We start from the raw sequence: 69,942 nt of genomic DNA, 5'->3' as shown, positions 1-69,942 counted from the left end.
GACACCCATATCATAAAACAATGAGAAAAATGATTTTTTTTTTTTTTGGATTTGAGCTAAATCAATCTTTAGAAGTAGAAAATTATCCTCAGTTCTAGATATATGTACAGCCCATGCTTTTTACATTTGTACAATGGTATAAAAACTTTTCTAATCGGAATTTTGGAATTTTTGGAGTATGAATCATGAGCACGCAAGAGTAAAAGTGGAGTAAATGGTCACATAAAAACCAAGTACACAAGTATTACTACTATGATCTCACCATGTTGGGATGCCTTGAATCAGGTCTTCGACCTTCGTTGAGCTGTTCGGGGTCTCGCTGCTTACGGTATATATTAGTTACCGTATCTGTTTTATTTTGGGTTTTGGTTTTGGACCTATTTTTAGGTCCAGTCCGTTTGATTGTATATATATACACCTTATATTTAGTCTATAAACTATTCTAATTAGAACCCTAATAAAATCTGATTTCCCCTAAAACTGTTCTAATGTCCTTGTTTGTTCTCTTATTTTGTTGCATCTGTTATAACACACCATATCAAAACCAATTTTTGCATCGTCATTGGATAATCTAATACAAGACACCACAATTGATTGTGTACGTAATCAGAATCCCATCTTAAAGCAACGTGGAGATTAGGTTAACAAAACAATCAAAATCAACCCCATCCTGTCTCCTAGAGTCCTATTACTGCAATAGATAGTTTTTCTTGACCTCACGAGTGGCATTGAATACAAGTATGAAACAATAAATTAGACTTGCAAATTGTGGCTAAGCATGCTGCTGCCAATGGATGACTCTTTTGAAAATTTGTCTCCAAAACACTTTAGCTTTTTAGGTAGGTAAAAAAAAATGGAACCAAACCCTCTATTGGTCTCACGAGTTAATCTTTTCAGTGCTTAACAATTAAACCCCAGATGATTTTGGACCGAAATTGTTCCATTGACTGAAACTCCATTTTCTTGAGCTTTTTGGTTGTAACCATCAAGGCAGGTAAAAAGTTTAGCACATAATGATGATGATTAAAAGGTAAAATTAATTAGGTATTTCGATTAATATCTAGGACTAGAACTCACAAGATTATGCCCTGGTAACGTGATTAACATTTTGAGTCATCCAATTAAGAACCGAGTCAAAGTAAATTTATTCCTGCTTTGACCTTACCTTCCAATATTTGTGTGTGGAATGGCTACGGAAACACGGCCAACCGTACCTGGTGGAAAGTGGAGAATTATTGATAAAGTGATTTGCTTTACAATTTAAAAAAATAAATTAAACATGCAACACGATTTATCGTCAACAACAGCTTCAAAGGTCAAATGTCAAATGTTTTAGGTCTTCAAAAAGATTTCACCACTACTCTTTTAATGGAGATAAACCATTTGACAGTTGTTTGAGGTTGAAATGATTGTTTGAAAGTTATGATGGAATGTTCTTTGACACAATTTTTTTTCTTTTTTTGGACAAACAAAGGCCTTCTTCACGGTAACGTTTACTCTTAGTTAAAGGCGTAATAGGAATGACCACAACATATTTGAACTATGTAGTTCAAGTTGTAATTGCTGAAATCAGAGCCCACTGAGTTAACTTACACTCATTGAATTCTTGAAACAATTTTAATTTGATGAATGAAGATAGGGTTACTTGTAGGCACAAAAAACACGCAGTACAAGATATTTGACATATAAAATTATGTGAGAGAAGAAGAGTTTTATAAATTACATATCTTATATTGAGATTGACATAAACTCTAAGCAGAATTACCTTTACAACTATTACGACTCTCTCTAATTTTTTTCTCTCACTCTTTTCAATTGAAAGCAGTATTTAAACAGCCTATATATTGTCAACATGACTTGGTAATCAAGAAATTACTAAGACAAAAAGTTGCCAAATAATTACTCTATATCTTAAACGAGTCAACTACTGCTAAAATTTGACTATACTTGAATAGTTTTAAATTAGAAATAAGAAATATTAACTACTAGAAAATTTAGTTTAATTATGTCAACATTACTTGTGAGCCATAAAACAATATCACAAACCAAAAAGGCTCTAGTTTTTCAACGAAATGCACTAAAAATATTTTCTTGGAAGACAAAAATATTGTTTAGACGAGGTTAAAGTCCATGATTCAACTCTTAAACTCTAGTTTATTCCATGCTCCTTATAAGATTTAGAGTCTCTCTTAAAATATACATATATATATATATAGACACACACTACATTTACATGCTCTTCTTTTCAAAAAAAAAAAAAAAAAAAACGGCCTAAAGGTGTTCTGTAAAGAACAATAACAAAAAGTTCGTGCACTAAAATAAATCTATGAGAAGAAAATCAAGAGCACAATCTTATAAGTGAAGAACCTCCTCGTACTCCTGTCTTAATCCGATTAAAGTCGAAGATTAGAAGATGTGATCCTCTATGGCATGCACTTTAATGATGTTATTGTCATGAACTTAGCAGGCCGGTCGGGTTGCCTTGCACTACTAAATCTTAGCTCATGTCTTAACTGTACTTTGACCATATCCTTTGGTAGCAGAACAGCACAAAAGTCCTGCAGCAATGCACCTCCTAATTAGGTACATGATTATTGATTAATTAATCATTCCTTTCTTTTTTTTCTTATTAATTTGCAGTTCGTGTGAGATTTTAATTGTGTTTAGGATTAAAGCTAAGTGCAGCGATCTTTTACTTTGACCCCTTCTAGCTTCTAGGCCCTCTAGTTTGCTCACCACAAGAGTTGACTAAGTCAACGTGGTCAACTTCCTCAACGTCCTCCCTTCCCCTCTCCATTTTCTCCTTTGGAATGTAGTTTTATAATACAACAAATACATAAATTGTTATCCAAGAATTATTACAGACAAAAAAAGAAAAGAAAATGGTCCCTAGGAAAAATGAAAAAGAAGGTTAGGCTTCATTAGTATTAGAAAAAATTTGTAAGATTAGGCTTCATTAGTATTAGAAAAAGAAGGTTAGGCTTCATTACTATTGCCCTATAAGATTTTGAATCAAGAATAAGTAGTGATAGTGGAGACTAGCTAGAGAGGTCTAAGGATATTTTGAATGGCAAAAACTTGGATACACCTAGTCTACTAAATCTAGTACACTTTTATTGTGCATTTAATACTTGAATTGGTAAAGTGGTGTGATAAATTTTGAGCCACTCAATTTACGGTTATAGTCATAGACCATGTCTACCCAATTCTTTGCCCTCGAGAATATCTTTTATCTTTCAAATTCCTGGTGATTAGAGCAAGGTCATTATGATTTAAACGATAAAAGCAAATCAAATGTATTTTCTGCCTCGAGAGAAAAGCACGTTATTCTTTCTTTAATGTCCAAATTCCTTGGGTAGGCATACATAGCCATCATCAACGCAAATCAGAATCCACCAACAAGTGCTAGTATAATTGTACTTAACACCACAAAGATCAATTACAGTAATTATTCCGATTTGCTATAACCTTTTGCTTTTTCATTACGGCAGCTTGATTTTTGCAAATTTTATAAGCTTAGAATCCATAGGCGGTGGATGCTTATGATTACGAATTTGATTAGAGAATAAAGCAGTTTTGATCTTTAATTAGATGTATTTCAGCCTGTTTTACCTAAAGTTATTAAACGTGAATACTGCTTGAGGTATGGATTCCTTTCGGAACTAATTAACTTCATTAGAAAAGGCTATGGTAATATTTAGCAATGACAATCTGGTGATATTGATCCTTATTTCTCGGTTGTAGCCTACTAATTAATTGCGAAAAAAGAAAATATCAAGATTACAAGTACTGTAACTTTGAGAGTTACGGATGAGCCTATCAACTACAAAAAAAGAAAATATATATAACAATTACAAATAGTTTAAATCAATCTCTCGATCTAATTCCAATGTTATTCATAAATTTTAGATATATTCACTCTTGAAAAGTGAATATTCTTGGCATGTAATAATGTTTTAGTATAATACAGTGAAAACAATAATGAACATTTACTTTTCCGATAAAAGCAGTAGCAACTAATTAAAGGAGAAACTCCCAACATTTTCAGTCATGGTTTAGTGATTTGATCTTTTGTAATAAATCAACGAACAAATAAGTACGCATTTTCTTCCTCTGACTTCCAACTCGAGTTCGTCTCCTCTTCTGTTTCGGGTGTGGAGGGCCGGAGGGGAAATATAATAACCTATTATAGACACCGCATAACGTCCATACCACACCCATATGCATGTATAGCCTTTCCAACACTTCTTTCAATATTATATATATATATATAGACACACACATATTTGGTGTATATATATATAGACACACATATTATATATATATAGAGAGACACACACACATACTGACAAATTTTTTTACATTAACGAGTTTGAATGAATGACAGATACCCATATCAAGTGCCATACAGATACCCACATTAAAAAAATAGTGCGGTAAGAACTAACAAAGACAATAAATAAATAAATAAAGACAATGGTAAACCAAAACTAAAAGCCCCAAAATCCCTTATTTTTCTAGCCCAATTTACATTACAAAACGGTTCTTGGGATAATTCAAGATAACACTCAAAAACAGAGTTTTAAAGAGTGAGACAGAGAAAAGCTTCCCTTTTTTTTGATCAAAAGAGAATTTTCATTACCAAGAGAAAGGTTTCTTATTTTTGTTGTTCAAGTATCTTCCCTTCTCAATTTTAATCACTGCTTCTTCTCTGCAAAATCAATTCATCTGAAATTAAATTCACTCCAGCCAATTCTATTGATCAAGAAAATTACTTGGACGACTATGATAATATTATCATATTGACTTCTGTTTTATCAAAAAAAAAAAAAAAAAAGGGAAATTACTTGGACGACTATGATAATTATTTGGGACATATCAGTGAAATCCAGACACTATCAAGCATGAGGAGCATAATTTTCCTTTTCCTTCTAAATTAACTCACTCAGCACTCACGTACAAGGTGCGTGCGTTCAACCTGGCCCTTTCTTAATTACTTATCTATTTAGTTTTTCTGGTTGATCAATCGTATTTATTTGGTTTATCATATCAGAATAGCGAATCAGATTTGTTCAAAATTATAATCTTCGGCACCCAATTCTGAGAATCTAAACATTTAATCCAAATTAAACTCGGGAAAGGGAAGTTCTACAATCCCTTTTGAATACTATTTCGATAAGATTAAATTCACCAATACTATGTAGATATAGAATAAGAATTATCAACTTTTGAATGATTTCAAGAGTTCTAAATCATTAGATGATGTGTGAAGACGTAACTGAATTAAGAATGATCTTCTATACTGTTTCCGTATATCAATAATATCTCAGAAGAAAAAAAGAAATAGCCAACAATTCGCAAGACATAAAAGCAAATGAAAATATATTACATATGGAACTAATTGCATGCTAAAACCCTCTCCATGATATTCAAATAGTCAAATTAGCTCCCTTTCCAAGTATCAAGTTCTTCAAGACCCCAACCCATAATCAATGAAGTTTCAGTTCAGTAATGAAATACAACTAAGGTGTTTTTCTTGTTTTTTTTTTTCCCTTGTTTCATTTTAAACCAAAAACGAATAATCTTTCCTTCTCTGAGAACAAATTAGTTCACATTTCTTTCTTTCCCCTCAAACTTATCTTTCACTAGATTCAAGTAGAAGTTGTGCATAAAGTATATGTATGCATGTGGATCAGTGTGTATTTGTGCGAATCACCTTTCCTGAAATTCAAATGCGTGCAGAATCCGTTTTCCCAATGTGTCAACAGTGGATGGAGAAAGAAAGAAATAATCTATAAATATATTTTTTTCCAAGAAGAAAAAGAGAAATATTTCTTCCAATGAATTATTTCTTGGGCAACTCCATTAGAAGCCTTCCAAGTTCCAACTACTTTGCTAATTGAATTCTTTTGAGGTAGACTTTGCGCGTCACAATCGAAATTAGGGACATCACACCTGTAAATATATCCACCTATTTTGAAGAAAATGTTTAACAAGTTATGAGTTGGGAAATTGGCATTGGTACTCAGAGAAATGAAGGCTGAAAAAGGAGAAAAGGCAAAAAGAAACTAACAAAGAGAAGCTAAGGCATGTGAGTGGGAATTTTGTTACCATTCTTTGACTACTTACACTTCCGTGTAAAGTGTATAATAAATCAAAAAAGTCTAAAGGTATTGTGTACAAATGCCTAATAAACCTTCTCCGTATAAATCAAAAATTCTAAAGGTTTGTTAGCTTTTACTTAAACCGAGGGGAATAACACTTGTGTCATCCAAATAACAAATGTACGAGTGATCCAAAAGTTTCTTGCTGTCATAAAGTTGGCTTCCTCTTTAGTTGTTCTGATTTTTTTTTTCGCTAAAGTATATTGTTAAATTGAGATTATGAAACCGGAAATTCAGAGACATATTATCATCATCTTTATTAGCCATTTTTACTCTATAAAGCACAGTAACTTTTTTTTTTTTTTTTTTGAATTCAAGGAAAACTCCAAGATTTACGAGAAAAACAAGAAAATGAGAGAGTTTAAAAGTCGAATCAGACACCCTACTCTGTATAATTTACTTCATTAGGGAGATTATTCTATATGCATTAGGCACCTCACTCTATAATCAAACATTCTTGTTCTGTTCTTCTCAAGCGACACAATTGATTGGTCTTCTGTGGTGAACCTGTTGCGTGTAGTTTGATCCAGACCCCACCATAAAAACTCATCTTCCTAACTTTAGAACTAAATACAAATGGTAGCAAATGAGGTCCAAGGATTACTCAAAAGGATTAAGTCTGTGAATATATTTGAATGGTAAAATGCCCATATAATTTTTCAGAATTGCGTGCATAATTCGTGTTTTTTTAATGTTTCAAAATACTAAAAAAAAAAAACATATCAAGCCTAGGAGCATGTTAGCCATAGTAACTGCTCTCCTTGCAATTTTAATGCCAATTTCTATCGTAGTTGGTAAAAGAAAAAGTCTACAATATCAAGCCTAGGAAAAACACTAGAAACAGTCCCAATAACTAGATCCATACATATCTAGCTAATACTGTCTTAGAGTCGTAGACCACAGACCAGCAAAATCTTGATCAATGACGAATTGCATAGAGAAAATCAGCGAAAAATGAAGAAAATGGAGCTCACATTTGCAGAAAAATGGCCACTAGACATGTTACCAATGGGATTTGCTCTAGGTGCATGTTAGCCATAGTAACTGTCGTCCTGACATATGCTAATTTCCATCATAACTAGGAAAAACGGTAGAAAACAGTCTATTTTGGTTTTTCGTTTACAATATCAAACCTAGGAAAAACACTAGCAACAGTCCCAACTAGATTCATACAAATCCAATACTGTCTCAGAATCCTAGACCAAATTAACCTTTGCTACATGAACAATAAAATCTTGATAGATACATTGCCTAGCTACATACTTATAAAATATATAAATAAATAATAAAATAAATTGCATAGCTGCTTGATTGGAATCTACTAAGCATTTCGAATCAATCCCAACAAACACGCTTGCCCTCGTGCATCAATCGTACAAGTACTTCTAGATCTTCATCCATGCCAGAGCCAATCAACATTCAAAAGGACATATCCTGTGATTATCAAATTGTAAAATGTCATATAATTTTTACAGTTACGTGCACAATTCGGGTTCTTACGATTAAAAAAACAAAGAAATAAATAATTCAATCTCCTATGTTAACTATTAGGATAGGGAATCACTCAATTTGTTATTCTGAACTTTTGTCCTTTGCTTCAATTCCATTCATTGAATGTTTAGCTTGTACACGTCCGTACTTATCTTCTGAAACCAGATGGGACAACAAGAGCATCATTTTTTAGCCAAATTCAACAACAATCATTTTTTGAGCCAATTTACAATTTCAAGAGATTAGGATCCCTAATTTGGTTATCTTTTCAATTGTACTTGAGCCTTTCCAGGCATCTTCCAGCTTGATCCTATTTAAAAGAACCTTGCTGCTTTTAATTTTGCTGTTAATTAATCAGGGATTAAGATAGTAAAATAATTTCTTGCTGGTGGTTTGGTCCAGCTTTTGAGTTTACTACTAAGATGGGTGTTCTGATTATCTCATTGTCTGTTCTACTAGGAAGCCATCCTGCCATCAGATTCCTTTTGGAACTAATTAAAAAAAAAAAAAAAAACCAAAGAGCTGGTCATAGGTCAACATGGAAAGGCTATGATAATATTTAGCAACTAGTTCTTCACCTGCTTTTTGAACAGATTTGTACGTAGTATGTTGAAAATCTTTCAATAACATTGTGGATTAAAGCGTTTTGTGGTATAAATAACTAGTTTAAACGCTAATTGCAAGAAATTGTTGAATTATAATTTATGACATGAAACACCAATCATGACCAAAATCACACCACTCAAATTAAGAGGGAAAGTTAATTGAAGACTTACCCAAAGTTTTGTTTCGAGATGAAAAGGGAAAAATTAACAGTGATCATAAAATTTTGTTTCGCTATTAAAAAAAGAGAAAAAATTAAGAGTGGTCTTACATTTTTGTTTTGAAATAAAAAAAAGACTGATCTTACAGTTTCATTTTGATATGAGAAAAAATTAAGAGTTATTTTGAATGTTAAAAAGGTTAGAGTTTTTCTCTTTTTTCTTTTTGGTAGGAAATGAGAAGGTTGACATTGATTCTTAAGTGTTGTGTATCTGACTCTCTGTGCTACATCTTCTAAATACTCTGCAAATAGTCACATTAGCACTTCACCAAAATTTGTCAAGTTCTAATTTATCTTTTTTTTTTTGTTTTGGCACACCATCAAGTTTTGAAACCTGATATGCAATAGTGTTGTTACCATCTAATAGTCGAAACAAAAAATTATTTTTCTTTTCACAAGAAAAAAGAAGGAAACTAAAGTTGAAGCCCTTGCATGGTAATTTGTAATTTTGTGATATAATCTTGAGTGAAAAATCAACAAACAAGCAACTACGCATTTCTACATAGACACCACAGACACGCGCCATGTCCAATACCCATCTACAACTTCACAAAATATAAGTTTCTGCTTTATGAATAAGATGAAGAAATAAAAATGAAGCCTTCTAAGTACGGAATTTTGCAATCCTAAAAAATTATTAAATTTTTTCCCCCAACTTAATTTACATTACAAAACAGTTCTTCGGAAAATCACAAAATAACACTCCAAAATCAGGCAAATCTCTAATGCATGAAGGCCAACATTTAGGTACCTGCCACGTGCATTCCACGTGCCATTTATCTTTTCTTTTTAAAAAAAATTCATTCTTGATCAATGTTTTCTTCATCAAAAAAGAAATAGATTTTTTTTTTACTACGGTTATAATCTGGCAACAAATTCTCCTCCAAATTAAAAAAAAAAAAAAAAACTACTTGTGGGATAACACTAGGCAAGAAATCATGAATCATCGAAATTTTGACATGTAGGCAATAGGATGGTTCTCATATATCTTATTTTATTTTATTTATTTGTATTTTTGTTTTTGTTTTCCTGTGGCTAAGAAGGCTAATTAAGCTCAAAGCAAGGGACAACTGAGGTGGACTTGGAAACTTGATTGAGCCATTTCCTTTAATTTCATCAAAACAGCCATTCTCATACACAACCTGCATAAGATGACATTAATCTCAGTTACTCGGAATTTAACATTTACTTCGCAGTTAAGATCATAACCTTAACACTAATTAACAATCTAATTGAACATGTTGGGCTGATTTGTATGGGATGTGACCAACATTTGATATATATATATATATATATATATATCAAGATTTAATCGCAACAAAATTATGTTGCATTGAGTATTCAAGAGAAATATATTGTGATTATGCAGTTAAAAACCAAGAATTACATTCACTGGCCAGATTAGCATTTACAATTAATATAGTGAAGAAGAAAATTTTGATGAGAGTTTGTAACAAATAAGAAGAGTGTCCTGGTTACAAACAGAAAGGCACATACGCACTTCGCACGTCCTTGTTAGTATTCATTGTCGTGAAGTATTCTGATCAATTAGCAAAAGAAAAATAGGAATTAATTTACATACCATTCCACTAATTTTTTTTTTCATTTCTATTGTTATCCTGTTTCTTTATTCTTATATTCTAGGAATTGTTTCTTTACTTTATCCTTTGTGTTTTAGAGAACTTTTACGAATATTTGAACGAAGTAATTAAATATGTTGGGATGAATATAGAAGGGATGAGACCAGCATTTGACATCAAACCGTAGCAAATTTATGTTGCATTGAGTACATATCCTGGACAAAGATAAAGATAGGAATCATGAATACAAATTCTTTCGTAATATGTACAGGATCAATTGACGCTGTACCATTTGATTAAGAAATCCAAACAAAATCATTTTTCTTTTTCTTTTAAAAAAAATCCATAACGCTATGACTACATTGCTCCATCGCTCAAAGATTTTGACATTGAAAAAAAAAAAAAAAAAAAAAAAAAAAGTGAATGCAAAAGCAGACGAAATTGATGCTTCTATCTTCCATTGATATGTACAGATTTTGGAAAATAATTTAAATATCAGCATATGATATGGAATAAAATCCTAATAACATAGAGTGGTCACAGCAGCAAATTAGGAGCAGATCTCAATAGAAAATCACAAAAGTCCAAATCGAAAGGCTTAGAAACCAGTAGATTAGAACAACAATAATGACAAACATGTAGGAATAGGTATGACTAAAAATAGGGAAATTTACATCATTTGAAAATCAGCAAAAATAGAAAAGAGAAATACCATTGCAAGTACGAGCTAACGGACGGTGAAGATCAAGATTGAGAGCGTGAGATGATACAGTAGAGCAGGAGCGAAGAGTCCATTTATAAAAGAAGAAGAAGTAATAGACGAACACAAAAAAGAAAGAAAAAAGAGGAGAAATATATTGTGACTACATACTTGACTTCCAATAACTGCATTCATTGCTTGATTAGCACTTACAATGTATTGAAGAAGGTAAATTAATGATACTAGTTTACAACAAAAATAAGGTCTTTCCCTACAAAGATATAATGAGGTAAGTACGCACTTCGCACGTCTGCCTCTTTACTCGAAATTACTTCTTGCTTTCTTCTTTTTTTTTGATTCAAGTGTTTGTTTAGTGCCCATGCTTGCTTGTTTTCCTCGCCATGAAAATATTTTAAATTTTCAGTGTCTAAGAGAAAGAGAAGCAGGACTCAAGAATGCTATGGAATTCTTGTTTTCCTTGCTATGAAAATATTTTAATTTTCATAGTAAAAAAAAAAAAAAGAATGCTATGGAATTAATTTTAATCAATTAAGGAGAATCTACAAGATTTGTCATTTCCAATTAGCAAGAATGGGTTGGACTCAGAGAAACTTTCTTGAAAACTTCTTTGCAGATGAGTGCAGTATGAGCAAAGAAGATAAACTAACCTTTCAAGGCAGGGTAAAAAGAAGTACTAACAAGTATGGTTCAAAAAGACCAAAGATTCCTTCTTTTCCCGCAAACAAATATCTGATAAAAATGGATTCTTTTTCACTTAGCATTAACAATGGCATCAAGAACCTTCTCTGGTTCCCACAAGCATATAACTACGTACCTTTTTTAAAAACTTTTTGAGAGATAAGGATCCTCTATTTCATGGTTGTCCTTTCAAATTATACCTTAACTTGTTGCTTTTGGTGTTCAATAATCATGGATTCAGACGGTATTAATTTGTCTGGGAAGGTTTGGTCCATCTCTGAATTTTCTAGTGGTTGTTCCAGTAATTCTTCATCTCGTTGTCTATTCTACTAGGAAACTTTCCTGCGATAAGAGACTACTTGTTTTATAGAAGGGCGTGCATTCCGACTATTAAATCTTCTCCCTTGGGTGCTGTGGGTGTTGTGGATGTAGCCCATCCGACCCTGCAACTCCTACCACTGTTTTGCAGCACGTCATGCTATATATATAAGGCATCATCTTGCTGATGTTGATACAATTACGTTATTTTACACACCTTGCACGGGATACAGATAAACTTTGAGAAAAAAAAAATTTATGAACCAGTTATCTAAACACATACCTTTCATAATAGAAAAGTATGAAAAACATATAAAAGCCCTGGGGTGATTGGTGTAAACTAACCCAATAACTTTTGAATTAAAAGTAATATTAGATGTGTCAAAATTGGTGATTGGTATGGATTCAAGTAGGTTATGATTGGGTAATATGTTAATTCATTTATACCCGTAAATAAATAGGTAAAAATGAGTGGATCATAAATGGGTGTAATCTTAAATGGGTATGGGTATAGGTATATCCAATAATGACCCGCTTAAAATTTTACTTATTTTTTTGGCTTTTTTTCCCAAATTTTTTTGATAAGAAATACCCATATTTTATTGCTACTAGATTGATAAGAAATTCAAATTTATCCACCTAGCACATATGATAGGTTGCATTTTTGTTATTAAATTTATGATTCTTTGCCCTTGAATTGTACCAAATATTGCGTTAATTGATAGATTCTACTCATATTTAGTAATTGGTGTTGGCTGTAGGGATTCGGAGTAAAAAGGAATTAAAGATATGATTTTTCACTGCGCTTCAGTGCTGTTCAGCATGGGCACATCAAAATCTAACCCTGCACATCTGAAAAGTTCGGAATTTGGCTTTCAAATTGAAGTTGCAAGAGTCGGACTCTTCAAGGAATGGATACTCTTCTACTTTTGTTAGTATACTAGTCTAAGTTATCTTTTAGAACTTTTTGAAAAAAAAAAAAAAGTTGTTGGCTTATTAGGATTTGGATTTTGTTTGGAAAGAGGAGTTTTAGTAAAAGTAAGAAACGAAGAAAGAAACAAGTGTGGTCTATCTTTTCTTTCCGAGTGGAATAGGAACATCATTCTGGACTTTTTTCTTTTCGACAAGAAACAAAAACAACGTTTCTTTTTCTTTTCCTCTTGGCACTCCATCTAACAATTGAAAAATGGCCGTGGCAATTACTTCTACTATTTTGCGTGCAATTTCTTCAATTGAGATGAATTAAACTCTTCATTCTAGTCAACGAACAACGGAGGATTTGGTTCAACTAAAATTGTGAGATCTAATTAATTATATTTATTTTTAATTTACTGGTATCCATATGCTTCGTGATTTAATTTCTTATGGTTATTACATTATTTGAATATCTAGGACTCGATATTTGAATTAATCTAATAACTTAAAACCAATTAGAGCAATTAAATCCGTAATTGTTTAATAACCAATTAGAGCAATTAAATCCGCAATTAAATCCGTAACTGACATGATTGGATTTGTGTCAAGGGGACATATAAGCTAATTTAAAATAACTCTCGTAATGTGTTATTTTGATTAAAACAAAACTTCTCTAATTCTTATGGCAATTGGAAAATTAAACTATAAAATCATACCTAAAGTTATTTCTTGATTAGGGCAGTGATTAACGGCCGTACCTTAACCATCAATACAGTAAGGAGAGGTTGATTATCATCGCTTGTTTGATAGTTACAACTTATTTCTCAGTGAATAAATGAAATTATTATTGCATCAATAATCAATTAAGTGAACCATCTCCGAAGTTATTTCTTGGCTAGAATTTATTTATTATTGTTTCAATTTTAATAAATTATCAGTTAGGCTTTTTTTAATTTAAGTTATTTAATTATTCTCATTTTTTTATAAAAATCCCCCTTATTCTGTACTCTAGAAGAAACGAATTTTTCTAGTCCCTGTAGATTCGACCCTGCTTATCACTATACACAAAATTAATATTTTTCGTGAGTAGGAATTTGTTATTATATAGGCTCGACACCTATCAACATACAAAAAAAAAAGTTTGAGTTTAAATGTGAAATTTTAAATCGATATAAATGGGTAACGCAAGTCAATCCAGTACCCACTAATTAAATAAGTCTAATTGAGTTGTCTATTTAAACCTATTCAGAATCCATTGCATGCTCAAATCTATTCATTAATTTTGGGGGGAGGGAAGATGGAGAAGTGGTAAACACTTAAACGGATAAAATTAATTACTTCAAATCCACTATTCCAAAATTACCTTTTGTCATATCCATTCTGTGTTTATACAAAAATTCAATTCGGTTTACACAATTCAAATATAGTTCAAAAATTCAAAGATTTGCTTGAGTTTGCTTGAGTTCTCAATGTATTAATACACACGGCAGCTATATAAATACGAGACAGACAAGACAGAAGGTAATTTCGGGATAGAGAATTTGAAGCACAAACTAATCGGGATAAAACCAAGATAACACTCAAAAACAGAGTTTTAAAGAGAATTTTCAAGATAACAGAGTGAGAGAGAGAAAGGCTTCTTCTTTTTTTTTTTTGATAAAAAGAGAATTTTCTTTTCTAAGAGAAAGGTTTCTTATTTTGTTGTTCAAGTATCTTCCCTTCTCAATTTTAGTCACTGCTTCTTCTCTGCAAATCAATTCATCTGAAATTAAATTCACTCCAGCCAATTCTATTGATCAAGAAAATTACTTGGACGACTATGATAATATTATCATATTGACTTCTGTTTTATCAAAAAAAAAAAAAAAGGAAATTACTTGGATGACTATGATAATTATTTGGGACATAGCCGTGAAATCCAGACGCTGTCAAGCATGAGGAGCATATTTTTCCTTTTCCTTCTAAATTAACTCACTCAGCACTCACGTACAAAGCACGTGCGTTCAACCTGGTCCTTCTTGAATTACTTATTTATTTGGCTTTTCTTGTTGATCAATCGTATTCATTTGGTTTATCATATCAGAATAGAGAATCACATTTGTTCGAAACTATAATCTTCGGCACTCAATTCTGAGAATCTAAACATTTAATCCAAAATAAATTAAGGAATGGGAAGTTCTACAATCCCTTTTGAATACTGTGTTGATAAGATTAAATTCATCGTTAGATATAAAATAAGAGTTATCAACTTTCAAATGATTTCAAGAGTTCTGAATCATTAGATGATGTGTGAAGACGTAAGTGAATTAAGATCATGAGTATGGTACCCTAAATTAATAGTTGCTGCAACTTCTTCTATACTATTTCCGTATATCAATAATATCTCAGAAGAAAAAAAAGAATATTACTGAGGAAAAAGAACCATTGGTAATCGTGATTATTGAGGAGGATAGTACTTGTTACTGTACAGATAAGTTTAGCCATTTTCATGTTAAGGGACATTTCTTGCTTTATGAATCAAATTATGAATTTTTTAATGATCAAATGATGAATTTTTTGCAGCAACAAAAAAGGGTTTCTTCGGCCGCAAATAATTTTCTCCCTTTTCTTTTAAGTCTTCTTCATCAACGTCCATGGCTGATAAGACCGACTTCGATCAATCTCGCCCTAGCCAGATCTCCAAAATGGTTTCTCCTTCTCATTTGATTGATTTTTATTTATGTACATTTTATCTGAATTTTGGTTATTAATTCTACATTTTGCGTCTTTCCATCTTTCTTTTGATGGTAGATTAACATATCGATTAATTACATATTTAATATTTTATTAAAATTCAGGTAAAAATATAACAAAAAAAGAAGATAATTGATGCTAATGGAAACGAAAATTCAACTATCATACAAATTGATAAAAAAAAAAATATCAAGTCCAAAGCAAAATAAAAACTAAGAACTTATTTAATACCATTTGTAAGAACTCCTATAAGACCAAGACTTTCCTTTGCTTTTCAATGGTTTGTAGGGGATAAAAAAAAAACAAATTCATTGGTTTGTAGGAATAAAATAATGAATCTGTTTCCTTACTCTTTTTTTTTTTTCCTTTTGTTCCTAAAGTGTAAATTAGATGTAGAATTAGAATTCAGCACGCACGTCGCCCCTTCGGCACAAAAACTGTTGATCATTCATTTCATTCTACCCACATCCATCATCTCTCATAATCGATCCGCTAAGAATTTGCTTCCTACAATCCCACTTATCAATTAAATCAAATATATACAATTTAAAAAAAAAAAAATTTGGTATCAGCACCATTTGTAAATTTCACAAGCTGTCTAATAATTTTTTTTCTTCAAGTTAAATGAATTTTTTGTTCTAATTAAATTAAAGAAATTAAAACTTCACATTTAATAGACTTTAGCTAACATTCTATTGCATTTATCGTCTATTCTTGATGCCCCATATTTCCTTCCTATTTCAATAGCAGGGCAATAGCTATGAGGTTTTTGAAAACTATTTTTTTTAAAAAAATATGAAAAAAATAGAGAAAGTTTTCACATGATTTAGTTTTCCTCTGTGACAACACCTATACCAATTCTATTTTTGTTCTAGAACCCAACCAAGTCATACAAGAGGTTAAATGAGTTAGTGTGTGATCGTTAATCATTGAGAATTCAGACTTTTTTAACAGCAAATGATCTAAAGTACAAGGTTCTGTCTTATTCTCTTTCTCCCTTTTCTTTTTTTCTTTTCTTTCTTTGACGAAAATAAAGTTTTTCCTTACAACTCCATTATGGGCTCTTCGACATGAACCATAATCCATTTTTTGAGTTAAAAATTTGCTGGCCATTTTTTTAAAGCTTATGAACTCATTTTCATGATTCACTCTTTCATTTCATCATCGTTGGCATATTTAGGAGGGGCCAATATTATTTTTTGAGAAGTTATGCATCGTCCAAGTCCAATGTAGCCATTCCTCTATGGAAATTCATTATCACCTTTGTGTTTTGAGTTTCATGTCCCATCTGAAATGAATTCTTATTCTCTCTTTTCACGAAGCATATGCTTCTGGAAATCTGTGTGTTTTACTACATAATCACCTTCTGATTGATTTATTATCTCAGAATTCATTCAATCTTCAGGAACGAGGAATCAGCTAAAGAATTTCCTATCTGGTCTAACATGCCAACCAACTTCCCCTTGCAGATTTTTTTCGACTCATTTGGACACTTGCGAAAAATGAACTCCCAACAGATTCTTGGTGACAGATCTCAACTTACACTTATTTTCATGCCTGGCATTATTAATCTAGATGGCGAAAACTTGTCTACACTAATTATTGATTCCATATTGGAGGTGAACGATGAACATCTTATTTGTGCGGCCAAATGGTAGTCTTAGATAAACATATTTGCTGGCCATTTTTACATGCTTACTCGATTTGGATTGTCATTTTTTAAGCTAGCTACAAAAGAAGGTTTCTTTTTTTTTTTTTTCTTTTTTTTTGTTGTGGCCAATGATCATGACTATATACATGTTCCCAAAATTGAAATATCTAGGGCTGCCATGGCCATATCAGACAACATCCAGAGGCCTAATAGTGGTTTCAGAGCACTTTCCATATTTTACCTCTTTTTTTTTTTTTGTCGTTTCATCTTACTTTTTAGAAAATTACTAGTTGCCAACCGTGCAATGTACGAGCCATGTAATGAAAACCCCATTGAATTATGAATCAATTTAAAATGATATTAGCAATACATTAACAACCCAAGATTAAAGAATCGAAACAAGAAAATCCCAGAAAATTTCATTCAAAATGTTGAGTTTTTTATGATGATACCCAAAATGGTTAAATTGCTTAGTTTGATCTAAAAATAAAATTGTTGTCCCCTTTCAGGATTTCTTTTTATCCACACTTACCAGAATTTAGGCTTCTCGCAGATTTTTGCCACGGTGAGTGTGATGGATAGAATCCTCAATGTCTCTGCAGTTTGTCACTTCCGGCGCTCAGCCTGCTCCAACAAAATTTGTTCGAGTTCTTTGGGCACTTCCGAAATCAAAAAAAAAAAAAAAGAATGAACTCCCAGAATCTTGGTGAGAGATCTCAACTTAAGCTTTTTTTCATGCCTGGTATTAATGTAGGTGGTGAAATTTTGACTACACTTATTATTGATCCATTATTGGAGGGGAATAACGAACATCATATTCATGCAGCCAAAAGGTAGTCTTAGATAAACATATTTGCTGGCCATTTTTACATTGCTTACTGGATTTGGATTGTCACGTTTTAAGCTAGCTACAAGAGAAAGTGATAGTACTTTTTTTTTTGGCTATTGATAATGAGTATAGGTGCCCAAGCTTGTAACATCTAGGGCAGCCATGGCCATCTGAGACAACATCCAAAGGCCTAAGAACTGCTTTGAGAGCAATTTCCATATTTTACTTCTTCTTTCTTTTTTTCATCTTTCCTTTTCAAAAACTATTAGTTGCCAACCGTGCAATGTCTGATCTAATTTATTTACTGTGACAAAACATGATCATTGTTTAAAGCCATCAAATGCCCAGGGATCTTATGTTATCCCCGGCATCATAGTATCCTCTAACTAAATCTACCAGCAAAAAGGCACCATATTGTTTTTGTTAATACAATTACATTGGTGGTGGACCAGAATTGACGATTTGATGGAGAATATATAGCAAACATGCAAAATTGTTGTTGAAGATAATGTTAGTGGTGGTTCAGGATTGGAGAGTTGGAAGAATATGAATGTATGTATATGTCTGTACAAAACTTGCACAGGCACTACTTGACTTCAATTCAAATCGACAAGACCATTTAATGAATCTATAAATAGAACTTGCAATTTTTGTACTATTAATTACATTTTTTTAATGAAGCTATACTACACAAGTTTAGCATATTACTCATACAATTCCATTTCAATTGAATAAATAGTCATTTTTTCCTAAAATATTCTATTAATTTTTATATTCTGTGCATTTAAATTCGATTTAGATCATAATAATATTCATATAAACATGGGGTTGTAAAAGTTCTGCTAAATTACTTTTCTTAGTTTTTAATAATTAGAGCAAATAATAAGTTCTATTAGTTTGGTTTTAAATTTTTTTTGGGCGTGATTAAATTAAATATTCAATTAAACTTATTTTCTAATATATCTCCTTGACTTATATGTTGACTTGCCACCATTAATTAGAGTAAAAATAATTGAATTACAGGATGAGATTCAATTGAAACTAGTTATTAAGTTTTTATAAATTGACCATTTTTAATATGTTTAATTTTAATGTTTGTCTTTCAATCAGTATACGAAATTTTATAAAATAGCATTTTAATTTTTTTTATAACATTTTTGTTCAAAAAAATTAAAGTTATAGAACATAGAAAAGTGCCCATGCAAATGCACACGAAAGAAACTAGTATAAAAGAGAAAATAGAGTCATAGCCAAGAGTAGCTGCAAGAAAATTTGTAAACTTTTAGTTTTTTGATTAAGCTTCAAATTTTTTACCAGTTCCCTAATGTTTATGCTCGAAGGCTCCTATCAGTAATATTCTTTAGTTTACTAACTTATCACGGAAAAATTTTGGAAGAATTCACTATAATAATTATGAAGAATTTTCTCCTCCTTCTTGGGTATTTTACACCCACAAAAGCAGTGACATCCTCAAATTATGTCGTGCAGTTCCCGTGCATGGAAGCTTTTTAGTTCTCAAGATTTAGCATCCAGAAAACGACTTAGCACATTTTTAAAATCTAATATTAAGAAAAAAAATTAAATCTAGGAATTTGCGGTTCCTTGAACTAGTGTTTGGGAGAATTCTGAAAATGAGACAAGTATCTAAGAGTACAAAAAAGAAAAAAAGAAAATTGACCGACATAATTAAAAATATTCAATGGCAACTAAAAAAATATAAAACTGTGCTGATCAGTTACTATCATCATGAAGAAGTGCCACGTTACAATTTATAGGCCACATATCATGCTCAATTATATGCCTCATGTTATAATTATTGCATACTTATTATCTTTAATCATCTTTGCATATTCATTATCATCAATTGCAGGACTAAACATAATAATTTGCTTAACAACAATTCTGTTTTTCTTTTGGTTTTTTCTTCACTGAAATTCTGAATATGTCAACACCATATTTCCTGTACAATTTTGTGACTCTTGCGAATCTTAATACTTATCAAGAATAGTCTAATAATATGCAGATACGCGGTGGCTAGGACAAATGTGTGAAGAAAACGATGATATTAATTTGGATTAATATTATATACAATGTTAGTATAAAGATTTGTTATACTAACAGGTGTATATATATGACACATAGATAAAAAGTAAATTTAAATATTAAATGGTGATGGTGTGGCGTTCATTTAAACTTTTTTGTATTAAAAAAAAAAAAGAGTTCTGTCTAACAGGTGTCGATTGGGCACTCGTTAAAATGTACATCAGGTTTTAGATTTTTGGAAAGGTAAGATTAATTAAAGAGAGTGTATAAATCTAAGAATATTTACTAATTGTTAATGTGTATATATACATGGTAGATTAGATGAAACATAGACGCGTGAACTAAGATTTTTTAATAATAATAAAACATGAAAATGAACTCACGGACCAAAATCAAATAAACATCAATATCATTTTTTGCTCTTTTATCTTTCTTTTCGATAAATATACTTGCCAACACGTAGGATGCACGAAACAAATTACTATGGTAAACACCTTCATTTGATTCAACAATCTCGCAACAAGGCTATATACACACATTGAGGTGACTTATCTGTTTTCTAAAAAATTATATAATAACTAGTATAACAAATATACAGCAAGCCCAATTGCACTGACTCCAAGCCCCTTATCAATATAGCTTCAATCACAAAACCTCATCAAACATGCTTAGCAAACTTAATATAAGATCTAAACTTCAATTAAAAAGCTACAACTAGTTCCATGCCAAAAAAAAAAAAAGCATATTAAACCAAAGATTAGACGCTAGACAATAAACATTACGTCCAGCAGAGCCCAAATAACAACTGCCAAATATTCAAAGTACAACTGTCTATTTTCGAGACAACTGCATTAGACCCTAGACCCTGTAACACCTGCGGTACCTTTGGGCTCAGTTCCAGGTGCACCAAGACCATAGTCAGGGTCCCTGTACCCTGGACCATATCTGCTGCTGAACATCCCAGCATGGATCAGCAGCACATAGAGCAATTGAGTCACTCCTAGCGCTATTATAAACCCCTCAAGAACCTTTAACCTCCATCCCCTCCAGCCTCCAACATTTATCTCCTTGCATGCCAATCTGCATTATTTCACAACCCCACAGTGCAAAAAAGATGAATTTATACCATGGAGTTCATAAGATTGGAGAAAATTGAGGATGTTCTATTGTATATTATACCCGAAAGCTAGAATAGTTACGGCCCATGCGACTAAGGAAGATGCTCCAGCAGCCGCTAGACTGTCGCTTCTCCAAGCCCTTAAATGGTTTCCACCTGCTAACTTCGAAGCAATCCCCAGAACAGAAGCTAGTATAGCGAATGTCAGGAAGAACGGGGTTGCTCCGTTTCCCCCAAAGCCTGAAACATACGTGACAAAGGATATCGTGGTTTTAGATGATTAACCATGCAGCCCACCTATCATTTAAAGTTTTGAAACATAATTTTGCATTTCGACCATCTGGAGATATGTATTTTGAGCTCCTAGTGGTGCATGTAACTTAAAAAACCAAAAAAAAAGGAAGCATGAAAAAGTCCCTAATGAAATACTGCTTTCTTGCAGTGCTTAAAACAAAGCTTGAGAAACAGTCCCAAACGGAATAATGCTTTCTTCAGTAATTTCGGTTATTTCAACTGTCTCCATATAGTAGGAAAACTGAAAATTGTTTTGGATCCAGAACCACAAAGTTTATTACTATTTGTGAAAAAAATGTACAAAACCAGCTAAACATGCTTTTGTGTACATGAGAGACTAAGCTAAAAGAATGAACACCTTGCTTACAATAATGTTTTTTGTTGTGTACATGCATGAATAGGAGGAGGAGGATGGGAAAGAATGGAATAGAGGGCTTACTGGGATGGTTAGTCTGCCCATTGATGTAATGATTGAGGCCCCAACTCGCAAAGCCTAAAACGATGAAATACATAATCAGGTTCAGAAACAGTAATGGAGCAGCCAAGCTTCTTCCAACCGTTCTAGCCATGTCTTCTTCTTGGTTCTTTGTTGATCTTCACTTCAGCAATGCAAAACCAACGGGCAACAGCACACTAATTTGTCAAGAACTAGGCAAAAATAAAAAAACAGATTGATGGTTCTTTGTTTGGTTATCTTGAAAGTGTAAAGCTTTGGGAAAACAAATGTGGAAAACGGTGAGGGCTATATAGAAAGGAAATGGACCAGTTTGGGATCGAGTGCGTGTCATGCTTGTTGGTTTCGAGTGTGTACAGGTGTAGACTGCAGGGACACTTGTCAAATTCTGTGCTAGTATTGAGACCATCAAGATGCAAAGATTGCAATTTTCATCTTCTTTTTCTGATGTTGAAATCTCCAATCCTTTGAACCAACGGTGCATAAAACTAGATCATATAATAGTAATAGAAGAACTGCACTACCATGACACTTTAAAATCTCGCAATTCATATAATGGTAATGTAAACTCAAGCTAATGAATCAATTAGGAAACCTATAGAAAAAAGACTTTTTTTTTATTAATTCAATTTTTCATAGAACAAATCTAAACCATATCTGGATCCATTTGGTTCTTTCCTAAGTTGAACTAGTCTAAGGTTCATTTGAGTCTAACGTCAAACAGAACCAACTAAAAACGTAGAGCCATATGGGCCATATTACCACTATGGTTAAAAAAGATTAAAGGAGCAGTTGCATGGCTAGTGATGATGTCTTGAAACTAAGTGATATACATCAACTTTGATGTCAAAAGTGAACAGAATGAGCACTTTGGCATTTGATTGAGACTTGTATTTTATCCACTAAGCATTCGTCACCTAAAGGGTCCTTTCTCCCCCTTTGCCTTCAATAATCATCTTCATCCTGAAAGAAAGGTTTTTTTCTTTTAATAAACCAAAAGGGAAAATTTGTAAAAGGGAAAATCCTTCAAAATATTACTCACATTTCATGAAATAAAGTTTTTTGTTCTTCACTTTTAAAATGATAACTTTACATACTATACAAATCTAAGTTAGCAAAATTTGATCATAACCTAAATTTTAAACTACTTTTTTATATGTAATCATTTTTTTAAGTACAAAAAGGTCATATTCAACTTTTTTTTAATAGTAAAAACGAATACAGATTAGATTACATTTCACTTTTTTCGGAGAAAAAATGAATATGTTCGGCTCAAGTTTTAATTTTTCAAGAATAAAAATTAATATGAATCGAATCATTTATTTAACTACAATAGAGATCTAACCTTTATACCTCCAAGAAATGTCTATATGAGAGATTCAAGATGAAAAATGGTTGAAAACATAAGTTATGAATCAATTTTACCACTTTAATTTTATAAAAAACATAAAATTATATATTTTAAAAGTGACGGACGATAAAATTTATTTGACTAAATATAAGTGATGCATTGAAGAATTTTTTCTTTCTAAAACATTCCGGCGATAAGTTTGAAAACTGGGCCAATGGATGATGCAAAACCGCGGGCTAGAGGGCCGTGGATTGTTCTGGAGAGGGTGAAAGACGTATTGGATTGACAATTCGTCTCGACTGTCCGCTAAAGTGTTAAACAACGTATTGGATTGGTCCACATAATGATGCCTAAGCAGACCGAACTTTATTAACTCATCATCATGCTGATAATCTTTGCAGATGTCATGTCCTAAAAGTATATAAAATATAGATTAATCTTTCCTGTATTCACTCATAATAATGTACGTACAGTCAGTATTGAATAAATGATATCTGTACAAAATTTAAATTTAAAATTTAACTATTACACACATATTATGAATTTAATTATAATAGTGTATACACTGTCATCGTATATAAAATTTACTTATAAAATATAACGAAAAGATGTAGCCGAGCGCCTAAATACATTTTCATCAACTCAAATGTGTAATTGGTTAAAATCAATGGCATTTTCGTCAACTCAAATATTTTAACAGCCAACTGGATACCTTAGGGATTAAATTAGCCGCGAAACTTACTCCCTCCTAATCATCCTATTTATTTCTGTGTAAGTCCTTTTCTTCTTTTTTTTTCCCTCATTCTTTCAGGGTTTTCATGCGTGTTATTATTTCATTTGGTTTGTTCATTATTTGTAAAGAATTATTTATTTGTACAATGAACAAATTTTTTAATAATCTTTTTATTTTCACAATTTTCATTTAATGTTACGTGCATATCATATTATAGAACGTGGTATAATATTATTTTAAGAAAATACTATTCAAATAATCCTCTATCCAAAGATGCTTTCTTTCTTTCTTTATTGAATCAAGATGTAGACGATAGCATGGAGGTCAATACCCTTACATGTAAACTTGGCACCAGGATATACCCTGCACTTAAATTAAACACTAAGCAAGAAAAATTTATTATCCATGTTGGACTAATTAATGAGTTTAAGGATAAGAAAACAGCCAGTAACATCATCTTCATTACATATTCCACTGAAGTCTCTTCTCATCATTTAAGGGATTGTAAGCAAGAATACTTCAGAAAGAGTTTCTCAACTGTATCAAGCATAGGAACTTGAAAAAATGTATTAAAAAAAAACCCAAATATTGATAAAATTGAATATTAGCAATCCCTTGTAATTAAGTTTCCTGGCTACTAGTGTTGTTGATGCATCTCTGCAGCTGCATTTGGGTTGGGTGAAACCAGGCTTTGGACAAAAATTCTAGGAACAGTATGATTACCAGACCATGGGAGAAGCCTGAAGGAGTCATCTTTTGGATCATAGAGTCTGAGTTCATCTTTAAGCTCCACCAAAAATCTATCACTGCCTGGAATGCACAGTGCTCTAAACACAAGTCTTGTCTTGTCAACCGGGACACTAAGGACCTTAGTCCAAGATTCTCCAACCCCATATTCCTTCATAACCCACAACTCTACAAAATGATCCCTATAATTCTTACAAACGAAACAAAGACTCCCTCCAAAAGTTCCCAAATCAGATCGAAAACCATTACGGCCTGATATCCCTGTCCCTCCATTTGTTTTTAGTGCCAAGTCAAGAGAACCGAACGTCTCTGTTGCTAAATCAAGAAAAACAACCTTGAAATCCCAGCCTGCATTATGCAATTCCCAGTGGAGCCTCCCATTGACGAGACAGCCGCAGCCCCCCACACTAGGGAAACCACCTTGAAACTCCCCAATGCTCTTCCAGGATTCAGTCTTTACGCTATAAACTATAACTTCAGACCCTGAGGGACGATAGTCTTCATCTAAGGAGCAGACAACTTTCACCACTTTATAATCATCACGATCCTTATCATATCCGAAACCACATACTTGGTAGTAATCTTCCTCCTTCAGTAGGTCCACTGTTGGGCTACTAAAACTGGGCAATTTCTTGGATTTTCTAGTAGATGGGTTCCACAAGAACACACCTGTTCTCATGCAATCAATGCAAAATAGCCCATCACAGCATCCCACAACGTTAAAGTACCTACTCAGTTGAAGACTAGGTGGACAATCAATTTCAACCTCAGCTGCATTTGCAGGCTGCCGTTCATGCAACAAAGAGGCAAGAGAGCAATCTTTGAGATAACAATCTGTGAGATCAATTCCCACAGTGAGCAGCTGTAGTTGTTCTCCATCCTCTGATGAGCTGAAAGCACAGAGGTGATCTTTGATGAATTGAGAGCTTGAGATTAGGGACAGCCACGATTTCGAAACGCATTTGAATTTCAAAAGGGATTTGACTGGTAGCCTTAGGAGGATCTCAGTGATTACTTCAAAGGGGAGGTCAGGCAATATTAAGGGTTGGTTTGAATCTTCGGATTGGTGGGGATTGGTGGCTCCATTTCCTTTGCTTTCCATCTGGAGGTTTGTGCTGCTGCAAAGGAAGGAAGAACTTATAAATTTACTCGTTGCATTCATCTACAGAAACTAAATTCAGCTTATATTATTGTTTGTATCATCAGTATACACCGCGTTGAAAACTATAACTGGAATTCGTCAGAGTCCTGCACTTGAGCTGGCTCTTTATGTTGAAGTATTGAACACGTCAAACTAAAGACTCAATCTTCATACAAGGGGAGACTCTTTATGTTGAACAATTCTACGACGTGTAACTTTGATTATGATAACGTCAATCTGACTTTCATAGTTAAAAAAAACCATGACATAACTAAATCTTATGAAGCGTGATGGTTAGACACAGGATCTGATAGAAACGTGGCCTTGTTTGGAAAGTAATTTTTCTCCCAAAAATTTGTATATTTTCTATAAACGCATTTTCTAATCATCTTTTTACTTCACAAATCGCTACAGTATATTTTTCTGTAAAAATTTCAAAATATAACAATTCAAACGGCCTCATTGGTACAAAATATTAATTGATATTGAGTGCGTTTGAGTTGCTGAATTATCCTAAATAATATGAATAAATCTTTTCTACACTGACGGTATATACACTATCATCGTTGTATTCATAACATATGTGTAAAAGTTGAATTTCAAATTCAAATTTTGCATAGTTGTCAATCATCCAACGCTGATAGTGTATACACTGTCAGTGTAGGAAAGATTAATCCAAATAAATATTTCACTTGTATCATAAATACATTTCTCAATTCACCATTTTATATTTTCAACCACATTATTATTCCGTACGCAAAGACAAGTCATAAATATACAAAGAAACTTTTTTTTTTTTTTGCATTAAACGCTGATGAATATTATTCCATACGCATCATCCATCCATTTTCGACTGGCAAAATTAGCGAGGCTTGTGGAATTAACGAGGCCATTTCAACCTTACTGGTCATTCAAGAATTTGTTTGTAATACTAATACGAATCAAATCTGAAATCAATATATAATTAAAGTACTTAAAACGTGGCTCATCACCGCATGGGATACCATCTCATACCACAGATACTTCATCGCACCAATACAAAAGCAACTGCAACATGTGATACCATCCTAGGTGGGTACATAGAAGGTAACATTCACGGGATATTCAGAAACAGTTTGAAGAAGAAATTTTTGTCTAGTGCTCAAAATGTCCTTTCTTGAAAGTAGCAGAAACATTACTGCACATGCAGTCTCTATATACTTAGAAAGATAAAGTTATTGCAGCATGATTTCGAAGATTAAGAATGTAATCATCCAGCCTTACGTTGATCTGTTATCGAATCTATGAAATATTAGATAATTGATGGAGATGAGGGAAAATAAGAACACTGAAGAGAGGATGCTGCAGGATTGAACTGGTTTTTTCAACTTTCAACATTCAAGAACTGAGAAAACAATTCAGTGCCACTCTTTTGACTCAAAAGTCTAAAACATACATGATACGCAGTGTATAGCCGTGGAAAAGGTAGGAAAAGTCTTGATGGTATCAGCTGCAAGGAGCAATGGTGAGAGAGAAGAATCAAAAGGAAAAAGACCACATCGGAATAACTAGAAAAGTTGAGATAAACCAATACAGTAACGACGATACTACTACCAAACAAGGAGTTCATTACTCAAACACAACTTGTACAATACACTGTTGTAGGTGTTTTAAGTCTGATACATCATTAAGCAAATTAGGCAAAAGATAAGCAGGTGGGCATGCAAAAGTGACACAAACTTCATCAAAGGATCAACCTACCAAGAGCATGCTATGACAAAACATCAGCTACCCAATTACATTCTCCATGCTTAAATTTCAGGCGACAGTTCAAGCCCTGATAGTCCATGATCAGATTCTTAGTCTTGTGTCCTGCTTGTTGAGGCCTGCACATATAATTCACAATTTCCTGAGAATCAGATTGATAGTCAAGGAGGAAATATTGACATTCTTTTTCTGTGATGAATGCTATGCATACAGGAAAGAGATTCCCAAAGCTGATTCAGCGATATGCGTCAGGTCTAAGATTACTACGTATGCAAGCATTTAGTAAGAAGTTGCTGGACGTGGAAATGCAAAAGCCAAGAAAGTAATAAACTTCTAATAACTGTAGCTGAGTTAAGCATTTCCCTAGGAGCTAGAAACACCAATTCCGTTTTGCAAAGCCAAGAACTGGAAAACACCTTTTACTTTAACAGTCCTAGGTATTGGAACAAATGTAAACTAGGGGGGCAAACTGCCATTTTATATCTATGAGTAGGCCATTTCAACAGTAATTTCTTTCTCTATGATGTTTAAACGCCGATGACTCACAACAAGCACCATTAAGAGCACTCTTTTTTAAGGAGGTCATAAAATGAACTCAAAGAAAGGGAGCAGCAAAACTAAACTTTAACTCAACTCTTCTGACTAATTTGCTCACATAAACATGCCCCACTTAGCCCTTTCGATGGGACAAAGCTAATCTAAGTCCTTAAATGATTCTGCTACCAAGCATGGAGTATAATTCCATGTTACATCAACGCCTATCCAACAAGTGACCAAATAAGGGAATGAATCTGTCTAGAAAACCAATGGTTTGCTTTAGTAATTCCAACCAACCGACCAAAAAAAAGGAAAAGAAAAAAAAAAGAAGAAATTCAAAATTGAAAGACACAGAATTTATGAAACATAAGTTGAAAGCTGTAACAGACCAACAAAGCTAAAGCATCAAATTAAGGATCAGGGAAAAATAATAGTGATTCTCTATGTGATTTAGATATAGAAAATTAAAGTGCTTGCAACAATTTCTGGAAATTTATCATGCGTGCTAACAGACAACACAGTATAAAGTGTGTTTTCTCCTCTACGTTTGAAACTGATTTCTATGTGTCGCTTTAGAGCTTTGCAGGCTATATCATTTGTTTCTCACCTCAAACTTGGTTGAATGGATACTGCAACTTATTTAAGGTCTCAAACTAGCACTTACGGAATAGAGATGTAAGACTGCATTAGATCCAAGTAGAGAAAATTTGCAGATTTGAGGAATAGCTTTACATGAGCTTAACTTAAACATGAATCATAAAGAGAAACCTTGAGGTATTAACAGAAACAGTTAAAGAAAAAAAAAAGCAAGAGAAAGCAAGAAATATTGATAATGCAAACATGATTGCGGTAAACTATGAATTCTGGACAATACTACCTCCAAATCATCTGTAATGTTACAGTTAATCTATATGTGTATATCAGTTAGAAATCGAAATTTGAAAGGACAAACATCAAAATCTTTAAGTTACTCAAATGCCGCACAACTTCCAAAATAATCTGCCACTTCAGAAGCTTAATGGCGCCCTACTATCAAGAAAATCAAAATCTTCAATTTTCTGATATGCAAGACTTTCATAATTTAAGTGGTAAGCAAGAATATTCACATTCAATTCTAAACTATTTCACTTATTGGGAATTGAAAACTGCAACAAAAATAAAAATGCTAGTGAAAATACTAAGGAATTCTCAGCAGTTTCACATTACACGTACAAGTTTTCTTTTTTCAAGTACAAGCTGAATTAGAAAAAAAAACTGTAATTACTTACTTTAAGTGTCCTCAACTGTAGTCCACTCATCATAGTTGTTGCATCAACTGAACCGGGCGAAACTAGGCTTTCAACATAAATACTCGCAGACCTAGTGTAGACAGACCTCAGGAGACGCCTGGATTTGTTATTTTTGGGATTCAAGACTCTGACATCACTTTCAAGCACCACTAGAAGTTTACCATTCTCCAATTGGTACAATACTGAAAGAAAATACCTCTTGTCGTTGCTCAAGGCAGAAACCACCTTTGTCCAAGATTCTATAACTTCATATTCCTTCAAAACCCAGAGATCTACAAGACCATGCACATAATTCCTGCAAAAGAAATAAAGGCTCCCACCAACAGTTTGTATGTCTGTTACAAAACTGTCATGATTCGATTTGATCGCATCTCCAGCTAAATCAAGAGATCCATATGTCTCTGTAGCTAAATCAAGAAAAACAACATATGGACAAAATGCTCTGTTCAATACCCAATGGACCTTCCCCGCCGCAAAAGTACCACAGTACCTGCTTCCGTCCATTGGATAACCACCAGGAAAATCCCCAATTCTCCTCCAAGTATCAGCTTTTGTACTATAAACTTTAACCTCAGAAGCAAAGGGCTCCCAATCTTCAGCACAGTAGCAGGTAACTGCCACTACTTTATAATCATCGTTAGTCTCGTCGTATCCAAAACCACATGAAGCATAGAATTTATGCTCACTCGTTTTTTCAAAACTAAAATTAGGCAATGTCTTTGATTTTCTGGTAGATGGGTTCCATAAGACGAAACCTTCTCTATTAGTGCAAATGCAAATCATCCCATTACAACATCCCACTAACAAAACTGACAGATCACGGCATTCCAATTGGGGACAAACTATTTCAACTGCATCACTAGGCTGTTCATACAACAAAGAAGCAAGAGAACAGTGTTTGAACCTGCCAGAATTATAGTCTATAAATAGCAAGTATTCTCTGTCCTTTGATGTACTGAAACTGAGGTGACGCTTGATGAAATGAGGGCTTAACGTCAAGGAAAGCCACGATTTTGAAACGCACTTGAATCTCATGAGTGACTTCACAGGTAGCCTTGCGAGAATCTCAGTGATGACTTGAAAGGGAAGATCCGGCAGTATTAGCGGGTGGTCTGAAACTTGCACTGAAGAGGAAGGGATTTGTTGGCCTATGGCCATCTTTTCATTGCCTTCCATCAGAGGAAGTTTGGCTCTGTAATTGGATGTTTCAGCTTCAAAGAAGAAAAGGGCAGTGGTTGGTTTTTGAGCTCAAGCTACAGCCTGAAAACAAACACCTTCAGCAGCAACCCAAATGACAGAAATCGGAAGAGAAGGGGCAAAGATCTAGGGTTCACTGTACAGCTTTTGCCCAAGTACAAAAAATGTATGCAAATTTCAAACAACAATCTTAAATTACATGATTTTGAAATTTTGTGCCCCAGAAATAACTGTAGCGATGGATCTTCTACTCTTCTTTAGTCAAGTGAGCTAGTTAGCACTTCTGTGTAAGTGTCAGAATTTGTGTCAAATAGTTAAAGACTTTATTTAGATTGTTCAAAAAAATTCTACATCTTTTATCAACATATTTCTTGTTATTTTTTATCTCATATATATCAATTGTTACAGAATTCTTCACAAAAACTCTAAATAGGCTCTTAGTCAATCTTCCTAAAGTAGTTCACTCACTATACAAAGAAACAAAATGCAATCACTTGCCACATGAGACCTTTTTTAAAAGTCCATGCCTAGTTACTTCGCTGTTGCTACTGTTCTTGCCAGTACGGTACTTCAGCAGAATAGGATGAAAGTGAAACCAGCATCTCCGCATAAGTGCTTTCAATCTTGGTGAATAATAACATTGACAAACATTTTCTTGATTACTTCACCCATTAGCACTTGAAAAAAAACCAAACTTTAATCAGTCTTGAAACAGAAATGAGACATGTTAGATAGTTCGTTATGCACTTTCCCACGTAGAAAGACTTTCAGAATTTCAGCAGTTTAATTCGGTTGTGTTTGGATTGCATTTTCCGTCATTTTTCATGGAAAAATTACTGTAGCGATTTGATATATGTGAGGGAAAAAGGTGATAGGGAAATGTGATCACGGAAAACGATAATATTTTCCGACGAAAACCTTCAATCCAAGCAAGGCCATCTTTAGAGTATAAATATACAAATTCAGCAGTGAAAATGATTGTGAAATCCTAGTCAAACAGAATAACATTTGCAGGCATTCGTTTTTTCGAGTATGGAGCTGAATTGAAGAAAAGGGTTACTGTAATCACTTACGGGCTGTATCCTTGATCATAATCCAAAGAGTTTGTAGTTGTTGGCTTGTTGCCACTCCGGTGCGCCATTAGCATCCTGCGAGACCATGCTTTCAACAGAAAACACTAGCAACCCTTGTGTAAATAGACCACAAGAGACTCAAGCCAATATGTATATGCAACGGAAAAATGGTTAACTATCCATTTGAGGACATAAATGGCCTGCAGCTGTGATTCGAGCTAAAACACATAATTGAATTGGGTGGAGGAAGGGAGAACATCAATTTGGCAGTGGCAGGCATGATAAAGTAACATAACTTCTGCACAATTTAAGATAAACTAAAGCTGCAAGCAAGAGCACCATCTTGCTATGGTATGGTCATCTATCAAATTATATATATATATAGGAGAAGAAAAGATAATAAATATAGGAGAAAAACATTACTAATAAACAACCTAATAAAAATCGGGAATATAAATGAAAGAAAAATGTAAAAATTCTAAAGCTAGTGATAAATAATAATCAAGCCATTGGAGTAAAGTAATAGAAAGATACAAGGAATTGCAAATGCTTATCACAAGCAGAAAAAATGATTTATCATGTGATTGGAGAAAATGTAGAAAAGTCAAATGATAGGTTGATAGATTAAAATTATAAAAAAAAAAAAAGTCATGCTTAATAGTTAATACTAATGTGTAAATAGTAAGGAAATAATGTATGCATCTGGAACACTAACTAAAAATAAGAAAGTAAAAAAGCAATGATTCGATTATTACCAAAAAAAAAAAGAAAGAAACCAAGACATAGACGTTAATAATGGTCACGTAGTGGCACGAAAGGACATCCAGTTGTCCACTCGTTATCAAGGGAAGTAAGTGAAGAATAACTATTGATTCTTTTTAACTAAGAAAGGAAAAGAAAGAATGCCCACTTGGTATTATTAAATCCTTCTAACTCAGAAATTTACCAAATAGAGAACTGAACAATGTTGGTAAAATATTGATACAAAAGAATTAAATATAAGACCAACGTTGAAACCAGACACAATAAAAATAATTGATTCATGCACAAAATAATAATTAGTTCCAAATAAATCTTAATTCGTGTTTTGATTTTGATCACTCTAAACAATGGTGAAAATAATATCTTATGAGAGCTGTTGACATGTCAGGGAATATATTAATATTTGATTAATCTTAAAAAATGGTAAAGAAAAGAATTTAATAAGAAAAAACCATCAAAGAAAAATAATTGAAAAGATATCCAAATAAGCGCCATATGAATGTGATTGTAAAAAATGAGTAATTAATTTCAAATTGTCTAATTATAATGACATAGAATCTATTTTTGCTTTAATTTCTTAAATTGGAGAATGGACGAATTGTATTAGAATGCAATTGATTTGTAATTGACTAATCGTAATGAAAAATATATGGAGTTGCTCCAATTTTGTAAATTAGAGAGTGAACAATCTAAATTTTGGTAAGAATGGATTATAAAATAAGAGACAGATAAGTACAGTATCGCTATTTGTAAGGAAATAATACACAAATCCACTTAAAAATTGATTCTTTGACAAGTAAATAATTAAAAAAAGAAATTAATGGATAGAGGAATTCATTATTTTCTCAAATAATTTCAAATTGAAAAAAAAAACTAATTTTGGAGGCAATTTTTAATTTATTGGACTTTTTCAAATCCGTGCTTGTATGGACACAACTTTGGCCTATAATAAGTTGAAAAGAAATTGGATTCCAATAGGAAAAAACATAATGTTCATGGGAGAAATTTTAGAAAAAGGAATAGTTAATTGTACAACTTAAATGGGAATACATAATGATTGAAGAGTGAAAGCTGTCAATGTTTTAGAAGTATTAATCAATAATTAAACCAAATAATAGGAATAGATAACGTGGTTGGAGAGAGCTATAAAGGAAAACTATGGATTGATTGACTTATAAATCAAGATTGAATGGAGTTTAACATAAATAAGAAAGTATGAAAAAATTAAAAATCTGTCCAAACTTTGGTAACAATAATAAAAAAAAATGAAGCTAAACATTAGGAATAGACACATGATTGGACAAAATTAAAAAAGGAAAACTATGGGTTGGTGATAAAAAAGAAAAAGTACAACAGAATTAGTAAAGAAATATCTAAAGTAAGAAATTAATAGATTGATTAAATTTTATTATAGATAAGCAAGTGAAAAATGAATGGAAATAAAAGAAAAAAAATCACCAAGAAACACAAAACATTAAATTTGTCCACTTGCTAACAAGAAAGGGTGCCTGCTTCGCATAATCTAATAGCATCCAACTCAATAACATATATTCCATAACATATTCAATCTGATAGCATCCAACACATACCACCTATATGTTGTGTCTGTGTGTGGGTATGATATAACAGTACTGAATACTGTTCCATCAATAAAATTATCCATGTACAACATATTCTTAGCCTATATACGAATGACAATGGAAACAGGTGCCCGCAAGAAAAAATGGGGCAAGGAGTAGGAATACGGAGAAATTTTCTCTCCCCCCCTTCCCCCCCTCGCTAAATAGGGTAGGAGGCGGGGGAGCATACTCCACTCCATCCCTAACCCCATCTCTCATGTAAATTAAATTAAATTAAATTAAATTACACACACATATATATATATATGTACATGTGTGTGCGTGTGTATATATATATATGTATGTATGTATATAATCCAAATAACTAATAGTTATACATAACTAATAATCTAGCTGTAGTAGCAGTTGTGATTATTGTACCACACTTGCTATTCATGGATTGCTATCACACTACTGTTTTTTATTACACATAAGCTGCTATGTTTGGATTGTAGTTTTCTAATAAAAAAATTTTTGTATTTATCATGAACATATTTTTTAATTACTTTTTTACTCGTATATATCACATCGATACGGTACATTTTACTATGAAAAAAAAAAAAAAACAATCCAAATGGGAGTATTTGCTAAAGCAACTTAGGTAGTGACCTCTCGGTATAGTCTTCCATGGGCCTATTTGTTTCCGTGTTCAGATATCCATCCGTATTGACTCGTTTTGAGTACACCAAGAAGGAACATGGTTTTTAAACTGGAAGTTGATAGATTTCAGACTTGTTGGAGAATACTTGGATATGCATACCTGTTCTCCGCGTTCAAAAGTGCACCTGATCTGTAGCTTGTGTTGTTATCTTCCCAAAAAAAAAAAAAACGCAACTCGATGCTCGTTGCAGAATACAAGGCCATGGGCCTTCAGCTGAATATCGTGGACGATTGGTGGTGTTTTCCTTCCCCAGCAGGCGCTTGTGGGGAAAGCAGGACAGGGGTGGGGCGGAAGGGGACGGGGAAGTGGGGGTGAGACGGGGAAGAAGAGTTATTTGACAACGGAGCAAGAGACTCGTCCCAAAACTGCACTGTTGCCATCCATAAATCCATCATATGACATGATTTTAGAATAAGAATGTGCAAAAAGGGATGTTATTCTTCGAAATTATAATTTCCTTTTCCAAATATTCTTCATTCACTGTCTCATGTTGGTTAAAGGGTCAGCTCTATGAGAAGGGAAGTAATGTGCATACATCCCCTGGAAAAAGAAGCAAAATCAAAGATAAATCGCATGACATGAATTTTTGTCCAGAAACAGAATTAATTTGAAAAAATTGCTACGTTTTCCGTAAACATATTTTTATCTCACATGTATCAAATCGCTACAGTAATTTTTTTTACAAAAAATCTAGAAAAATGTAATCCAAACACAACTTAATTCCGTTTCTGGACAAAAATTCATGTCTTATGATAAGCTGCTGGATCACTTTTCCAGAGATTGCACAATAATGTTTTTGTTATTTTGTACTTGCGATTGAACGTCAAAACAAAAATACTTTTATTTTGTCTTATACACTAAAGAGTTACAACATGTACGGTTGTAAAAGCTTGCTTTTGTACTTTGCGAATTGGAGTGTCCTAACTTTAGAAGGTACAAATATCAATTTTAAAAAAAATACGTAAATTCAACCACAAGTATTGATGGTTCATGCAATACATTTTCATCTAAACTTGCACTCTTACCTAGATGTTTCTGAAAAATTTTACTGCCAGAGAATGCACCGGGCATTTGTCTGATTCTGATTCGATGATAGTTTAACTCCTTTCAAATTTTTATTGGTCCTTTTGAATCCATTCCATACTGTAAAGTAAGAGTATTGCAAAGAAAGACTTAGGTCCCGTTTGGATTGTATTTTCCGTCATTTTTCATGGAAAAATTACTGTAGCGATTTGATGTATGTGAGGAAAAAATGTAATAGGAAAATGTGTTCACGGAAAATGACAAAATTTTTCTACGGAAAACAGCAATCCAAGCAAGGCCTTATATCTTGTCAAGAAGAAGAAAAAAAATTGATGGCTCATGCAATCCAGTAAATTCGAAGATCTTTACAGCTAAGAATTGTTCGACCAGAAGGTCCCAGCTTTCCATATCAAATCGCGTTTTGACTTTTAAACTTGCCTCCCTGTTTAAATTTTAGAGCGAAAGATCAAAAATTCAAATCTAATTGGAGGGTTGAAAGATGCACAGGACAACAAAATGCATCCTCCACAGGACCACAAATTTAGTTTTTTTTTTTTTTTTTTTTGAGGTGTCCGGTGATAACCCGCTTAATTAACCTCCTATTTTTTCGATTTTAAGTCATTGTGCCAAGTTTGTCCTTTGACGTACATCCAAGCTGAGGACGTCATCTTTTTACTTGAAGTGACCAAAACATCCTTGAATCCGCTTAGAAAATCCAAGGAGCTTATTACTGACTTGCCATTTAAAGCAATAATTTATGTACTTTTATTATATCATATGACAAATTTATACTCTTACGCAAACACAGCAGTATAATACAATGACAATTTTGGACATATTTTTGGGAGTTTTGACAATTCACTGATATTATTGTGACATTAAAATTATTGTTATGATAATATTATTTGTTTGAAAAAAATTTAACCCATAAAATGAATTGTACAGGCTCTATATGTGAAAAAGTGTATTTTCTCATCAATGATCTGGTTGGAAAAATTCATAGATTATAGAGGTGTGAAGTTGAACCTTGACAATTAGAAAATGGTTAGCAAAAATTTAAGAGTTTGTCTTATTAGTGGCTAGCCTCCATGTCACTTTTTCTTTAGAAAATGGTAATTATAATTAGCGTGTCAATATAGGGAAATGAATTCATAGACTAAGGTCTTTGACCATAAAAAAGATTAAATGTGAACGACAGAAAATGAAATTCATAGGGGGTAGTGATTATTGTACTAGTACTCAATCGAAATGATTTCAATTTTAAGTAATGTTCACAATAACATACATTACCCATTATAGATTATACGACATGATTTGAGTGTTTTTTTATGCATGTTTCTATTTGTGGCCATGTCCTATGGGATGGGGTGGCCGTTGTTCTTTCTTGAGCATCTTTTTAGAGAATATCCACCTTCATTCATCACTTAATGTATTATTCCACATACGGCATCAACAAATTTAATAACAAATTTAATAGAAAGTCTTCAACTTGATATCTCAACAACCTTTAATCCTTTACCATATCGAGTCCTCTCGCTTCGATGACTCATCACCAACTCGAAAAGTACTGGCTGTGTTAGGATAGGAGAATATTTGTAAATATTATTTGAAATAATACTATAGTACTTTTTATGATATAATGTATGTGAGATAAAAAAAAATGGTAAGTGAAAAATATGTTTATCATGCAATCAAAATATTATTTCAGAAATAAATTTGTATCCAAACACTTCTACCTACTTATAGGTAAAAAGTGAATACAAAATAAATCCTAATAGTATGCTATCTCACTTTCTCAATTGAACCACTTAATAGTCAAGAATATCATATGATTGTATCCATCATTTGGTCATGACCAGATTTGGAGAGAGGAATGGAGCATGAGAGAGAGTGGAGAAGGGAGTGGTAGTGGGAAAAAAGAGAAGAAAGAGTGAGAAGGTGATGGAATAGAGAGAGGAGAAGGAATGGGAGGGAAAGGATAAGGATGGAATAGCATTGGTGATGGAACGATATTGGTGATATTTTTTAGGCTATACTTTTTGGATTAATTTTCTATATATTAATAGTATATACAATACACCATCATTTAAATGTGTAATAACTAGTTGAAAATTCAAAATTGGCATATATTTCATGCATTTAATGATAATAGTCCATATATTATTATTGTATATAAGATTTACTCATATTTTTTTGAGTGTATATAAGCATAGTTTGACTACCTAAGTGCATTGTCCATTACTTAATGTATTATTCCACATAGGGCTTTAACATGTTCAATAGAAAGTCTTCAACTCGATGTCACCACCATACTTTAATCCTTTACCATATTTAGTCCTTTTCCTTCGATAACTCATCACTAACCCTAAAAGCACTGATTGTGTTAGGATAGGAGATTGCTTGTAAACATTATTTGAAAATAATACGGAACACTTTTTTATGATATGATATATATGAAATAAAAAATGATTAAAATATAAAATGGTATGTGCAATCAAAATATTATTCGAGATATAAATTTATATCCAAACACTTCTACCTACTAAAAAGTAAAAATTGAATACAAAATAATGATAGTATACTATTTCATTTTGTCATTTAAGCCACTTAATAATCAAGAATTATCGATCGTTTGGTCATGACCAGATCTTGGGAGAAGAAGGGAGCATGGAAGAAGGTGGAGAAGAGAGTGGTAGTATGAAAAAAAAGAACAGAGGAAAGGGTGAGAAGGTTACGGAGAAGAGAGAGGAGAAAGAGAGAGTGGGGGCTCGGGGAGGGAAAGAAAAATGGAGTGATGGAGGTGATGGAATACTATTGGTGAGATATTTTTTAGAATATACTTTTCATATTAATTTTTTATGTATTGACAGTGACTATATCGTCATTTAAATGTATAATAACTAATTTAAAATTAAATTTGGCATATATTGCATGTATCTAATCATAATAATGTATATACTATCAGTATATATAAGATTTACTTATACTTTTTTGAGTGTTTTTATATTTAAGCAAGTTAATATTTTTAAAAAAATTGTCATTTTAAAACATTGTAACAACCTCGGTCTCAATTTCGTATTACATAAATTGATCTTAATAATGTATTAGTAATCTTTATATGATTGGAAAATATAAATAAAGGGTCACGTGTTACTTTAATACATAGCAAAATATTAGTAAAAACTATAACAAAATGTTAAAATGTCATATCTCGTTCTCAAAACTTTCAATCACATAGTTAATTTTAAAATTTTTTTTTATATCTATTTCAAAATCCAGCTCATATGTCAATATATTTTCGCAACGTATGCTTTGCATCTTTCTCAAAACAACACATCATTTCAATAAATAATAAATACTTACTTAGGTAGATTAATTCTACAAATTCACTTGTAAAACAAGTAACATATACATCACTCACATGAAAATGAAATGTACACCACCAATTATCACTTTTTTCACATCCCCTTGCATCATGGTACTTATGTGGCTACTAAATATGGTGGTACGTCACATAATCAGACAGTGTTCATAACCTATTTTCTCAATACAAGGGCATTTCTGTCAGGGTAGTGTGTTCTGCCATCTCTCCCTTTCATCACTTTCTAATTCCTAATAATCAGCTAATCTCCTAATCTATATGCTTTGTTCTGACACCCAAAACTCTTGTCTCCATCCTTTAATCCCTTCACCATTTCGCAAAAAGGCCCCCTTTCCTCACTCTTTCACTCCTCACCTCCATGAAAACAGACTCAATACGCCTCTGCAAAAACCTACCAACCGCCACCATCTCCATTTCCTCAAAATCTCTTCACCTGAATTTCATGAGCTAGCAAAGCCCATCTCACCAAACCACCTCACTACCCAAAAGCTGTCAAAAAGATCCCATCTTTTTCTTGATTCTTCCTCAAGAAAAAAGAAAGGTGAAAAAAAGAAAAGAAAAGGAAAAAAAAAATAATGGGTTCTCTTATCCCAGCTGAAGACTTGAATCTCCATCTTGGACCCTCTTCCTCAATTTCTGCTTCCGTTCGAGACCCTCTTGCACCGTCTTCCTCTGTTTCTGCTTCCATTCGAAACCCTTTAATTATCCCCAAGAAAGAACCCAAACTTGAACCTCTTGATGACCTTTTGGATGAACCCCCAGTAGCCCATTATCGAACGCCTTTGCCATTTTACTTAAACACTTCGAACAACCTTAATTCCAGCTCAACTTTCACCGTAACCCCATCTCCGACCACCCCCATTACACCCGCTACCCCTAGCCCTACTGCCAACAACCAAGAACCCGTAACTTCTTCCTCCAATGATTCGTCGAATGTTTATTCGGAATTTTATCGTCTCACGGAGCTTTTCCGCAACGCTTTTGCTGAAGGAGGAGAAAGGAATGGAGAGGGTGCTGAATTTGAGGACTCTGATATCTCGAGAGCGATTGTGCCTTTTAATTCTGAGAATGAGAACCAGCCTTTCAATTCTGAGAATGAGAACCAGCTGTTGAACGCTGTGGTATCGCGGAGGAAATATTCTCAGAGGTCGGCTGAGTTAGTCCGCGTGACGGATCTTAGTGCGGATGATGTGCAGTATTTTAGGAATTTAGTGAGAAAGACGAGAATGCTTTATGATGCGATTCGGGTTTTGGCTATCGCGGAGGATGAAAAACATAGGGGGGACTTGGTTCCTCATAGGAGGACTAGAGGGGACTTAAAAGCAGCTGCATTGTTGAGGCAACGTGGGTTGTGGTTAAATCGCGATAAAAGGATTGTGGGTGCAATCCCTGGTGTGGAGATTGGGGATTTGTTTTTTTTCAGGATGGAATTATGTGTAATTGGATTACATGGGCAGGCTCAGGCTGGCATTGATTATCTGTCAGCAAGTCAGAGCTCGAATGGAGAACCTATAGCGACAAGTGTGATTGTTTCAGGAGGCTATGAGGATGACGTAGACACTGGAGATGAGATAATTTACACTGGACACGGTGGACAGGACAAGCACAACAGGCAATGTATGAATCAGAAGCTGGAATGTGGGAATTTGGCACTGGAGAGGAGCATGTACTATGGCATTGAGGTAAGGGTAATTCGTGGTTTTAAATATGAGGGCAGTGTTAGTGGTAAAGTTTATGTTTATGATGGTTTATATAGAGTTGTTACTTGTTGGTTTGATGTGGGGAAATCCGGCTTTGGCGTTTTTAAGTATAAGCTTGTTAGAATTGAGAATCAACCGGAAATGGGTAGCTCGGTTCTCAGGCTTGCGCAGACTCTTAGGACTAGGCCGTTGGAGGCAAGGCCAAAAGGGTATGTTAGTCTTGACTTGTCAATGAAGAAAGAGAATGTGCCTGTTTTTCTGTTTAATGATGTGGATAATAATAACGAGCCTGTCTTTTTTGAGTATCTTTTGTCGACTGTCTTCCCACCTCATGTATACAACCATGGCAAGAATGGGACAGGGTGTGATTGCATAGGTGGTTGTTTGGATGGTTGTTTTTGTGCTGCGAAAAATGGGGGCGATTTTGCATACGAACAAAATGGGATTTTGTTGAAGGGAAAGCCGGTAATCTTTGAGTGTGGGCCACATTGTCGTTGTCCTTCAACTTGTCGGAATCGGGTGAGCCAGAGAGGTGTAAGGAATAGATTGGAAGTCTTTAGGTCCAGGGAGACTGGTTGGGGAGTTAGATCATTGGATTTGATCCAGGCTGGTGCATTTATTTGTGAATTCACAGGAGTTGTTCTTACGCGCGAACAAGCTCAGATTTTCACCATGAATGGAGACAGCTTGGTTTATCCTAGTCGCTTTCCTGATAGGTGGGCCGAGTGGGGTGATTTAACTGATATATTTCCTGATTACAAGCGTCCAGAACATCCGTCAATTCCGCCATTGGACTTTGCAATGGATGTATCAAGACTGAGGAACGTAGCCTGTTACATAAGCCACAGCTCGAATCCAAATGCTTTGGTACAGCCAGTTCTGTATGATCACAATAATGTCTCTTTCCCTCACCTCATGTTGTTTGCGATGGAGAACATTCCTCCTTTAAGGGAAATTAGCCTTGACTATGGGATCGCTGATGAGTGGACAGGAAAACTTCCCATCTGTGATAAATAATTGGACTCGGTGTCTGTTTCTTTTGGATGCAGGGCCTCCATTTGAAGCCATAATGCACTAAGGTACACTCATTTTTTGCAGTAGTATTTTTTGAGTTTCTTCTGAACTCTTTCTGGGTTGTATGGCTTATTGACACTTTCTAAAGTTTCCACGGCTTCTTGTACTTCTAAAGTTCTGAGAGAACTTTTATGTTTCTCTAGATACTGCTTATGACCTGTTGGTTTTGTCATTTCTTTACATATCTAATGTGGATACTTCTGCATTGAATTTACGTGTGCGGGGGCCTTTTTCTCGCTATCATGCATTTCTTTGATGCATCTTCTGGTTTTTTGCTTTCCAGTTGACTGGGAAAGGAAATTTATTTGTTGTGGTTGATATTGTGGGCTTATTCTCATCTAGTTCAGCTATTTTATGGAAAGCTTGTTTTTTGTTTGAAACTATTAATAGCTAAACTCTAACAATGATAGCAGCTTGAAGCCTATTTCTCAGAATCAGCTCCTTTGAAAAGCAAGTGAAAGTACCTCAAAACAACTTTTTGTTTGAAAAGAAGTTACAGTTGAGTTTATAATTTGCTTTTAATACTTTTATTTTATTTTTGCCTTTAGGGAATGATTACAATTTTTTGACTCTGGGTTAGTAAGTAGTAGTTACTTCAGAAATTTGAGTATTGTGGTTAGTCAGACTTAGATATGTCAGTTGCGCATACTTTAATACTTCAGCAATTGCTGTTGTAGGATAAGAAGGTGCCAAAGTCCTCCCAGTTCATACAGGCTCGACAATTTTGATGCAAACTCTTAAGGATATGGTTATGGAAACCAGCAACTCTGCAGTGTTGCCTCTTGTATAGTGTTGTGAACTATTGAAGTTTGTGTTCTTGCCATATTTCTGTCCTTCTAAAATGTTGAATGAAGAGAATGACTGAGAGAGATGTTAATTCTTCTTTAAAGTGACTAAACAAAAAGAAGGTTGCTAAGACAAGGCAATCAATCATTGAAACTTGTTGATTTCCTAGGAACACGAATAAGGCTATTCAAAATTGTACTGACCAATTAGCAAGCTCTAATACAAGTAATGATTTATTTGGATTTAGACTGAACGATAGCAACATATGGGACCTTTGGGGCAAATTACAAAAGTTTGCAAGGCATGAATAACATTTGCAAAAACTTTTACTTGGATAAACACCCATGTACTTAGGTTGAAATTCTGAGCAAGACCTCTTTCTAGTATATCATCATATGATGGGAGTGAGGTGGCCTGTGTGGCCAAGGCCAACCAACCAGATAGAGACCTGCAGCAGAAATGACTCCATACTTTGGAAAATAAGCCCAAATCAACAAAGTCATTTAGATCTCAAAACAAAAAGTCCAAAGTGAGTCAATGAGGGATTCCTGCTTTACTGTAGTGTAATTTAGATTACGTCAGAGTAGCCCTCCTCAGATCCCTGTCTTACGCTTTATCACAGTTGAACCCTCTTTGGAGTGATAATGAGATCTCCATACGCTAACCATGGATGACCATACAAGAATGGAGAAAACCACTTCCTCATTTCAACTCTTCAGCATATGTATAGCATATATGAAACCACAACTGGGTATAAACAAAAAGACATCAGAAGTCCTCATTGACAATGTAGAATGGTAGTTGATCTTTTCTTTTTTTTTTTTCCTTTTTTCTTTTTCTTACAAGGGTTGGGCAGTGGTATTGCATTGACCACGCAAAATATATTGGCAACTTAAATAAGTAAAAGATACATCACATGGCTAATTTTCCCAAGTTGTGGAACCTCTAAAGAATCTCTAGAGTAGAGATGGCAATTTGTCCCAAGTCCCAATGGGCTACCCCTGCCCAAAGGGACTTTGGGCACGATGGGTGTTCTAATTTTGAAATTGGGCTTAAAATGGGACTAATCGCATTTATATCCATCAATTGATGGGAATTCTTGGGAAATACTTAGGTACCCATTGGGGCCCAAAGATCTCACCAAAAATTTATCCTATCAATTGTTCTATATCTTTTAACAACTCAAGTAAACCATTTTTATTCTTCCAGCTAGGTCCTTCAGTTTTTTCCTTGTTATTATGCTTAAAACCCCCATCTAGTTTTCTCAGCTCTTTTGTCTCTTAGAAATCACTTTTTTTTTTTTAAAGTTTTTTCCCTTTTTCATAAAAATTTTGTCGCCAGTCTCAATTTAGAGTGCTCTTTAAAAAATGTTGAAAGAAACTTCTTGTTTTGAGATGGGAACTCAATGGTTACGCAGTCAGGCCGAAGAGAGCCCAAATAGGGCTCTTTTAGGCCTGTAAATGGTTTCGAACTCCTTTTTTAGTAGAATACTAATCAAAATGAATATTGGGAGTAATATGGAAGTCATTAATCTATAATCTTATTAAAAAATTCTTTGTCCAGTCTTGGTAGTTTTATGATGGCTCATAGTTCCAAACACCATTTCGTTATACTCATAAATACAAGTCCTTTTAAGTTTTTATAGGACTTATTTTTTCCTCAACTAAAATTTAGCAGCATTGGAAATGAAAGATTAAAACAATATATATACATAGAAAATAAATACAAGAAAATTTGGGGAAAAAAGAATTTAAGAAATATAAATTCACAATAAGACTAAAAGAAATTTAATAAATAAAAAAAATTAAAGTTATATAAAAAATAAAAAAGAATTAAAGGAAAAAAGAATACAGGAATAGACCTGGGCATTGGGCGGGATCAATCTATACCCATCCCAAATTGATTCCGCCCAACTTGGTCCCAAAACATATATGGGTGAGGTTGGGTCTAGACTCATATTACTCGATTCCATTTCAAACCCACGCAAATCCTGCCCATTTTGCCACCTCTACTCTAGAGTTAGTTACCCTCAAATCATTGTTCCTTTCTTAAAACATGGTTTGATTTCCATCAGCATTGCTACTTCCTACTGGTTCCTTTCCTTTTCAATTTTTTTTTATAAAATATTTACTTAAGAAAAGAAAAGAAGATCTATTGTGGAGCTTTCAAGAATTTCATATTAGCTCTAGAGAAGCTAATACTGGAGCTAGCTTTGGTAAAGCTAATGCTGGAGATTCTTTAAAGATCCATGAAGTTGTGGACAATCTAGCATGTTGCTTGAAGCATATGCAGATCAACATATGCTGATCAAAGTCATTTAAACAAACAGAAAGTGCCTGCAAGGTCTTCTGCAGAGTTTGGTATTAAATTAAAATAAACTATATTTTGTGACTTCAAATTTGCATTTACTTGAAATATTAACTTCCTGGGGCCTATTGAAAGTGTTTATTTGATTGTAGTTGCGTTATTTGCTAAGTTCTGCTATGTTTTTATTTAATCTAGCTGAACTGCTAAGGAAGAAGTAGTTCCTGATTTGCTGATGGTGTTTAGATTAATCCGAATTTCTCCCAATGAAATTTTGTTACCTTGTCACTAAATTCGCTTGAACTTGAGGCTTGACGTTTTGTTGCAACAGTGACTTGGCAGCTGGCTTTGGATTCTCAAATAGGTCACAAGTTTGATTTTGGATAAGAATGTTTAAACTCGGGAGAACTATCACTAATGCTGCTTATTACATATCTAGTTGACCTTTGGAAGTAATGTGATCTTCTAAAACAACGTCCTCTATTGGCTAAGATTCTTGCAATTATGATAGAACACTATGTTGCTAAATATGTGATTGTCCAAATAGACAATTGAGTGGTCTTTTGGAAGTAGACTAGTGTTCTAATACTTTTTGCCTTATTTATCCATTTCACCATGGAAAAACCTGTTGAATATAAGTCGAAATAGAGCATATACACCAAAATACCTTTTTTGTGCTTAAAGTTGCAGATGTTAGCACATTAACTTTTGAAATGAGCTGAATAGAAAATTCTTGGTTGTACTTGGTTCACAGCCCCACTTGTGGACCTTGTGGCCATCCAATTGCCCAAATCATTTATATAACATGTATGACATCAGCCTGATGTCATATGATGTCACAATGGTGACTTAGGCACTTGGGTGGCCACAAGGTCTACGGGTGGATCTGTGAAGGAAGTCCAGGCAAGAATTCCTGTGATAAACTTCATTGATTTCATCCAACTATTCAGTGATTCTAAGAAGAAATTAATTTTAGCGATGCATCTTTGACAAAAGATTTTGGTCTATAAAAGTCTCCACTCCACTTACTAGTCATTTGTTTTCTTCAGATCATATAAATCCAATCAAAAAAGGCTTGTAGTTCACTCATAATACAGCTTGTTACTGTATACAGATGCAAAAAATTTAGTATCAATTCTACAAGTTCTGTGAGTTGGTCTTTCAGTGCATGAGATAATTTGAAATTGCAATTATACAGATCCAAAGTCCCTTAATCTTAACCACATGATTTACTTGTGTGATGGTTAACCAAATTAATTGAGGCGTTTCTTTTTCTTCGAGGACAGTGTTTACAATTTCTGTCATGGAAGAATCTTAAGTGTTATTAAATGTTTCCCTGTGATAAAGTCGTGGAGAATGACAATCTTTTGATGTTGGGACCAATTGCACTTTCTTCCTGGGTGTACAGAATGCTAACAAAATTAGATTTTACCCAGTTTGGGGTTGATACATGGTTCTTTTTGCAACAAAATGTTGCCTATACTTTTCTGTCATGTGTATGAAATCTCAAATGACTTAACTTTTTTGCTTTTTAGTTCATGATAACATGTAGGAACTTGTTACATGATGGCAAAAAGGTAGAAAACAGTATTCGAAGTAGTGTCTTTTTACTTGTTTTCATCAAATCAAATGCTTCTTAGGTGTAATATATAACTTATATCTGAATTTTCTACATGCTCTATGTTTGATGTGACATTTAGAGTATATTGGTTGTAACAATTTGTCAGAAGATGTGTTAATGTTCTTACCAATTTGTATGTTTACCTGTTGTCTTGTTTTTTCAGAGTCAAATCATTAATATGGTGAAGTATAATTTTTTTTTTCCTTTATTGTTGAAAGTAGAAGTTTACAATCATTGCTCTGATGTAGAAATAGCATGTATAGTGGTTTATGACCCTGATGGATAGTTTCTTGGACTAACTTTGATGATTAAAATTAGGCTTTACATCATGAACATTTATGAGATCTGATTTCTGCTTGCTCTTCATGAGCAGATGATGATTTTTTTTTTTCATTGTGACTGATCAATGTTCAATTCTGAAGTGGTCTTCCTCCAAGTTATTGTTCTTACTTTTTGGGTCTCTTTTGGTTGAGCTCTTCTGTTAGTATAGTAAATGATTTGTCCCAATGCTTATCATTAGTTGAACCTGACTTTTGTGAAGGTGTTTGAATTTGTCCTTCTCCTTCTCTCTCTCTCTCTCTCTCTCTCTCTCTCTCTCTCTTAAACTTTTGCACATTATTCTGGATGGAACTTTGTGAGAATTAGTTACCTGCTTCAGTGGATTTATTCCCTTTTATTTTGCGAAAAATCTTCTTTTGAATTTTTGGATGAAACTCTGTCAGAATTAGTTACCTGCTCTTGTAGTGCATCAATTGGTTTGAGATTGATGATTAACTAAGTTTTGATGGGCTTGCAATTTAGCTAATCTGATGTGGCAGTGTCAGACTCCCCTCTTGCAAGCTTGGTTGTGTTTAAAAATGCATTAAAGCTAATTCTATATCATGTTTATTTTTCACGTGATCCTTTTCCTGGCATATGGTCGATTTATACTTCTAGAGGTTTTGCTGAACATGTTTCTTGTAGAACAGCATAGCTTTTGAATGATGTCATATGCATTTCTCCTTTGCTGCATATCTGTCTTCCCTTAATTTTCTGAGGAATCAATCTGATGAGTTTTTTTCATTGTGCTTTTCCTGATTCTTTTTTTGTCCTTTTGTACTTATTAGTACATGGCCATTTTTCTGGGTTGGGTAATGGCTTATGGCAATGGCAAGTATGGCTGCTTTCTATTGCAAGTTGTTTATACTTTCTACTGTGCAAATAAATGTACCTGTAATTAGATTATTTTGCAATTTTGATGGTTCTCTGCTTTACTGTTGCTTTCTTTCAGCTCTGTTTCTTTCTGCCATCCTCTTGAGGTTTGATGTTGATGCACTTGGCTTTTCTTGCGTATCACGCAGGTGTTAGTTTTGTCTTGAAATGATACTTTTCATTGAAGATTTTTATTTCTTAGTAATTTCACTATGAATACCAAATGGGCCCTTTAGTGGTTGTTGGATTTTATGGTTGTATATTTACGTCGTTCCAATCTACATATGAGATAAATAGTTACCGAATGTACAGTAGATGAATATGTTATTGAAAATAAGTTTGGGCATAATTTCTGTTTGCTGATGCTTTCTTTTTTGGCTTGCAGATGGAATTTTACCATGTAAAGCAACAGTACTGTAACTTGTTTTGTGTACCAGGGTTCTGACCGGCACAAGCATCTTCATTGCTGTTATCCTGAACTGTCTTGAGAATGTTGACTTCTCCTTAACTCCTGTCGCTTGCTGTTTTGAATCTGCAAATTATTGGATAGGGTATGAATACTATAAAGAAATATGATTAAACAGATCTCCTGTTGGGGTTGACTGCTGCAAGGGGTATTTTGCTGCCTTTAAAGGGGCCTTTTGCACTAGCATGTCTTGCCAAAGGGTGTATGGGATGACTAGCTGATAAATATTTTGCATGACTATATGATTTCCTAGTCTTAGTTTGTATGTATGGGATGTCTGTACAGATACTGTAATGGTTGTACCGTGGGTTGTAGTTCATTTTATGTGCTTTTTATCTTTGAAAGATCAAAAAAAGAGAACAAGGGGGGCAAATTTTTGTAACATTTGTAAATGCAGAGTTCTGTTTTTAATTTTTTTATTCCTATAGATGAAAGATGTTGATGACTCTTCGGATTTCAGATTGCTAGTAAGTTCTGGCAGCATTCAATGCTGTTTCATTGGTTTTTTGCTTGCAAAAGCTGCTTGGATGACAGTGAAATGAAATCTGTAGTTCTGGTTTCTCTTCATCTCTTCAGCTACTGTCCTTTTTATTGGAATGAAAACTTCCTCTTGTACCTCAATTGGCCCGCCCATGCTTTCATTCTTTGCTATCAATCACTACAGTGAGTTTGTTTGGACAAAGATAATTTGGTTTGCAAAATTTATTCTCACAAATCCTAATTATCTTTTTATCTCACATACATCACATCACAAAAAGTGCTACAGTAAATATTTCAAATAAATCATTCAAATAAACTCTTATCCAAAGTACTATCTTTTGGTTTTTTTTGTTCTGGTCTTCTGAAAAGGTAATACGAGGGACTAAGTTCAAAGTGAAAAATTGCCAGAAATGTGTTGTCTTACCAAAATAAAAATAAGAGGCTGCTAGTTTTAGGTGGCATAGGATGCATTTGGTGCTATAGTTTTATAATAGAAATTTAATTACAAATCCTCAAATTTCAAAAAGGAAAAAGAAAAAATGGTGGAACAATAGTAATAGTTTTATAAGTCGGTAACTAAAGCTAGAATTGAAAATCATTTTTACAATTACACTTGACTACTCCCTTTGTTTCAAAAAAAATGTATTTTTTTTTTTGGCGTTTTAGTATTCTAACATTTTAAGAATAGTGGAACAATTGCAATGTTAGATTCGAATTTTTTAAAAATAGTGGATTGATTGTAATATTAGTACTTTTGCTTACAAATTTACCTTCTAAAATTCAAAATTTAAATTTGGGTATTTTTTTCCCTACCACTTTATCACCCAATCGAATCCAATCCTTCCCTAGCTTTAATAAATATCCAAGACATAACATTTTAAATGAAATGGAAGAAGATTCGCTTTAAATGGATTGTGATTTTTTAGAAAAAATTTCTATAATTTTCGTGAATACTTAATGATCCTTTTATCTGTATACTTATCTTATATACATATTGCATCCTTAAAAGTACAAGTAGTGTAGATTTTTTTTGGAAAAATTTCCCGAAAGCACAATCCAAACGGGGTATTAATTTTCAGCAAGGTTCTTATGCAATTTTCCAAAACTTCCAAGGTACGAGCGCATTCCTTTTGTTGCAAGGTTGTGAGGAGCAGGGAAACAGAAACAAACGGTGAAGAGGCAAAAGAAACAGAGTCCTGTGGGAGTCAATTGAAGGGGTTGATGATGGAAATTAAGATGGCTAAGCTTCAAGCATGCTACAATTGTTGTCTGCTTATTCAACTTGCTCACTGCCCATTTCTTGCTTCAGGGATTCCTCTCTGCTTCTTCATTTGGCCAGTTCTCTTCTTCTCACCAACCCAATTCAGGTTCCTCTTTCTCTCCAATATTTTCATTTTATTGGTGGATTCTACTGTTTCTTCCTAAATTCAACTTGTGGGCTTCCGGAATAAGTCTGATATAAGATTGCTAAATCTTGAATTAAGATTTCAGTATACTTAATTTGGGTTTATGATGCTAATCTGCGGTTTTCAAGATTGTTAAGTGATAATTTCTGGGATTATGATCAATTGATGGACTGGGTAGAGAATATCAACTTCTTTTGAGTGGTTGGTAATGGGAAAAGGGCTTTAAAAAGATGCAGATTTACAGCTTGTTTTTGTGTCCGCTACTGTTTTGATGAATTTGCTGCCAATGACTAGTGAGTATGGTGTCTTGCGTTTTCATGATTAATCGTAGCTCTTCAATTGTGAGAAAACATTTCTTTTTAAGGGAATAAGATTTGAGTAGCTCTGCTTTTTGGAGCAGCTTTTGAGTCGGTGAGGGAATCTTTTGAAAGCTGGTAAAACAGTTTCTAGCCCATCACCTGTAGGAATTGGGAAGAATAAAATCCATTGAGAGGATATTGATAGAATAGGTAAGAAATTTTGGTGGAAACAACCCTTTGCTGGATGTAGCTATGTGGCTTATATAACTTGTAGATAATTGTAATGTAGCATCCAATCATCATTTCTGAACCAAGATTGAAGCTGTTTTAGACTTTAGGATAAATGAATACATCTTATCCTCATATTTTGTTTAGTAGCATTACTTTGTCTGGAAATAGTTATTTATGTTGATGCTCTTTGAAAATTTTCGTTATTTTCTTGGTACTTATCTCATTTTATGGACTGCTATCTTGCTTATTCAGTAATACATTTCTCTATCCTAAAAATGCAGTTTTACTTAGGCACATGAAGGAATCTGAGGAGGTACGCCGTGCCATGATACCTTTGGATTTTATCAAAAGAGTGAGTACCAATTCTTTGACTTCTATTACCATATTGTATTGCCAGTTGTGACAATTTATTTAAGTACTGGTGTCCAGAAGATGTGAGAAATAAATTTATCGCTTAAACTCTTCCGTCGCTTTATATGGGGGTTGTATTATTTGTCTCCATCCTTTAATCCCTTTCCCATTTCGCAAAAAGCCCCTTTCCTCACTTCACTCGCTCTTTCACTCCTCACCTCGACGAAAACAAACTCATACACCTCTGCAAAAACCTACCACCTCCCACCATCACCATTTCCTAAAAATCTCTTTACATGAATTTCATGAGCTAACAAAACCCATCTCACCAAACTACCTCACTACCCAAAAGCTGTCAAAAAAAAAAAACTCATCTTTTGCTTGATTTTTCCACTAGCAAAAAGGTGAAAAAAGAAAAGGAAAAAAACATGGGTTCTCTTATCCCAATTGAAGACTTGGATCTCCGTCTTGGACCGTCTTCTTCAATTTCTGCTTCCATCCGAGACCCTCTTGCACCATCTTCCTCAATTTCTGCTTCCATTCCAAACCCTTTAATTATCCCCAGAAAAGAACCCACACTTGAACCTCTTGATGAACTTTTGGATGAACCCCCAGTAGCCCATTATCAAACGCCTTTGCCATTTTACGTAAACCCTCCAAGCAACCTTAATTCCAGCTCAACTTTCACCATAACCCCATCTCCAACCATCCCCATTACACCCGCTACCCCTAGCGCTACTGCCAACAACCAAGAACCCGTACCTTCTTCCTTCAATGATTCGTTGAATGTTTATTCGGAATTTTATCGTCTTACAGGGCTTTTTGGCAACGCTTTTGCTGAAGGAGAAGAAAGGAATGGAGAGGTTGCTGAATTTGAGGACTCTGAAATCCCGAGAGCAATTCTGCCTTTAAATTCTGAGAATGAGAACCAGCTGTTGAACGCTGTGGTTTCGCGGAGGAAATATTCTCAGAGGTCAGCGAAGTTAGTCCGCGTGACGGATCTTAGTGTGGATGATTTGCAGTATTTTAGGAATTTAGTGAGAAGGACGAGAATGCTTTATGATGCGATTCGTGTTTTGGCTATCGCGGAGGATGAAAAACATAGGGGGGATTTGGTTCCTCATAGGAGGACTAGAGGGGACTTAAAAGCAGCTGCATTGTTGAAGCAACGTGGGTTGTGGTTAAATTGTGATAGAAGGATTGTGGGCACAATCCCTGGCGTGGAGATTGGGGATTTGTTTTTTTTCAGGATGGAATTATGTGTAATTGGATTACATGGGCGGGCTCGGGCTGGCATTGATTATCTGTCAGCAAGTCAGGGCTCAAATGGAGAGCCTATAGCAACAAGTGTGATTGTTTCAGGAGGCTACGAGGATGATGTAGACACTGGAGATGAGATAATTTACACTGGACATGGTGGACAGGACAAGCAGAACAGGCAATGTACGAATCAGAAGCTGGAATGTGGGAATTTGGCACTGGAGAGGAGCATGTACTATGGCATTGAGGTAAGGGTAATTCGTGGTTTTAAATATGAGGGCAGTGTTAGTGGTAAAGTTTATGTTTATGATGGTTTATATAGGGTTGTTACTTGTTGGTTTGATGTGGGGAAATCAGGGTTTGGGGTTTTTAAGTATAAGCTTGCTAGAATTGAGAATCAACCGGAAATGGGTAGCTCTATTCTCAGGTTTGCGCAGACTCTTAGGACTAGGCCGTTAGAGGCAAGGCCAAAAGGGTATGTTAGTCTTGACTTGTCAATGAAGAACGAGAAGGTGCCTGTTTTTCTGTTTAATGACGTGGATAATAATAATGCACCTGTCTTTTATGAGTATCTTCTGTCAACTGTCTTCCCGCTCCATGTATACAAGCATGGCAAGAATGGGACAGGGTGCGATTGTGTGGGTGATTGTTTTGATGGTTGCTTTTGTGCTGTGAAAAATGGAGGCGATTTTGCATATGAAGAAAATGGGATTTTGTTGAAGGGAAAGCCAGTAATCTTTGAATGTGGGCCAGATTGTCGTTGTCCTGCAACATGTCGGAATCGGGTGAGCCAGAGAGGTGTTAGGAATAGATTGGAAGTTTTTAGGTCCAGGAAGACTGGCTGGGGAGTTAGATCGTTGGATTTGATCCAGGCTGGTGCATTTATTTGTGAATTCGCAGGAATTGTTCTTACGCGCGAGCAAGCTCAGATTTTCACCATGAATGGAGACAGCTTGGTTTATCCTAGTCGCTTTCCTGATAGGTGGGCCGAGTGGGGAGACTTAACTGATATATTTCCTGATTATAAGCGTCCAGAATATCCATCAATTCCTCCACTGGACTTTGCAATGGATGTATCAAGACTGAGGAACGTAGCCTGTTACATAAGCCACAACTCGAATCCAAATGCTTTGGTACAGCCAGTACTCTATGATCATGATAATGTCTCTTTCCCTCACCTCATGTTGTTTGCGATGGAGAACATTCCTCCTTTAAGGGAAATTAGCCTCGATTATGGGATCGCTGATGAGTGGACAGGAAAACTTCCCATGTACGATAAGTAATTGGATTCGGTGTCTGTTTCTTTAGGATGCGGGGCCACCATTTGAAGCCATAATGCACTAAGGTACACTCATTTTTGTCAGTAGTAGTTTTTGTGTTTCCTCTGAACTCTGAAGAATTATGGGTTGTATGACTTATTTTCACTTACTAAAGTTTCTATGACTTCTTGTACTTAAATGTTCTGGGAGAACTTTAATGTATCTCTAGATACTGCTTATGACCTTTTGATTTGTCATTTCTTTACAAATCTAATGTGGATACTTCTGCATTAAATTTACATATGCAGGGGCCCTTTTCTCGCTACCATGCGTTTCTGTGATGCATCTTCTGGTTTTTGGTTTTCCGGTTGAGTGGGAAAGGGAATTTACTTGTTGTAGTTGATATTGTGGTCTTATTCTCATCTAGTTTAGCTACTTTACAGATACTTTCATCAAGCTATTTAATATGGAAAGCTTGTTTTTTGTTTGAAAATATTAAAAGCTAAACTCTAACAATGATTGCAGCTTGAAAACTATTTCTCAGAATCAGCTTCTTCCAAAAGCAAGTGAAAGCACCTCAACACAACTTTTTGTTTGTGAAGAAGTTACATTTCAGTTTATAATTTGCTTTTAATTCTTTTATGTTATTTGTGGGGAATGATTACAATTTTTTGACTCTGGGTTAGTAAGTTGTAGTTATTTCAGAAATTTGAGTGTTGCGGTTGGGGTTGACTGCTATTTGTCAGTTGTGCATAATTTAATACTTCAGTAATTGCTGTTGTAGGATAAGATGGTGCTAAAGTCCCCCCAGTTCATACAGGCTCGACAATTTTGATGCAAACTCTTAAGGTTATGGTTATGGAAACCAGCAACCCTGTAGTGTTGCCTCTTGTATAGTGTTGTAAGCTATTGAAGTTTGTGTTCGCCATATTTCTGTCGTCCTAAAATGTTGAATGAAGAAATGGCTGAGATGTTAATTCTTCTTTAAAGTGCCTAAATAAAAAGAAGGTTGCTAAGACAAGGCAATCAAACATTGAAACTTGTTGATTGTCTAGGAACACGAATAAGGGTATTCAAAATTGTACTGAACAATTAGCATGCTCTAGTACAAGTAATGCCGGAATGTGGATTTTTAGGGAAAGATAGCAACATATGGAACCTGTGGGGCAAATTACAAAAGTTTGCAAGGCAAGAGTAACATTTGCAAAAACTTATACTTGGATAAACATGCATGTACTTAGGTTGAAATTCTGAGCAGGATCTCTTTCTAGTATATCATCATATGATGGGAGTGAGGTGGCCTGTGTGGCAAAGGCCAACCAACCAGATAGAGACCGGCAGCAGAAATGACTCCATACTGTGGAAAATAAGCCCAAATGAACAAAGTCATTCAGATCTCAGAACAAAAAGTCCAAATTGAGTCAATGACTTCTTTACTGCAGTGTACTTTAGATTATGTCATTGTAGCCCTCCTTAGATCCCCTGTCCGATGCTTTATCACAACCCTCTTTGGAGTGGTAATGAGATCTCCATACGCTAACCTTGGATGACCATACAAGAATGGAGAAAACTACTTGCTCATTTCAACTCTTCTGCATATGTATAGCATATATGAAAGCACAACTGGGTGTAAACAAAAAGGTATCATAAGTCCTCGTTGACAATGTGGAATGGTAGTTCTTAGTTGATCTTTTCTTTTTCTTTTTCTTTTTCCTTTTTCTTCCAAAAGTTGTCCAGTTGTATTGCATTGACCACCCTAAATATATTGGCAACTTAAATAAGTAAAAGATACATCACATGGCTAATTTTCCCAAGTTGTGGAACCTCTAAAGAATCTCTATAGTTAGTTACCCTCAAATCATTGTTCCTTTCTTAAAACAGGATTTGATTTCCATCAGCATTGCCACTTCCTTCTTGTTCCTTCCCTTCTCAATTTTTTATAAAATATTTACTTAAGAAATGAAAAGAAGATCTATGGTGGAGCTTTCAAGAATCTCATATTGGCTTTGGTAAAGCTAATAACGGAGATTCTTTAAAGATCCATGAAGTTGTGGACGGTGTTGCATGTTGCTTGAAGCATATGCAGACCAACATATGCTTATCAAAGTCATTTAAACAAACAGAAAGTGGCTGCAAGATCTTCTGCAGAATTTGGTATTGAATTAAACTAAACTGTACTTTGTCACTTCAAGTTTGCATTTACTTGAAATATTAACTTCCTGAGGCCTATCGAAAGTGTTTATTTGATTGTAGTTGCATTATTTGCTAAGTTCTGATATGTTTTTATTTAATCTAGCTGAACTGCTAGGGAAGAAGTAGTTCCCGATTTGCTGAAAGTGTTGAGGTTAACCTGAATTTCTCCCCTTTAAATTTGGTTACCTTATCACTAATTTCGCTTGAACTTGAGGCTTGACGTTTTGTTGCAACAGTGACTTGGCAGTTGGCTTTGGGTTCTCAAAAAGGTCACAAGTTTAACTCTGGATAATAAATGTTTAAAGTCGGGGTAACTATCACTAATGCTGCTTTTACATATGTAGTTGACCTTTGGAAATAATGTGATCTTCTAAAAAAAGTGCTTTGTTGGCTAAGATTCTTGCAGTTATGATAGAACACTATGTTGCTAAATATGTGATTGCCCAGATAGACAATTGAATGGTCAGCCTAACTTTGATGGTTCTTGCAATTATGATAGAACATTGTGTTGCTAAATATGTGATTGCCCAGATAGACAATTGAATGGTCAGCCTAACTTTGATGATTAAAACTAGGCTTTGCATCATGAACATTTATGAGTCTGATTTCTGCTTGTTCTTCATGAGCAGATGATGATTTTTCTTTTTCAGTGTGACTGATCAATGTTCAATTCTGAAGTGGTCTTCCTCAATGTTATTGTTCTTACTTTTTGGGTCTCTCTTGGTTGAGCTCTTCTGTTAGTACAGTACATGGTTTGTCCTAATGCTTATAATTAGTTTAACCATGGCTTATGACAATGGAAAGTATGGGTTCTTTCTAATGCAAGTTGTTTATACTTTCTACTGTGCAAATAAATGTACCTGTAATTAGATTATTTTGCAATTTTGATGGTTCTCTACTCTACTGACTTTCTTGCACCTCTGTTTCTTTCTTGCAATTTTGATGCCCTTGGCTTTTCTTGCGTATCACGCAGGTGTTAGTTTTGTCTTGAAATGATACTCTTCATTGAAGATTTTTATTTCTTAGTAATTTCACTATGAATACCAAATGGGCCCTTTAGTGTTTGTTGGATTTTGTGGTTGTATATTTATGCCGTTCCACTCTACATATGAGATAAATAGTTACCGAGCGTACAGTAGATAAATATGTTATTGAAAAATAAGTTTGGGCATAATTTCTGTCTGCTGATGCTTTCTTTTTTGGCTTGCAGATGGAATTTTACCATGTAAAAGCAACAGTACTGTAACTTGTTTTGTGTACCAGGGTTCCGACCGGCACAAGCATCTTCATTGCTGTTATCCTGAACTGTGTTGAGAATGTTGACTTCTCCTTAACTCCTGTCGCTTGCTGTTTTTGAATCTGCAAATTATTGCATAGGGTATGAATACTATGAAGAAATATGATTAAACAGATCTCCTGTTGGGGTTGACTGCTGCAAGGGGTATTTTGCTGCCTTTAGAGGGGGCCTTTTGCACTAGCATATCTTGCCAAAGGGTGTGCTGGCTGATAAATATTTTGCATGACTTTTTAGATTGGATGCATGGGATGTCTTTACAGATACTGTAATGGCTGTACCGTGGGTTTTTAATTTTTTGTTTATTCCTATAAATGAAAGATGTTGATGACTCTTTGGATTTCAGATTGCTAGTAAGTTCTGGCAGCATTCAATGCTGTTTCATTGGTTATTTGCTTGCAAAAGCTGCTTGGATGACAGTGAAATGAAATCTGTAGTTCTGGTTTCTCTTCATCTCATCATCTACCCCCTGAGAAATTCTACATATGCTAGTAACTTGTCCTTTCGATTGGAATGAAAACTTCCTCTTACGTTAAATGAACACTTCCTCTTGTACCCAATTGGCTCACCCATGCTTTCATCCTTTGCGACAATCCGCTATCAACCACTATCTTTTTTTTTTTTTCGTTCTGGTCTTCTGAAAAGGTTTCGCTGTAATACGAGGGACTAAGTTCGAAGTGAAAAATTGCCAGAAACTATGTGTTGTCTTACCAAATTAAAAATAAGAGGCTGATAGTCTTGGGTGGAATAAGATGCATTTGGTGCTATAGTTATATAGTAGAAATTTAATTACAAAAATCCACAAATTCAAAAAGGGACAAAGGAAAAAAAAAAAAAAAAAGGTGGCCGAGGGCTACTAATTTATGGTAATAGTTTATAAATCGGTGAGTAAAGTTAGAATTGAATCTCATTTGTATAATTACATTTGATTACTCCCAGCATCTCAAAAAAATTTATTTATTTTTCATATTTGAGGATTCTAATATTTTAAGAATAGTGAAGCGATTGTAATGTTAGATTCTGATCTTTTAAAAAGATTGTAAAGTTAGTACTTTTGCTTCCAAATTTGCCTTCTAAAATCCAAAATTCAAATTTGAGTCTAACATAAAATAAAGGTAAATATAGAAAAAAAACAGTAATTTTTTTTGCCACTTTACCACCCAATCGAATCCAACCTTCTCCATTATTAAAAAATATCCAAGACATAACACTTTAAATGAAATCGGAGGAAGATTCGTGTTGTTTGGATTATGAATTTTTATGGAAATTTTTTTACAATATTTATGAATATTCTTTTGATGCAATATTTAATAACCATTTTATCCTATATACTTATCTTATATACATGGCATCCTCAAAAATACCATAGTAATTTTTTTTTTCAAAAATTTCCCAAAAATACGATCGAAATGGGCTATGAATTTTCAGCAGGGTTCTTGTGCAATTTTCCAAAACTTCCAAGGTATTCCTTTTGTTAAAAGGTTGTAAGGAGTAAGGAAACAGAAACAAACGCTGAAGGGGCAAAAGAAACAGGGTCCTGTGGGAGTCAATTGAAGGGGTTGATGATGGAAAAAGCACATCAAGTCCAGCAGTGGTGGAAATTAAGATGGCTAAGCTTCAAGCATGCTACCATTGTTGTCTGCTTATTCAACGTGCTCACTGCCCTTTTCTTGCTTCAGGGATTCCTCTCTGCTTCTTCTTTTGGCAAATTCTCTTCTTCTCACCAATCCAATTCAGGTTCCTCTCTCTCCAATTTTTTTCATTTTTATTGGTGGATTCTACTGTTTCTTCCTAAATTCAACTTGTGGGCTTCTGGGATAAGTCTGATTTAATATTGCTAAATCCTGAATTAAGATTTCAGTATACGTAATTCAGATTTATGATGCTAATCTGCGGTTTTCAAGATTGTTGAGTGATGATTTACTGGGATTGTGATGGATTGATGGACTGGGCTGAGAGTATCAACTTCTTTTGAGTGTTTGGTAATGGGAAACGGGCTCAAAAAAGATACAGATTTACAGCTTGTTTTTGTGTCCGCTACTGTTTTGATTAATTTCCTGCCAATGACTAGCGAGTATGGTGTCTTGTGTTTTGATGATTAATCGTAGCTCTTCAATTGTGAGAAAACATTTTTTTCAAGGGAATAAGATTTGAGTAGTTCTGCTTTTTGGAGCAGCTTTTTAGTTGGTGAGGGAATCTTGCGAAAGCTGGTAAAACAGTTTCTAGCCCATCACCTGTAGGAATTGGGAAGAATAAAATTCATGGAGAGGATATTGATAGAATAGGTAAGAAATGTTGGTGGAAACAACCCTTTGCCGGATGTAGCTATGTGGGTTATATAACTTGTAGATAATTGTAATGTAGCATCCAATGATCATGTCTGAACCAAGATGGAAGCTGTTTTATCCTTTAGGATACCTGAATACATCTTATCCTCATATTTTGTTTAGTAGTAGTACTTTGTCTGGAAATAGTTAGTTATGTTGATGCTCTTTGAAAATTTTCGTTATTTTCTTGGTACTTAACACATTTTATGGACTGCAATCTTGCTTATACAGTAATATGTTTGTCTATCCTGTAAATGCAGTTTTACTTAGGCACATTAAGGAATCCGAGGAGATACGCCGTGCCATGATACCTGTGGATTTGATTAAAAGAGTGAGTACAAATTCTTTGACTTCTATTACCATATTGTATTGCCAGTTGTAACAATTTATTTAAGCACTGGTATCCAGAAGATGTGAGAAATAAAATGGTCGCTTGAACTCTTCCATCTCTTGATATGGGTTCGTATTATTTGTGATGGTTACATGATAGTTTATCTTCATATGGTGAAATTGAGTATTCTGGTATGCGGATGTGATATCTAAAAAGTTAATATCTATTTGTTTTAGGTGAAAGAAATTGAAAAAGAAGCACATGTAGAACCAGAGGCTGTAAAACAGAAAGATACCAAGCAGGGTGCTGCTTCGGACTTAGTATCTAGGCTGAATAATCTTCGCTCATATTCAGATGCTGGCAGCCTCAAAGGTAATTTCTAAAATTTTGCCCCATATTTTTAGCTGTGTCTCTTAACCTAAATTAGTGCTTATTAGAAGGTATAAGCCGTTAGGAATCACAGCCTAAATCTACCCAATTATGGGTCAAATTTACCAATCATTACTCATACAACATTAATTGTTTATTTCAGTATAAAATAGTCATGGAGCCGGGTACAGCTTCTTATTCATTTTCAGCTAAATGTATTGGTTACAGATGAGAAATATTTGGAAACATTCTTTGTTTAATTCACAGACGTTGAAATTGCACCAATAAAAAGGTTCTCATGAAGGACTTTTTACTAAATTTGGCATGACAAGTACTTTTTATTTGTGTGAAACTTAATAATCCTAGATTATAGTTTTATTAGTGCATGAAGTTTTTTTGTGGTTGGCTCACTACATTGTATTTAATTATAAGTTGTCAAGAACGTTTATTGACTAATATTTAAGAAATATGTTCTGGGAGCTGGTTCTCATATCGACGACTGATAGTTTTATTGCACATCGGTCTTAGTTCATCTGGCAGCTTAATTATGTGTTCCTTGTAAAGTGTAATTCTTACTAGACATGTCACTTAAAGTTGCTGCATGTTTAAATCAAAATTCAGGCAGTAGACAAAATTTTTTTTCCTTTAACCATAAGGCATTGATATTCACAATATTCTCCATCATGGTCACCATGTAGAACTTGAATTTCAAGCCTTTTTTTTTTCCTTCCTCATCCTTGAAGTTGAAGTATGTATATGCAATCTTTGATAGTGTTGCTTTACATTTCAAATACCGCTTAAACCAATGGAGAACTTCTTAGAGAGATGCTGAGCTGTAGTCAATGTCAGATGTGCTTCTGCACAACATTATGTTATATGCAGGTTCTTGAGAGGGATTTATGAACAGGTTGATTGGTCATAATAGAGTCAGTAATTCAGAATATGTTAATCATCTACTGAGGCTGACATTGGTATTGAACTGAAAGGATTTTTTTTTTCCTTTGTTCTTGGTTTCTACAGCTCTAGAGGAATGGCGTAAGAGGAAGATGGAACGTGCCAGACAGCGAGAACTCGGGAAGAATGGAACTGTTGTCTGACAGCTTTGAATTTTGTAAAAGTTTAAAGATCAACATTATGAGCCAATACATCATCTGCTATCGTTTTCTATGTGATACTATGGCTTGTGCGTGTATAAGATCAACCCCCTGGATTGAGTTTAATCATATATATATTACTTAAAAAGAGGACGATTGTCTGTGTGCTTGTTGCACAGACCGAATTCTATGAAGGTACGCACATGAAGGTTTCTGTTACAGACAGCAGTTAGAAAACTAATTTGCAGACATACGATTGACAAAGTCGAGAAAACGAAAGTAACATTCTCGAGGATAACCGATATTTGGAAAGTCCTCTCTGACCTCTACTAATTGCATGCAACAAATTTCCTCACTTTGTTCTTGAGAAGCCTCGAATGAACCCGAGAAAAGACCAACAAAACCTTCTATTAGAAGGCAGAACAACTGACAAAACAATCTTAGGAAACAAATTCGCATCAAGAAAGCATTTGAGAGATCTTAACAAGATGAGCTGTTTTGCGTTTGGAGTTCGGTTCTGTCCAACTGACGAAGAGTTGATCACCAACTATCTCGAGCATATGGTGAAGAATCGGCCGTTGCCGTCCGAATGGCATAGGGTTATGATAGTGAGAGAGATCTATGGAGAGAATAGGACCCCTTGGATTCTGTTCCATGACGATGATCCATGGTAGACACCAGTCGGTAATATGACCTGGATAAGCAAAGAAGAGTAGACTGGCCTAATGGAAGTTAGCCATTTCGCAACCTTTAATAATCTCTCCTTTTCCCATATGGCCTTTTTCTTCTTCTGTTTAGCAACTAGCAGCAACAAATTCCCACAAATTTATAATAATAATAAAAAAAGAACAAGAAAAAATCCCTATACAACTCCTTTTATATATCCCAATCAGCCTCACAGTATAATACCCCGCCAAGTCTTTTGAAAAAACAGTTATTGACAGTTATTAAAGAGAAACAGAGCTGAACAGAAATGGCTAATCAAGATTCTGGTTTCTCCCAAGAATTCTCCCATCACCAAGAAAACACTGCAATTGACGCCACCGCTCTCAATCTCCTAGCCAAGCTCCACCTCAACTCCGCCACGACAGGCAACCCCGGCAACAACCAATCCACCGTCACCACCGCTGCTGCCCCACTCTTCTCCTCCTCCTCCTCCATGGACCCCTGCAACAAATGCGGCTCAACCAAGAGACAGTCCCCTTCATCTTGGTCTTCCCTCCAAGAACCCTCTTCCAAGAGGGCCACACTTCTACCTCCATCTTCCTCCACCACCACGTTTTCTGGCGACCGCTGCATTCTTGGCTTCAGTAAACTCCCACTTCCGGCCACTTTCTCTAATGCATCATCATCATCCTTATCGTCCCCTGCTCTTCGCCGGACTATTTCCGATCTAATCAACTCTCCCGGAGCCAGCAATCTCTCTGATCAAGCTCAAATTTCTTTGGGCAGTTTGTTGAATAACCAGTTGCCGGAGAGTTCTATGGTCAATCCTGTGGCTACTTCGCCATCTGGTCCTCTTTACCGTACAATCTCTGATCCCACTTCAGCTTCTTATCAGGTGGTGACAACCACCACACCGCCTCGGCCTCCAGCAGCAAGAAAAGTCACGTGGTCACCAAGTGCTGGAGAGGCTGGCCTGAATTTGAAAGAAGAGACTCCTAATACCAAGGTATTTTCTGGGTTCTTTACCTTTGATTCTACCCAAGACTTCCGCCAATCTTCTGGGCGTATTTTACCCCACCAATTATTCTTCTTTTGTTGAATATACAGAGGCTGAAAAGAATGAAGGATAGGCTGAGAGAAATGAGACAATGGTGGAATGAAGTCATAAAGGAAGGTGAAGAGGATAGCTGCTCTGATTCTGAAGATAATGACGATCTTTCAAAGGTCCGACAATCAATCATTCACTATACCTTCTATCAAATCCTATGTTTTCATCATACTTTTTGCTAGTTTTTCTTGAATCCGTGTTGGAATCTGAATTTTTTTTTTATTTTTTGAGTTTCTTGTTGTAGTCCCTTGTTGGTAGTTTTAATTTAGTTCTAAATCAATCTTATGACATTTTCCCATTTTCTTTTTTCCCCTTATCTTTCTTGAATTTTCATTTGTTCTGATGGTGCAGTTTTTAGGTGTCTGCTTCTTTGTTGCGGTTCTTCCTCTGATAATCTTTGTTTAGTTGTAACTCTAAATTTAATTTCCAGTTGATCAATTGTGTGCCATTTCTGAACTCTGAAGTTTGCACAGGATAATTCTGAAGTGTGCCAAGTTGCCGGAAGTGAAGGAGGACCTTGCGAAGAAGCTGTTTGGGTGGAGAGAAATGGGGAGTGTCTGATTCTCCATTTCAAGTGTCCCTGCGGCAAAGGCTATCAGATTCTTCTTACTGGAAAGAGTTGCTACTACAAATTGACAGCTTTCTGAGCTCGAGATTTGTTGCTTTCTTACTTCAGATAGTCTAGCTATCAAGAATAACGTTTTCTGAGTGATTAAAGTTCCAATCTTTTCTGCACAGTTGCGTAGCAATAGTTTCTTTTTCAAGTTGGGGTTTAAGAGAAATTCATAAAGATACTCTTATCTTGTGCAGTTTCAATTTGTAAGCTCTTCAAAGTTTATTAGATAGTAGTCCATATTAGAATCCAAATTGCAGTAGTGTTCTTTTCCATTTCAGACTTGAGGAGTCTTGTTCTCATGATGGAATATCAATGTATTGATTCAACTGTCTTTAGCCTACTGATTAATAATACATCAAGTTGTTCCTTTTTTCCACAGTTTCATATGCCATCTTTGATTGACCTGTTGGATCAGGCAATCATTTTTACACTTATTCACAATGACCATAAATGTTCTATTTATGCCTTTTATTTCCAGTTAAGGATCCAACAGAGCTAGCTTTTAATTCAAGGATGTTTCTCATTTGCCTTGTGATAAAAGGAGCATTTTTCGAATTTATAGTTATTTAAAAAATAGAAATTCTTAGCAGTGGAGGATCATGAATACAAAAACAGAATACAAAAAGGCTGTCTTTTGGTTATTGACCACTATTGGAATGTTAAAGTCTAAATAGACTGATAGAGAACCGAAAATGACTACATTTTGGTTCAACAGACACAAATGGATTACATTTTTCCATAACTTTTATCATTTAAGATATAAATCAAATCATAATAAGATATCATCAAATCTATCTACAACCAGCTTAATTTTTATAAGTTGCAAATGGAAAACTTTGGGACTGCACATTATTTGCAAAAAAAAAAAATTATAATAAAAAAATCATTGAGATTTTTCAAACGCCTTTTTACATTATCTTTTTTTTTAAATTATTGTTTTATTTCATATATATCACGTCAAAAAAATATTTCGTAGAATTTTCAGAATAATCTTCAACTCAAATACACTCATGTTTCAAATTAGTGTGTTTCAACTTAAAAATAAGGACTTTTTTCCACCTTAATGAAGGTAATTAAGGCGTTACTGCATAAAAATTGGTCGAACCATCCCACTGTCATATCTCAGCCGGTCCAACCGGTGCAAACCGTCCTTACTTCAAAAACCGGCTCCCTTTTCTATTCCTTCCTCCTTCCAGTTTCTTTTACAAAAATCCCACCGTAACCTCCAATCTTCGACCTCAAAACGACCCGCCAAGAGCATGAAAAACGACATGGACCCAGTGGTAGAGGAAGTGGAGAAGGTGAAGAAAGAATTTCGAGAAACAGAAGAACAGCTTTCAAAAAATATTAAATCAATTGAAGATTATGGAAAATCCAGCCAAAAATTATCATCCTCATCAGTAGAAGAAGAAGAGCACCATCAGAGTAAAAATTCATTACCAAGATTAAATGGGCTTGCTCAAGATGGTTTGAATCTTCTGCAGTCGCTCCATTTTAAGCTTGATCTCTTAGCCCCTCAACTTCCCTCTGATGATCAAGTTCAACAGGCTCAAGATTTGGCTAATTCTTGGCAGAAGCGAATCGAAAGGTACCCCGCTTTATTCATTTTTTTTTCATGTTAACAAATTTTAGGGGCACCCTTTTCTGTTTAATATTAATATTTAACTGTGTTTTTTTTTTAAATTTTTTTTCTGGAGCTTCTTTAAGTGTAAAATGTAGGTGACTTACTGAATTGAAAAATGGAAACTTTATATTCTGATAAGACAAGCATTGTGCTGTTTTTTTTTAATGTGTATTACTGTATTTTAAATTATGACATGGGATTGGAAGGCTCGTAGATACATGTGAAAATTTTGATGATATATGCAACCAGTTTGTGGACATTCATAGGCATTTCTTGGGATAGTTTAACTGCTTAAGATGTTTAGATGATTGAAATGCGGAAATCTTTTTAGGTTTGCTGATAAATTTATTGAAATCAGAGATTTGTGTTAAAATTGGTTGATCTGGAAGTGTTATAAAAGGTCACATGATGAATTCTTGACCATTTATTTTCAGGAACTTAAATCAATGTCATGTCAAGAACTAGAAGTTTTCATTGTAGATTCACTCTGGGGTTTATAGTTTTGTTTCATGTCATAAATCTTTACAAAGTTTAAGTCTTTCTACTTGTCGTTTCTTTTGGCTGCTGGGTATGGCACACAAAGAAAAATTTTGTTTTGAGCATATATATAGCCTGTACTCATATATGATGTTGTGAGAGAGAGAGAGAATGTGTGTGCGCGCGCGCGCGTATGTGTGAGTGAGTGAGAGAATGGCTACATGCCCACAGACTAAGATTATGTCAACTCCAGAAATTGTTGGCAGAAGTCTTCTTGTGACTTTTGTTGTTATGAATGATTGATTCAAAGAGATGTGTTTATGTTAACACATGACTACATTACATATCTGTGAGGAATATCTACATGGTGATATGTTACACATTTATTTTGTTGGAAATGCAGCTTGAGATCAAGTTTGAGAAAAGCTAATCTGAGAGCTAAGGAGAATATCAGAAAAACTGCTCAACAAGAGGTAATGAGCTTTCTACATTATGTTGGTTCCACTGCTTGTTAGGTGTTTAAACTGCATATTGTTGGTTGACTGCAGAGGGAGCTTCTTTTGGGAGGTGGAGAAGAGTCTACCATTCGGAGGCGGAATCTACAGTAAGTTTAATATGCTTCTGCTTTGCTAAAACCTTACTTGATTGTCTCTTGTGGTTTTAGGAATGATAGAGGAATCCTTATTGATCAAGAATGTGACTTTACACGTTCTATATTATCATACTACTTATTAGGACAAAAGCAGGAATGACATCTGCAGCTGAAAGTATCACTGAGAGCCTTCGACGCACCCGTCAGCTGATGGTCCAGGTTAGTACCTATATGTCTCTGTTATTCCTTTTCCTGATGTGTATATGATAGTTTCTCATTCATTAGTAAATGTTACAGGAAGTTGATCGAAGTGCAAGCACACTTGTGACTTTTGGTGAGTTCTTTTTCCCTAATATAGATATTTGCTCTTGAACTAGTATCTTCTATCTCAAAATACTTATTTTTTACCTTTTTCCTAAGCAAATAATACTAGTTAGCTGTTATTTTATTCTTATGCACAAGTTTCTCAAGCATTCTTTGTGGGTCATTCTTGGATTGGATATGTAGAATGAATGTTGTCATGTTGACTAAAAGTAGGCATTTGCAGTTCCATTAATTTGGGGCCTGGAGAAATTAACTTTGTTTCGCTGGGGAAGATGATTGACATTTAATTCTTCAGCTAGTCTGCTGCGTGATTCTCATTTCAAATTCTAATACTGATGTTTCTGAATGCTTTTGTTTGGTTATTCCATATATCTGATATAACTACTTAATTAAGGTCACAATATAAATACTATATTCGTTGTTTAATAAAGTTGAGGTGATGAGATGTATTCTAATCTCAAAACTAGACGATTAATAATGCACCTCAAATACTTGCGCTGGAGATTTATTTTTAAGAATTTAGATCGTTACATTTTTGGCTGAGATATGTATCCAAAGATTTTCTACTAAGAGCATTGGAAGAAATTTTCTCTGTTCATCCTGCTGCATGGCATTTTATTGCAAGATTAGCTAGTCTTTTATTTATCATAATATTGGGAAATATGGAGCTGTCTATTCTTTCATGAATTTGTACTTGTTGAAGCTGAATAACAAAATATAATTTTTGAATACTGCAGAAGAATCAACTGGAGTATAAGGGAAGGCTGAGAGCGAGTACAGAGGTCACCGCTCACTCCTAATGCGAACTCGAAACCTTCTTTCGACAATGCAACGTCAGGATGTCATTGACAGGTAGGGGAGAAAATGTTTCTGCACTTTTGCTTCTGACCTGCATCTGCTAGTCTAATGCTTGGCTTTCCATGGGCAGGATAATTATGGTTGTTGGATTTCTTCTTTTTTCCCTTGCTGTTCTTTATGTTGTTTCAAAGCGTATTGGGCTGCTTAAGTTGCAGAGGACGCTTATGGATGCTGTAAAAGGTGGTGTGGTAAACGAAGCAGGGGTTTTACCTAGAGGTGGTGGAAATGGTGTAAATATTCCCCAGATGAACGAGGATGCAGTTCCCTTGTTGGATGTGCCATTGGAACGGCATATGCGTGACGAGCTTTAAGCTTTTCATAGCTTTGTATAGGTCCTATATTTTGCCCTGCTTTCTCAATCAAATTTCTGGCCAAACTTTTTTACATCTTCTATAGGTCTTCTTTCTTGTATGGTTGAGGCTTGGCCTCATATTGAATTGCTATGCTTTGACATCAGGAGGCAATTTTTCCCCCCTTGAACTTCAGGATTGCAGAAGCCTTTTCCCACAGGTTTGCTGTATGATTCTTGTTCTGTATCTTTAGGTAATACAAAAGCTTATCATGCGTCCTTCTCTTTCTATTCCTTTATTTCTTCAGTGTCATCTTTAGCTCTACATTGGATTTGGAGGACATCTTGAAAATATGCTTAGAGAAGTTTTTTTTTTTTTGGGGGTAGAACTTAGAGAAGTTCAGTACACAAGTAACTTACTTTTCCCTAGTTACACTTTTAGCTAGATTGAGCTATTCTAAGTTGTAAAATTTGTAGACTATTCGACTACACACATGGACTTTTTCCCAAGTACACTTCTTTAGCACCTGGATAAGCATGCATGTCACTAGCCTACTACTACGTGAGCTATGTAATACAACCCTGTTGAGCTTGCCTCTGTTTTGAGTAGCATTTGCTATCAGCCTTTGCACTTTAGCACTTATTGTATATGTTCATCTACCTCTATTTCAACCAAAATACTCAAAAGCAATAATCGATTGTACAACATCAACTGGAAAATAGGTGGAGAGGAAGAGGCTCTGAATCATTTACAAACTACAATAAGTAATATATCATATCCTCAAGCCAGTAGCCAGAAGTTTTTGTGGGTTTTTGAGTTGAGAAGATATCCTCCATTGGCCTTTCTCTGCACTCCAACGCAAGTGCATTTGCTGTTCTCGATCAAATACTCCGCCGTATCAAGACCCCTTAATGATCTACTTCGCTTAGGCCTGCTCACAAATGCAGACAGGAACATGAGCACAACACTTAAAAGAGGATGGCATAGTTAATCTGATTGAGGATGGAACTTCTTTTCTGGAAGAATTCATCGAAGTTGAATAAATATCATAATGATTATACGCAGGAACAAGTAAATATAAACTTTTCTCCTGGTTTCACCGATTTTTAAAATTGCTTTCTGCTTTTATTCTGCATAAGGTATTAGCTAAGGTGAGAACTGGTGAAATGAAGAATGAAACTCTCAGCGAGAGATTCAGATAATTTTGCTTTGATCAATTTGATCATCAACTGAGAAATTGTTGCAAGTTTAACATCAACATCTCAGGGGAACAAATGTAAATCCTAGTGCAAAATCTCTTTTAGTATACCCTATGCGTATTATAAACATGCATGGATGATGTATATGGGGAAAATAGAAAACTCACCCTAATATTGCATTGGAGAGAGTCGTCCTTTGCCCTATAACAATGACATCAACCCCATGACTTTTGCTTTGTGCAAGAAGTACAGAAGCCTTGTCCTTTCCATCCATTTCCGCCCTCTGTACACGAACTTTTAGCCTAGGCTGTGCAATACCACAAGCTTGCTTCATTGCTTCGAGAAAATCTATGGTTCCTCCTCCACCACCACCACCAAAACCTTCTGAGGATGAGGATGAGGACGAGGACATGGAGGCGGCACCGGCAGAAGCAGGGAGCGACTGTGCTTTTCTGAAGATTGTACCAAATGGGATTCTCCAGGCACTATTAGGATTCTCAACATGGAGGAGAATTAACGTATCATTTTCAAGCACTACATGGGAGAGGGCATATTGAAGTGCAGCAGCTGATTCGCGACAGGGATCCGCGACCACCATCACTTTACGTGCTGGTGTGCTCCCGCATGCCATGGTCTACAGCCTAGCAACCGGTCACCACCACCATTAATGGCGCCCGCTGAAACTCCGCTGCCTTCTTTCTGCAATCAGAGGAAATACAAGGAATATAGAAATAGAGTATCACTAGAATTGCAAAGCGCAGGAGATGGTGAAATATCTGAGGCTGTCATTTTCTAGGCTTTCCTGCGTGCCAGAAAAGTAACACATGCTGTCCTCATTTTACAGATAATTGACGTCCAATTTGCAATTTGTGATTCACAAAGTTCATGCAACGTTGGCTCTTTGCTAAATTTGGGGTTCAGCTTTAGGAGGACCATTGAATTGCCTGTGTAGTTGTAACCTCCCAACTCATCATCGCTTTTGCACCATGACTATTTTAGTCTCTCTTCCTCAATTCTTGATGTTGCTTTGCTCAGACATTGACCAATATCTTGTCCAACATATAGCACATAACATATAAT

General features: G+C 34.7%; 9 protein-coding genes and 1 non-coding gene across 12 annotated transcripts; 6 read left to right on the top strand and 4 right to left on the bottom strand.

Annotated features, from left to right (window-relative positions):
* Positions 1 to 20,424: 20,424 nt before the first annotated feature.
* Positions 20,425 to 22,583, bottom strand: LOC113737169 (membrane protein PM19L). Its single transcript, XM_027264431.2, has 3 exons — positions 21,797 to 22,583; positions 21,126 to 21,303; positions 20,425 to 21,026 (listed from the first exon to the last, which is right to left on the bottom strand). The coding sequence occupies exons 1-3, from the start codon at positions 21,924 to 21,926 to the stop codon at positions 20,798 to 20,800; spliced, it is 537 nt and encodes a 178-aa protein (XP_027120232.2). The 5' UTR covers positions 21,927 to 22,583; the 3' UTR covers positions 20,425 to 20,797.
* A 1,682-nt stretch (positions 22,584 to 24,265) lies between these two features.
* LOC113736399 (F-box/kelch-repeat protein At3g23880-like) lies at positions 24,266 to 25,878 on the bottom strand. The gene has a single exon (XM_027263344.2). The coding sequence runs from the start codon at positions 25,802 to 25,804 to the stop codon at positions 24,533 to 24,535; it is 1,272 nt and encodes a 423-aa protein (XP_027119145.1). The 5' UTR covers positions 25,805 to 25,878; the 3' UTR covers positions 24,266 to 24,532.
* A 1,492-nt stretch (positions 25,879 to 27,370) lies between these two features.
* LOC113736236 (F-box/kelch-repeat protein At3g23880) lies at positions 27,371 to 30,869 on the bottom strand. Its single transcript, XM_027263113.2, has 2 exons — positions 29,335 to 30,869; positions 27,371 to 27,648 (listed from the first exon to the last, which is right to left on the bottom strand). Exons 1-2 carry the CDS (start codon positions 30,529 to 30,531, stop codon positions 27,622 to 27,624), a joined length of 1,224 nt encoding a protein of 407 aa, XP_027118914.1. The 5' UTR covers positions 30,532 to 30,869; the 3' UTR covers positions 27,371 to 27,621.
* Positions 30,870 to 39,256: 8,387 nt separating this feature from the next.
* Positions 39,257 to 48,781, top strand: LOC113736233 (histone-lysine N-methyltransferase family member SUVH9-like). 2 transcript variants are annotated; one of them, XM_072084574.1, is made up of 3 exons: positions 39,257 to 41,851; positions 42,524 to 47,897; positions 48,134 to 48,781. In XM_072084574.1, exon 1 carries the CDS (start codon positions 39,648 to 39,650, stop codon positions 41,787 to 41,789), a length of 2,142 nt encoding a protein of 713 aa, XP_071940675.1. In that variant the 5' UTR covers positions 39,257 to 39,647; the 3' UTR covers positions 41,790 to 41,851; positions 42,524 to 47,897; positions 48,134 to 48,781. The 2 variants fall into 2 exon arrangements, with proteins under 2 accessions (XP_071940675.1, XP_027118912.2); XM_027263111.2 differs by lacking the exon at positions 42,524 to 47,897 and having other exon boundaries at positions 39,258 to 41,851.
* A 908-nt stretch (positions 48,782 to 49,689) lies between these two features.
* On the top strand, positions 49,690 to 57,440 carry LOC113736235 (histone-lysine N-methyltransferase family member SUVH2-like). 2 transcript variants are annotated; one of them, XM_072084573.1, is made up of 4 exons: positions 49,690 to 50,061; positions 50,912 to 50,982; positions 51,798 to 53,586; positions 56,957 to 57,440. In XM_072084573.1, exon 3 carries the CDS (start codon positions 52,034 to 52,036, stop codon positions 53,522 to 53,524), a length of 1,491 nt encoding a protein of 496 aa, XP_071940674.1. In that variant the 5' UTR covers positions 49,690 to 50,061; positions 50,912 to 50,982; positions 51,798 to 52,033; the 3' UTR covers positions 53,525 to 53,586; positions 56,957 to 57,440. The 2 variants fall into 2 exon arrangements, with proteins under 2 accessions (XP_071940674.1, XP_071940673.1); XM_072084572.1 differs by having other exon boundaries at positions 49,691 to 50,061; positions 56,904 to 57,440.
* Positions 51,410 to 52,019, top strand: LOC140038789 (uncharacterized). Its single transcript, XM_072084063.1, has 2 exons — positions 51,410 to 51,954; positions 52,004 to 52,019. Exons 1-2 carry the CDS (start codon positions 51,410 to 51,412, stop codon positions 52,017 to 52,019), a joined length of 561 nt encoding a protein of 186 aa, XP_071940164.1.
* A 1,039-nt stretch (positions 57,441 to 58,479) lies between the features above and the next one.
* On the top strand, positions 58,480 to 61,302 carry LOC113736839 (uncharacterized). The gene is made up of 4 exons (XM_027264014.2): positions 58,480 to 58,724; positions 59,575 to 59,645; positions 59,882 to 60,017; positions 61,035 to 61,302. The coding sequence occupies exons 1-4, from the start codon at positions 58,550 to 58,552 to the stop codon at positions 61,109 to 61,111; spliced, it is 459 nt and encodes a 152-aa protein (XP_027119815.1). The 5' UTR covers positions 58,480 to 58,549; the 3' UTR covers positions 61,112 to 61,302.
* A 463-nt stretch (positions 61,303 to 61,765) lies between these two features.
* On the top strand, positions 61,766 to 63,876 carry LOC113736495 (uncharacterized). Its single transcript, XM_027263513.2, has 3 exons — positions 61,766 to 62,780; positions 62,882 to 62,998; positions 63,356 to 63,876. The coding sequence occupies exons 1-3, from the start codon at positions 62,082 to 62,084 to the stop codon at positions 63,527 to 63,529; spliced, it is 990 nt and encodes a 329-aa protein (XP_027119314.1). The 5' UTR covers positions 61,766 to 62,081; the 3' UTR covers positions 63,530 to 63,876.
* Positions 63,877 to 64,675: 799 nt separating this feature from the next.
* Positions 64,676 to 67,858, top strand: LOC113736683 (uncharacterized). Its single transcript, XR_011842429.1, has 7 exons — positions 64,676 to 65,086; positions 66,003 to 66,072; positions 66,148 to 66,203; positions 66,335 to 66,410; positions 66,489 to 66,525; positions 67,253 to 67,367; positions 67,444 to 67,858. It is a non-coding gene; the product is annotated as an uncharacterized protein (transcript).
* A 402-nt stretch (positions 67,859 to 68,260) lies between these two features.
* On the bottom strand, positions 68,261 to 69,616 carry LOC113736684 (uncharacterized). Its single transcript, XM_027263753.2, has 2 exons — positions 69,030 to 69,616; positions 68,261 to 68,594 (listed from the first exon to the last, which is right to left on the bottom strand). Exons 1-2 carry the CDS (start codon positions 69,491 to 69,493, stop codon positions 68,444 to 68,446), a joined length of 615 nt encoding a protein of 204 aa, XP_027119554.1. The 5' UTR covers positions 69,494 to 69,616; the 3' UTR covers positions 68,261 to 68,443.
* Positions 69,617 to 69,942: the final 326 nt, after the last annotated feature.

The sequence above is a fragment of the Coffea arabica genome, chromosome 3e (assembly GCF_036785885.1).
Source record: "Coffea arabica cultivar ET-39 chromosome 3e, Coffea Arabica ET-39 HiFi, whole genome shotgun sequence".
In the NCBI taxonomy this organism is placed as follows: domain Eukaryota; kingdom Viridiplantae; phylum Streptophyta; class Magnoliopsida; order Gentianales; family Rubiaceae; genus Coffea; species Coffea arabica.
Note: the sequence above shows the minus strand (reverse complement) of the source record. Positions and strands in the feature narration are given on the sequence as shown.

What these genes read in the sequence shown, in the direction of transcription:
- LOC113737169 (XM_027264431.2), bottom strand. Translation starts at nt 21,926, where the DNA reads ATGGCTAGAACGGTTGGAAGAAGCTTGGCTGCTCCATTACTGTTTCTG. An exon ending in TGGGCAGACTAACCATCCCA is followed by an intron (nt 21,304 to 21,796) that starts GTAAGCCCTCTA and finishes CGTATGTTTCAG; the next exon opens with GCTTTGGGGGAAACGGAGCA. An exon ending in GTAACTATTCTAGCTTTCGG is followed by an intron (nt 21,027 to 21,125) that starts GTATAATATACA and finishes GAAATAATGCAG; the next exon opens with ATTGGCATGCAAGGAGATAA.
- LOC113736399 (XM_027263344.2), bottom strand. Translation starts at nt 25,804, where the DNA reads ATGAATGCAACGAGTAAATTTATAAGTTCTTCCTTCCTTTGCAGCAGC.
- LOC113736236 (XM_027263113.2), bottom strand. Translation starts at nt 30,531, where the DNA reads ATGGAAGGCAATGAAAAGATGGCCATAGGCCAACAAATCCCTTCCTCT. An exon ending in TACAGTTGAGGACACTTAAA is followed by an intron (nt 27,649 to 29,334) that starts GTAAGTAATTAC and finishes TTATATGTGCAG; the next exon opens with GCCTCAACAAGCAGGACACA.
- LOC113736233 (XM_072084574.1), top strand. Translation starts at nt 39,648, where the DNA reads ATGGGTTCTCTTATCCCAGCTGAAGACTTGAATCTCCATCTTGGACCC.
- LOC140038789 (XM_072084063.1), top strand. Translation starts at nt 51,410, where the DNA reads ATGGGTTCTCTTATCCCAATTGAAGACTTGGATCTCCGTCTTGGACCG.
- LOC113736235 (XM_072084573.1), top strand. Translation starts at nt 52,034, where the DNA reads ATGCTTTATGATGCGATTCGTGTTTTGGCTATCGCGGAGGATGAAAAA.
- LOC113736839 (XM_027264014.2), top strand. Translation starts at nt 58,550, where the DNA reads ATGATGGAAAAAGCACATCAAGTCCAGCAGTGGTGGAAATTAAGATGG. An exon ending in TTCTCACCAATCCAATTCAG is followed by an intron (nt 58,725 to 59,574) that starts GTTCCTCTCTCT and finishes CTGTAAATGCAG; the next exon opens with TTTTACTTAGGCACATTAAG. An exon ending in AGATGCTGGCAGCCTCAAAG is followed by an intron (nt 60,018 to 61,034) that starts GTAATTTCTAAA and finishes TGGTTTCTACAG; the next exon opens with CTCTAGAGGAATGGCGTAAG.
- LOC113736495 (XM_027263513.2), top strand. Translation starts at nt 62,082, where the DNA reads ATGGCTAATCAAGATTCTGGTTTCTCCCAAGAATTCTCCCATCACCAA. An exon ending in AAGAGACTCCTAATACCAAG is followed by an intron (nt 62,781 to 62,881) that starts GTATTTTCTGGG and finishes TTGAATATACAG; the next exon opens with AGGCTGAAAAGAATGAAGGA. An exon ending in ATAATGACGATCTTTCAAAG is followed by an intron (nt 62,999 to 63,355) that starts GTCCGACAATCA and finishes AAGTTTGCACAG; the next exon opens with GATAATTCTGAAGTGTGCCA.
- LOC113736684 (XM_027263753.2), bottom strand. Translation starts at nt 69,493, where the DNA reads ATGGCATGCGGGAGCACACCAGCACGTAAAGTGATGGTGGTCGCGGAT. An exon ending in CTCTCCAATGCAATATTAGG is followed by an intron (nt 68,595 to 69,029) that starts GTGAGTTTTCTA and finishes ATTTGTGAGCAG; the next exon opens with GCCTAAGCGAAGTAGATCAT.